The sequence below is a fragment of the Nicotiana attenuata genome, unplaced genomic scaffold (genome assembly GCF_001879085.1).
Source record: "Nicotiana attenuata strain UT unplaced genomic scaffold, NIATTr2, whole genome shotgun sequence".
Lineage (NCBI taxonomy): Eukaryota > Viridiplantae > Streptophyta > Magnoliopsida > Solanales > Solanaceae > Nicotiana > Nicotiana attenuata.
The window spans coordinates 35,917-108,005 of NW_017672803.1; the positions used below are offsets into that span (position 1 = coordinate 35,917).

Sequence of the window (72,089 nt, forward strand, 5' to 3'; positions counted from 1 at the left end):
TTCAATAAGCAGAGCCAAAAAAGCAACAGACATCCGAACTTAAAGTGGGATTGGATGATGCAGATGTGTTGGTAAGTCTTTGAATTTTAGCTTTTATTCCTCTGGAAAAAGTTCCTTTTTTAGAACTGATGATGAATGCTGGTCTGCGCTTAGATACGAAAAATGGATCTTGAGGCAAGAAGTTTGCAGCCAAGTTTAAAAGCAGCACTACTTGCTAAACTAAGGGAATACAAATCAGATTTGAATAAACTGAAGAAAGAAGTTAATAAACTAGCCTTGACTGGTGCTAATCAAGCTGCCCATGATTTAGAGTCTGGAATGATGGATCCACATGCAGTATGTACAGTAAAACATCCCTTTTCTCCTTTTTTTCTTCTTGTTATTATTTTCGTGGATTTCACTATGTCATACATGCTCTCATATCATTTGACTTGAATGATGTATTAGCATTTGCCATAGACACGTGTGGTGATGTTCAACTATGTGGCAGTAGTCTCGAAGTTATATGACTTTGACTTGAATGATATATTAGCATCCATTATATCCAACTTTCTCGTAGAGAAGCTAGATGTGGTTCTATATATAGTGGTCATGCTTGGTTGTTGATATCAGAGACGGTCAAATCAATTTCTAAGAGGAACTATTTACTTAGGTTGACTTACATTGACATCCCCATCTATTGGTTTTACTTCGTATGGTTAGTGATCATTGTTGGTCAAGCCCCATCACTAATCGATGAAATTCCATGTTGCCAAGCGTAGAAAAGGTTCAGCGTATATTACCTGCTTACCAGTTCAATTCCTTATCTTTCTTATGCAAACATAGTTGAAGCATTTGATCATTTGATGTGCAGCATGGCTAAAGACAAGGCTGCTAATGTTTGTTTGGTGCAATTTTCAAGAAATAGATGGTAGACATAACATATTGTGTTAGTCGAAGTATGTGGCTAGTTGAATTTATCTTTGCATTTCTTGGGTGGATTTTTTTCACTCGTTAACAGACCTAATTGTCACAGGCTTCTGCAAATCAAAGGGAACGCTTAGCAATGACAACAGAGAGGCTAGATCAGTCAAGTGACAGAATCAGGGAGAGCCGTAGGGCTGCCCTGGAGACTGAAGACCTTGGTGTCTCAATCCTTGGGGAGTTGCAACAACAGCGTGAATCACTGCTAAATTCACATAATAGGGTATGAGACCTTTGTTTAGTGTAATATATTTTGTGTTTTTAGTTATACTTTATTTGGAGTAAGTTTTAAACTTTCTTTCTGGTTCTGTTAGCCCTTTACTTTTTTCCTCACCCTCTATTTGAGCAGCTTCAACAGTTCTGGTTAGTATAGCTACCCGAGTGGCTACGTTTAATTGTCTTGGTTTTTTTACAGCTTCATGGTGTGGATGATGCCATTGACAAGAGCAAGAAGGTCTTGACTTCTATGTCTAGAAGGATTAGCCGAAACAAGTGGATTATGGGCTCTGTAATTGGAGCCCTTATCCTGGCAATCATTATTATCCTGTATTTCAAGCTTTTTCACCATTGATTACCCATGTAATTCATTGGGAGCTTGGATGTAAATCTAGTTTGTTTTCTTGAATCTGGCTTTTATGCTCTACGGGTTTACTTTCAGTTGCATTTTAATGTATATCCTGAATTATTAAACCGTTTGATACTCTTTAGGGAAAATAAACACTTGATTGTCAGATTATCAGTTATCCCTCTTTCTACCTGGCATTTTGTACAGTTGCCTGCTGGCTCTCGTAGTTGATTGTCAATGTCATTTGGCGGTTATTAATGTGGCATTCAACATCAATAGAATTGTGTAAATGGTATGCATAGTAGCTAGTGAAATGGGAAATTAACGTTTATGCGATTATCAAATAAAAAAGTGACGTATTTGTGCTTTCTAAATATCCTATACATGCTCATATTGATCACTATTTTATTTCTAACTGGGATGTCGTTGTATAAGAAAGTGTTAAGAACTCCGAGAGTATGAGATGTCTCGGCTCAGCTGTATGAGAGTTTCTAAATGAGTGTACAGTCAGACTTCTCTATAACAACTATTCACTATTAAAATCGAATTTTACTTAGAACCGATTTTTATAATATGTCGTCTTCTATAACAACACTTTCTTATAGTAGCAAAAAAATATCGGTTACAGATAATGATTCTAGGTTACGTAACTTATGCTTCCATTACTTTAAAATTTTGAGAAAGATGCCTAGGTTTGTTGAAGTCCCAACTCAAATGCGGGTGTTGAATAATCAAAAATATTGGTGCAGTCTTGGGATGTTAAAATGGTTCCAATTGTGAGAACTTAAATTCTGAAAGCAATTTTTAGTTCTTTTGCCACAACTTTTGAAATTCTCTAGTTTGAACGAAGAGGTCCATAAAAATGGCACTAAAAGCTTAGAATGTATTTGCATCTCTTCATATTTTCTTTGCATTTAACTTCTTTTTTTCTATTATATTGAGAGTTGAATCCCCACATACTGTGTCAACCAAATTCACCTATTATACTTTGAAATGGTAAGTCTCGGTAGTCAATAATTCATATTTTACTTCTCCAAATATGAAAAAGAATCCGCATTTATTGTGCCAACTACATTCACCTATAATTTGAAATGCTTAAGTCTTGGTAGTCAATTTTTATATTTCACTTCTCCAAATATGAAAAAAGAATGTGAAATGTGAGAGAAAATCAAAGAAATTATTTTTCACATTTGGAGAAAAGCAGAAAAATTGGTATAGAGTTTTGGATTTGCTACTCAACTTGTGTTCTGAAAGCAATTTTGGACAAGTGTCTTTGCGGCAGTTTCTGAATTTTCAAGTTTAAACCAAGAGGTCCGTAAAGGTGGCACCAAAAGGCCAAGCGTACTTGCATCCATTTTTTTTCTTCAAAATTCTATGACGTGAGGGGATAAGGGGGAATAGTTCAAATTTTTTGTTTCGAAAATCACTAGACTTTTCATATTTCACTTCTTCGAAATATGAAAAAGAATTTCTTTGATTTTCTTTTAATAGGGTGGAGAACAGTACATATTCGATGAAAACTTTAAATTTATTTTGTTATGATGTTCTTTTTTCTCGAGTGAAATTTTTTGAAGCTTATAATAGTTTTTTTTTCCACAAGATTTTCCAAAACATGCTGAGCCGTTTTTGACGGGAAAAAAATCAGAAATAACCAGATTTATACCTAATTGGTAATTGAAAAATAGTTACAGGTAAAAAAGTAATAAGAATTTAGCTATTTTTTTATGTAAAATAAAATTTGAATAAAAATACACTTTAAATTTCGGAAAAATTTCAACATAAGATGCTAACTTTTTACATTTGAGGAGTTCTGAAAGTTAATACCATGATCTCTATAATCAAACTTGAACTTTTTTGAATGACTTTGCGAGTGCCAGGCTATTTAGGTCTCAACTGGGTCCCATGACTCTCATCCTTGAATCATATCGAAAAAAAAATCTGCAAAACACACCAAAGAAGATTCACAAAACTCTCCAGCTGCTTACACAATAACAACTTCCTTCTCTTCTCTTCTCTTCTCTTCCAACTACCTTTCCCACTTCTATTTCTCTTCTCCTTCACTTACACAACTCCTTCACGCACAGAATTCTCCTAATTTTCTCACAAAGTTTAAATCGAATCGTATCAAACACGTAACTACGCTGATCAAACTCATGGATTCTCTCTCATCGGTTCCTCCGTCGATCGTTCTTCCTCCTGGAAAGCTTCCCCGCCACCACCATCATCGGTGGCGAATCTCCGCTCTCTCTTCTCACGCCAAGCCAAAATCGCCGTTTCCTCAATTCCAGATACCTGGAAGTTGTAATAGAATGGGGAGGTCTATGGCTGTTTGTTGCAAATTGAGTAGCGGAGGAGACAAAGAAGAAGAGGAAAGTTCGAGGAGAGATGAGGAAGTGGAGAGAGCGCTTCGTATGGATGGGACTATTCCAGGAACTCCTAACGAGTTTGTAGAGCAGGTGTCGTCACGTGCCTATGACATGCGTAGACATCTTCAGCAGAGTTTCGATAGCAGCAGCTATGACGGTAAACCTCATTTCTCTCGTCTATTTCAGCTTCTCTTACTGTTTATATTTCGTTTGACTTATTTCTTACCCCTTTCGTCCCAATTTGGTCGTTTGAAGTTTAAGAAAGATTGAATTTTAAAACTTGTGGTCGAAAATATGCCATAAAAAATTTTGTGGCTATAAATCATAAAATTAATTGTTAAATTAGAAGTTTAAAGTTAGATTTTTTTTAAATATAGAACGGAAAAGGTCCAAATATGCCTTGAACTATGCGAAATTGAGTGGATTTGCGTGCCGTTAGTACTTTGGCACAAACATGTCACTATTGTCCCGTACTTGCTTCAAATATGCCCTTGTTTTAAACGGCCCCATATGGAGGGCATATTTGGTCCCACGCGCATACTTTGAGGGCATATTTGACCCATTAAAGTTCTTAAGCTTTTATGTTATTGAGTTATCTTGTTTGGTTCATGACATTATAATGGAAGTTTGTAATAATAAAATCCTCCTCTCAAATCGATTGATTTTCTTAACTAAATTTTAAATACAAACAAAGAAAAGCAAAGTATTCAAAAACCTAAACCATTTGTTGGAACACCTATATCAATAAATGTCTTCACGGCCTCTTATGCCTCAAAATACCACTAAATAGCCACTCTCGGCATCACAACAATAAAAACTAATACAATAGACAAGTCTAGCCACCATAGGCAATAAATGAATCAACTGCACTAATCAAATGTGTCGAATCTCAACTCATTAGCGAAAAATAAATTACTTAATCGCTCCTCAAAAACAAAACATTATACACTTTGCTTAGGAACAAAGAGAAGCATGGTGTAGGAACAGCGAGAAGTAAAGTGTACAAGAACCTAAACCATTTGTTGGAAGAGAAACCTCTCAAATTGGCCAGCCACTATGTATGTTTCTCTTCCACTAATTGGTTTAGGTTTTCTATATTTTGCTTCTCCTTGTTCGTATTTAAGATTTCCAGAAGGAAAGCAATCGATTTGAGGGGGAATTTATCATTACAAACTTCTATTATGAACCAAACAAGATTACTCAATAACATAAAAGCTTAAGAATTTAATGGGCAAAATATTCCCTCAAAGTATGCGCATGGGACCAAATATGCCTTCCAATATGGGGCCGTTTAAAATAAGGGCATATTTGGAGCAAGTATTGGACGGTAAGGGCATGTTTGTGTCAGAGTATAAGGACGGGCAAATTCGCATAGTTTAAGGGCATATTTGGACCTTTTCCGAGTACAGAAAGGTATTACTTATTTTTAACAGAAAAGTATCACATAAAATGGGGCAGAAGGAGTACATTCGAAGTAGCTGCAAAAAAATATTAAAATAGGGGTTGAAAAGTGTAAACATTTAAATAAGTTAACAGAATTTAAATATTAAAGTTTTGAAAGTTATATACAAGAATGCTCTCAAGCATTTGGAGTTAGTTTTTCACTAACTCATATGGAATACCGAATTAGTTTTCACATAATTGGTCACTCGAGTCTAGTAAAGGAGCCAAGAATTCATACAAGGGGATTAAGAAAAATGTTAGAATGTCAAAATTAGGATTTGAACCTATGATCTAAATTTTTCAACCCCTTTTGTCACTACACTTATGTCAAGGGGATTTAACAGTTTATATATAACTCTAGAAAATTGATTTTTACCTATGTTGCACGCACTCTTCAACAAAATCGTCGGGTCTGTATCGGATCATCCAAAAGTGCAGCAATATTTTTGAGGATCCGAATAACATAGGTTTTTACGCATTTATGCAGTATAATTTTGGGGTGAATGGGATCCAGTTGAACCCCCTTGCTTCCACTTAGCTCCACCACTGCTTGAATTTATAGTCTACCTATCGCATCTCTTTTTCTACTTATACTTTCAGACTAGGTGAGTAGGCCAAGTCTTTAGGTTTGTTTAAGCAGGTTTGGACTAAAGTCGTTGCAAAAGAACACCTAACACGAAAACAAATGCTGCAAAACACCAGTTTAACTTGAACATTTTAAACCTGAAAAGACGATAGCCTCCATGACCAGTGCTTGCTGTGCTGGCGTATTTCCTAGTCTTTCTTCCACTTCCCAAATTGTTTCCGGAATTGAAATAAGTCAGAAAAATGAAACCAAGAGGTGATTACATAGAGTACTATAATCGAGATTTAATAAAATCTTTTTTCTGTTTAAGCAAACACTGGTGCAATTTCTTTTGTAATTTGCCTTTGATGTGGTGCCTGAATTAAGTAGCTTTGTCAAAGTTGCAGACTTGCAGTTACTATATTAAAAACGGGAGTAACTGCAAAAAAAAATCACTGGATTATCATATCCTTTGTCCTTTCTACTTGTGTTATGATACAAAATGAGGTTAAGGTTCAAGAGAAGGAGACATTATTGACTTGCATTTAAAGGAATCTTAGGCTTTTGATGAAATATTCAACCTTTAATGCATTAAATATCTCTCTTTAGTTTAGAATAGTTGGATATTGACATGGTTTTGAAGGTCGAAAAATTATTCTTTTCTCCATTTTCTGAAATGTCATATCCAGTGTTGATTATGATTAAGGCAAATTGCAATTGCCTAACATGTTTTGCAAAGTTTGACTGCATTAGTGGGGGATGTTTGTAAATTTATATCACCTAACTTTCTTATCCTGTTCTTGGAGGCTTTAAGATCAGGACAAAGTCTCTCTTTATGCGCAGTTCCCATCAGATAACAATAACATCGATATTCCTTTCTCCTTCTTGAGTCCCATCCTATTCCACAATCAAACATGGAAATGATGCTTTTGAGATCTCCTCATAATAGTAACTGTTGCTGCTATTTTCAGAAGAATTCAGCTGAACATAAAAGTAATAGTTGCGTCTAATTTATCTAGAAATAGAAGAACTAAGTAGCTATATTACAAACATATAAATGAAGACTGTATCTTTTTATACAAATAAAAAATTTAGCATTTTTTAATCCTTGACAGTTAAAAACAGTAATGCATAACAATGAACAAAGAAATTTTGATCTCATTTCATAAACTGTGTTTTAGCTTCTTTAAAACACTTGTAATTATCCATATTGTACAAAACTTGAAAATAATGAAAAGTTCTGTTAAGATATAACCAAGCACCTTATACGTGATAAGATAATGAGGATGCAAGAAAGATAAGTCGGAAAATGCACATAAAAGTAATGACTCACCAAAAAGGTAGTCTCACTGAAAGATTGAAAGTAACTGTAAAAAGAATACACTAGAATGATTACTTGCCCTTCTAGCATCTTTTAAACCATTTTTGTGCATTTTCCATAAGAAAAAAACTCTTAACGCTATCAATTTTCTGATCTGCAATAAAGTTAACGAATTTTATTTTAAGCTTAACATATTATAAGGAAGCGTGCAGCAACCTCATCATATATTCTTATTAAGAATTATTTGTTAATTATTTTTATTTACACTAGATTATTATACTTCAAGATTACTATATATTAGTTAAACATTACTTTCCCTTAAAAAAACTTTATTCTGCAAACTTTTTTGCATAGAAATGATAAATCTTTTCTGTTTGTAATTTTTCATTATGATTGCACTTGTATATGAAGTAGTTTATTAAAAGTGCATCAAACATTCGATAGAATCTCTACCTTAAAGACATACTTGTGTAATGTAGGTCATAGAGTAGAAAACCAATATAAGTAAAAGCAAGGTTACAGTAGCAGCTAGGGCCTATATCAAAACCAAAGAACATGAAGGACATAAGCTAGTTGTAATGTTTGCATTTTGAGCATTTCTCTTTCTAAGTGTGAAGAAGTCACTGCTTGTTGATCTTTTACTACAGTACTGGAGGCTAACCCTTGGAGAGAAACACCTAAACCTGTATACGTGCTGACCCAGAGGGAGAATCAGTTGTGTACAATGAAGACCCGGAAAAACCAAAGGTCTGTTTCTTTCTTTTAGTTTAAGCTAGAATTTTAATTACCTTTTCTTAATTAGATTCTTTTCGTCATGCAGTGAGGTTGAAAGAGAGCTTGGGATGTTGTTCTCGAAAGGTGGAAAATGGAAAAACCGTGCAAAGCAGCCAGAAGCTGACACAAGATTTCAGATGCTTGTTGAGGATATCAGAGAGGGAGTACTTGTAAGTATTTGTGTTGATGCCTCTTTCAGTTTTCCATGACATTCTAAGTTTTCTTACATATTTAATAATATCTAGAGCATGGAAGATCTTGAAGCATCTGTAACCCTTCAGAAAAAGGTTTAAGTTAGTAATACATATTCTTAAAGTAAAGAAGAATTGTCGTACATTGAAGCATCACTATGTGTACAAAAATTACATCCTTAAAGTATGATGCCTGAGACTATTTCCAAACATGAGCTTTACTAAGATTTTTTAGAAAAAAAGTATATCTGCACATAGTGTTCAAGAAATGACATTTTAGTAGAGCTTAAACATAGTTGATTGTTAGGTGATTAGACATCCTCCTACATCTGCTGACCTTTGATTGATGGTTGAAAAAGTTCTCTTTCTGTAAATGGTCCAGATGCAATTCCATATATCACTTGGAAGATCAAAATTGATGGAGAGAGAAATTTAGGAAGGGAAAGAATAAAATTGAAAAGTTATGGCCTTAAGCATATTGGTGTCATTACGTGAGGTCTTGAATTTCACTTGTATGAAGTTGTTGACAGTATGCCACATGAAATGATTCAGATATATTCTGGAAGCTACACTTTTACAGGTCTAGCATCACACTTTCTGTGCTGTCGTTGAGTGAATATGCAACAGCTGATCATTCTATTTAACTTCAGAAAAAATCAGTTCTATTTTTCAATTATTTATGTGTGTGTATCGTATATCTTCTTGTGAAAGGAGGAGTGTATAGATAATGTAACAACCTCTCAGAGGCTAAAGCTCTATATATGCTTGCAACTCTGATGACTAGAATGCCAATACTTGGCATCCCCTTAAACCTAAATAAAAAGGAAGGAAAAAAAATGATGAAAACGGGAGGTCATAATTGGATGAGGGCTCTTTTATGAAAGAGCATTTTAGATTGTAATGGTAGAAGGTTGGAGCACTGTGAGCTTTAGATGAAAATACTTATGCTTCTAATTTTCTAGACTGCAAGTACATTTCTCTTTGGAAATTTTTACTGAAGTTAAATTGCTGAATTGTTTGAAAGTTTTGAAAGAGAAGGAATGGCGTTTAATTTGTCAAAGTGTTGGTCTTGTGATTGAATATGGAAAGAGGACAGTGTCATGTTGGTGGAATATGCATTTATTTATGTAGACGTGTTATTGCTTTCCACTTTCCCCAGGGCTCATTCCATCCCAATGGAGGGCAGTTCGTATATCGTTTATAGAATGCCTAGAATATTAAGTCCGCCTTTCCACAAAGCAAATCACTCCTTTGATTTATATCTGAAAGTGTTCAGTTCTTGTCCCTCTTATTGGTCTTTCATCAGCATCTTTATCCAGAATTTCTAGAATTTTTGGTTTTCCATCATCTTTCCAGGTCCAGTTCTCATTCTCCAGTAACTTGACATTCCTGCCTAAATCAAAGGCTTAGTCATTTTGCAGCAGATAGATCTTGTTAGTTTTTCTATTTTATTGTTCTTTTAAATGTTTGAGAGCATGTCAGTGCCCTGTTTAGTGACAAGTTTATTGACAAATATTATGGGTAGATTGTGAAAGGCTCGTGTGGAGCCCTGGCGTAACTGCTGCCATGTGACCAGGAGGTCACGGGTTCAAGTCGTGGAAACAGCCTCTTGCAGAAATGCAGGGTAAGGCTGCGTACAATAGATCCTTGTGGTCCGGGCCTTCCCCGGACCCGCGCATAGCGGGAGCTTAATGTACCGGGCTGCCCTTTTTTTTTTGTGAAAGGCTCGTGTGGCTAGAAGAGTGAACGTGCTAATCATTCGTATTGTGATATTCGTACATAGATAAAGTTGGTAATTCACCATTCTCGGTCTTTTGGATAAGATCAAATGAAGTTAGGAACTAATATGTTAAACTCTGTGAAGGTATTTGAGGATGAAAATGAGGCTGCAAGATACTGTGACTTGCTTCAGGGAGGTGGTCAAGGCTGTGAAGGTGTTGCTGAGATCGAAGCTTCATCAGTAAGAAAAAAGCTACAAAGCTACTTTTCAGGAGTGAGTTATTTTCTAGTCGTCCTAATTGTAATTTGACCCTTCTGTAGGTATTTGATCTATGCCGGAAGATGAGGGCGCTCGCAGTTTTATTTCGTCGGGGCAGAACACCTCCTTTGCCTGAAAGCCTCAAGCTAAACTTAAGGGCACGCAAGCGCTCGCTCGAAGACCAAGAGAACTTAATGTAACGTTCCTGCATTTGATTTAAGCCAAGTACATGTGATCTCAGTTGTCTAGTATGCAAAACATATTGGACACAATAATATAATTCTTCTCTGTGCAGCTATTTTAGCCTGTATAGCTCTGACATGTATATTATAGATATGTCACATAATTCTAATGATTAATGTATATAAAGGATTTTCAGCCGCATCCCATCAAATCATCACTGCGAAATTTGAGTAGTTTATATGCGATGCTATAGCTGGAATAACAGGACAAAGAGTATATAGGTCCACTAGGAGCAGCTCATCAAATAGCCACTTTGTACTTTTGGGGTTCTCTGTTTTAAAAGGCAGAATTGGGACTCGCCCGGGGCTCGGCCTTGGGCAGAGCACTCGTAAAACGCCCTTGGACTTATGTGTGGGGCTTAGTCCCGTGAGACTTACGCCTCGGTCGTCGGGGATTACGCCCCGGACACGCCCAACGCCTTGCGTACTGGGCTCGCCTAATAGAACTTTATGCAATTGTGTATAACTAACCTTATAAATCCTCAATTTTTTTAAGGGATTTTTTCTTACCTATACCATATATGAAACCTTATTACCAAAAATGTGCATAATTCCTAAATTACCCGCCCAGTCCACATTATTTCTACAGTTTTTGTACCAATCATTAAAAGCTAATTAATAGCAGCTGTATCTTCCTATTTTTGCGAGCTAAATTTTAGGAGCAGAATATTCTGAACAGATTTGGCGTGAATAAGATCATATCATATCACGGAAATCGCTCATCTTTAATTTATAAACAAATTCTGTTCGTCGAAATCAAAATATCAGTTCGTCGCTACAAATCAAACTATCAGTTCATCGAAATTAGAAGCTCAATTCCAAATTGTAGAAATCAGTTCTGCAAATCTCAGTTTGTCGACTTTTTTCATCAATCCCTAATCAAAAAGTTCAAGTCAAATTGTAGAAATCAATTCTGCGATTCTCTGTTATTCGTCTTTTTTTTTTTCTGAATCCAAAAAATCAAAAAAGCGACAAAATATTGAACAATAACTCTGCAACGACAAGCAATCATGTCCAAAATCCCAATCATGCTACATTTTAATGGAAATTGGGATAGCTATGGCAGCCTCTCCCGTCATAGAGGAATATCAAAGTGAGATTGTAGATAATTTGTAGACAAATTGTAGTTAATTTGTAGATTGTAGATAATTTGTAGATATAATTGTAGATACGTTGTAGATAAATTGTAGATAAACTATTTTATGATTATAAATATTTTTATTGCTGTTTGTTATGTAATTCTAGGTGAGGGCTTCAACAGATCATATCCATACTGTGATAGATGGTGTAAAGCGGTACATGAATCCTACATTATAACTACTATTAACTACAAAAACTCTACAATTATGTATAAAACCAGCTCTACAATTTAAACAAATTTACCTACAGTTTACCTACAGTGAATGTACAAATTACCTACAGTTTAAGTACCTAATATAAAAATAACTACAATTTACCTACAGTTACAGGGCAAACAGGCAACACATCATCCACAATCATGTCTACGTTATATCTACATTTTAGACTACAATTAATCTTGTAATGTTCTACATAAACTACAAACTAACTACAATTACACTATAAACAGTAAAATACAGCAATAAAACTATTCTGTCCATAAAATATCTACAACAACAAAAGGCAGAACATCACAACTACCAGTATCCATTATCACTCAAACCACAATTATTTTATATATAAACTTACTGTAATCTCGTCGTTTATCGCAATGAAAATAATAGAAATTGGTTAAACATGCTCAAATCCTCCACAACCTTTTCACTGGGTATGGGTAAAAGAACGTGGGTACGGGGCTGAGGGATTCAGAGAGAGAAAGTAAGGGAGGAGTGGAGATACTTGGCGGGTAACGGAAACCCTTTAATTAAGGAGTAAAAAAAATCTCATTAATTATACCCTTAATTAGTTATGGTATAGAAATGGTAATTTGGTATACTAAGTGTAATTAAGTCAAACCTTAAACATTGAGGGTAAAAAGGTTTCCTATGTGGTATAGGAATGTAAAAATTCCTTTTTTTAATAAATGGTTGACTATTCAAAATTACTTTTTTCTTAATCATAAATCATTAAGTTGAGAGTATTTTATGTCATAATTAAAATAAAAATTATTGCATGTTATCCACTAAAATTGCTATGATAGTAGATTTTAAATAAATATTTCATTTAAAAGTATTTATTTATTAACTTTTGTTATGTCTTTATTATATTAGTCCGTAATTTTTTTATAATTATTTTCCTAAATATTATTTTTTTCACGTTTACGAGCTACAATACGTATTAATTTAATAGCTCAGTATTAGCTAGTAACTATTTATAAATAATTAGTTATCATGATATAGTATGGTGAATTATGTGTCACTTTATTAACTTGTTGAAATTTAAAAATAAATTATGTTAGAGAATCATATTTAAATTGTGAATTATATTTTTATATAAATTCTCTTTCAAATAGAAAACATATTAAATAAAAGGAGTATTTTTTTTAAAAAAAAATTAAATTATAATATCGAAATTCTTTCAAGATTCATTACTCCTTAAGAGATGCATATAAGATTTTGCATCGAATACATTACTTTGGATGTTTGAGTTGTAACGGCGTTGCAACTAGTTTGCATATTATGATGTATGTCATACTTTTTGTATTATTCATAGTTGAATTATAATTTATAAATATTTTAAATAGATTATTTGTTATAATTTTGTAATTTTAATGTAATTTTTATAATTATTTTTTATTTTATATTATCTTAAAATTCTTGAAATTAATAAAATTTAAAGATCCGTGGAACTTACGCCCCATGTCTCAGGGCTTACGCCTCGCCTCGTCAGAGGTAAAACGCCTCGCCTCACGCCCTCGCCTTTTAAAACATTGTTGGGGTTAATGAATCGGCAGTCCTCCTATTTGCTACTTAAAAACCCGTTTATAAGAATTGTTTGTCACTCGGATTGACAAAGAAGGCTTGGATTGGAGATTCATTCTCTTAAAACTACTGTATTATTTAAGCACATAACATACTTGTTGATTGTAGTATTATGTCTAGTTGCGCCAAGGATGTGGTTTAGTGATCAATGTAGTAGGGGATCAATGATTATGAGGTATCAAGTTCAAATTTCTATCTATTTGCCTAAGTATTGATGGACAGAGTTACTAGATACTTGTGTTGCGATGGAAAGTAGCAAGTACTTGATGGAATAATTAAGATGCATGCAAACTGACCGGATATCACCGTCATAAAAATAGTATCATGTATTATGATAATATTAGGATGGTCGTGTTCATCCCTTATCAAAAAAATAAAAATAATTATTGAAAACTTAAGAAGCTTAACAAGCACGAAAGGCCTACTCATGGGTTAGGGTTGACTTTGATGATAGGCTATAATTGCATATTTAAGTCGCTTATTACACTCGAATTTACTGCACTTTAATTGAGTTTGCGCTTTAATCGCTAGTGTTTTGCACTAATTGTGTGTTTTATGTCTTGTAGGTGTGATTCCGAGCTATATAGATGTTATGGAATGAATTTAAGTGATTTGAAGCTTTGAAGTCTGAGTAAAAGCTCAAGGAATTAAGCCGGGATCGTGTTCGGGGGTCAAATTTGATAATTAAGTACGAACGAAGACTTGAGGAGGACATATTTTGGACACAAATTAGACCTAAGGAGGTGGAGAGACACTACTTTAGGGTTAGACAACACCCTTGGAGGCAAGAACACATTGGGAGCAAGGCGGAGAATTCTTCTACGAGTTTTTTCCTTCCTCTTCCTATTTTTTTCATTGTTGGTTATGGCTTTTAGTATTGTAGTTTACATACTATTATGAATAGCTAATTTGTTATCTAGAGTTATGATAGAACCTTTTGTAGGATAAATTCTTGTTATGTTTTTATATAATTGAGCCATAGCTTTTCTCTATTTGTTCAACTACGTTTATATTGTGGTTGGTTGAAGAGCTCTCAATTAGCTGTGCCTATTTGGTATGCATAACTCGGGAGAGAATGCATATTTAGGTAATTGTTAAACAGCACCACTCCCAGAGTATATGAGGGATCAATAATCGAGGGTTTAAAGGCGGGATTAGGGATAACGAAGCCTTGGGTGCGATCTGAAGTGAGCTGTATTAAAAGCCAGCTAGCGTAGCTCGGGAGAGTGCGTCTAGTAAATTATCGTAATTACTCGGGAGAGATTTACGGTAATAAGAGTGCTCATGATCGGTAGAGAATACTTAGGCGAAATTATAGAAGACATAGCGGGAAGGATTCCAACAATTGGGGAAATCATAACTCTAGACCTCCTTAATCTTTTCTCTAACCCTCAATATCTTTAGTTGTTAATTCACTATTTTAATTTGTTAGTTAAGTAGTTAAACACAAGAATCTTAATATCTATAGGTTAGGAATTGTTCAAGCTTGTCTTCTTGGTGATAGTGAACAGCTGTAGCTAAACCTTAGTTCTCTGTGGGATTGACACCGGACTTGTAAACCGGATTATATTTACAGCAACTGCTTAGTCCTTTTTATAAGGCATAGTTGGGCGTGATCAGACTTCGATAACAAGCATATTTACTTCCCTCTTTTGCATGTTGTCGTATCATTTCTAGCAAATTGAACGAGTCTTGAAATGGGAAATCGACTGGAACAAGAATATTCGTGATAAAGAGCAGACAATAAATATTTGATTAATACATTGCCATAACAATGACAACGGATAAGATACAACATAAGAATGGATATCATATGACAATGAAATCAGCTGTCAATATAAAGTACATTTTCAAGAGAAATTAGATAGGGTCGTCTACAAAGGAGGCCAAGCAGTGGAATCTATCTCTTCAAAAGAGTTGAACATCGTGAAGTCCACCCTCTAAAATACGGAAAAAGGTTCAAAATGTCCCTAAACTATTAGAAAAGGTTTAAAAATACCCTTAATCCACCTATTGGGCTAAAAATACCCCTCCATCCACTTTTTTGGTTCACTTATGCCCTTTGACCGTTAGGTCAATGTTAAATTAAAAATTATTATTATTCTTTTTGTAAAACTTAGAAAAAAATATTTTGCAAAATTTTTTCGTTTTTTTAAACTGATGCACCAATAGTCCACTAATTTAGTAAAGTCCTTTTTTTTCAGTTTTTACAAAAAAACGATTCATTTTTTACAAAAAAAAACATTTTTTTTTCAGTTTTTAAAGCATTTTTTTGTAAAAATTGGAAAAAAATTGTAAAAAAAAAATGTTTTTAATAAAATATTTTCGCTTTTTAAAAAATAAAAAAAATATTTTCGTTTTTGAATTTTTTTTTCATTTTTTTTAAAGCATTTCGTTTTCAGTTTGTTTTTAAAGAAAAAATATTTTCGTTTTTTAAATAAAAAAAACTGAAAAACGAAAATATTTTGTCGAAAATAATTTTTTTCAGATTTTTAAAAAATTGAAAATATTTTATTAAAAACTTTTTTTTCTGTTTTTCCAAAAAAAGTTCAGTTTTTACAAAAAAAAGCTTTAAAAAAACTGAAAAAACAAATATTTTTTTGTAAAAACTGAATTGTTTTTTGTAAAAACTGGTGAAAAAAAAAGAAGAAGAAAACTTTACTAAATTATTGGACTACTGTTGCATTAGTTTAAAAAACGAAAATATTTTGTAAATTTTTTTTTTTTAAGTTTTACAAAAAGAATAATAATTATTTTTAATTCAGTATTGACCTAACGGTCAAAGGGCATAAGTGAACCAAAAAGGTGGATGGATAGGTATTTTTAGCCCAATAGATGGATAAAGGGTATTTTTAAACCTTTTCCAATAGTTTAGGGGCATTTTGAACCCTTTTTCCGTTAATTTAAACAAGAACAACTAAAAAGTAGAAAGATATCATAGTTTTATTATCTGATATAAACCAACAAACATTTTGCAAATTATTGTGTATTGTAAAATGTATGTCGACATCAAGGATTGTCGGTCATATGCTGCTTGTTATAAAGGCCACCGACTGTCTATCGCCGGTGACCGGTGTCATTCTAACTTATTTTCACGTTCCATGGTCATAAAATATAGATTTTTCAAGTATAATTTAACAATGTCCAGTCTATTATTATTATTATTATTATTATTATTATTATTATTATTATTATTATTATTATTATTATTATTATTTAATTTTATGATTACAGATTTTTTTTTTCATTTTGGTTAGCTTTACTATTTTTTGCTATCATTAATTTTTTGTTCTACAGTATTTTATTATAAGTTTTTTACTCTTGTATTTTTAAAATTTGTTTTGAAAAATATTTTTCTTGCGCCGGAGACCTATCAAAAACATCTCTATCACAAAAAGGTAGGGGTAAGATTTACGTACACATCACCCTCCTAACCCTACTTGTGAAATCACGTTGAGTACGTTATTATTGTATAATTTAACAATGTCACTACCAAATTTGTAAACTTGTACTTCAAACCCTTATGTTCTAATTCTTAAGAACGTTACCTACGCAAATCCTGATAGAGGTGTTAATAGGGAGAAATTCAAAAATAGCCAGATTTACATTAAAATATCATGGTATAGCCAGTTTTCACACTGGTCAATGAAAAATAGCCAGCGTTTATCAAGTCAATGAAAAATAGCCACTATTTTGCTGCAACAGGGACCGGTCCAGTATAATATACGGGAGTTCTGGTGCATTTGTGTACGAACTCCAGCATATTATGCTGGACCGGTATACTTTGCTAACTCCTATAAAATTTGCGGGAGACTGGAGCACCAGTGCTCCAAACTCCAGTATATTATACTGGACAATTATACTTGCTGGAACTCCCGTAAAATTTGCGGACTCCCGTAAAATTTGCGGGAGTTCCAGCATAGTTATCCTGGAACTCCCGTAAAATTTACAGGAGTTCAAGCATACTTATGCTGGAACTCCCGTAAAATTTGCGAGCGTATTTTTCCGGATTTTGAACAGTGTTTTCGCTCAGATTTAAAGTGGCTAAATTTCGATGACTTTTGAAACTTGGCTATTTTTCAACGACCAGTGGTAAATCTGGCTATTTTTGAATTTCTCCCCAGATTTACAAGTGGTCGTTAAAAAATAGCCAGTTTCAAAAGTAATCGAAATTTAGCCACTTTTCATGTAAAGATAAATCTGAGCGAAAACACTGTTCAAAACCCGAAAAATACGCCAGTATATTATGCTGGAGTTCCAGCATAAGTATACTTGAACTCCAGCATATTATACTGGAGTTCTAGGATAGGTATGCTGGAACTCCAGCATAATATGATGGAGTTCCAGCATAAGTACACTAGAACTCCAGCATAATATACTGTAGTTCCAGCAAGTATATCGGTCCAGTATAATATGCTGGAAGTTCATACATAAGTGCTCGAATCTCCAGTATATTATGCTGGAACTTTCCGTGTGTTGGAGTTCCAGCATAATATGCTGGAAGTTCCTACACAGGTGCACCGAACTCCAGTATATTATGCTGGACCGGTCTCTGTTGCAGCAAAATAGTGGCTATTTTTCATTGACTTGGTAAACGCTGGCTATTTTCGAATGACCAATCCAAAAACTGGCTAGATCGTGCTATTTTTACGTGTTAATAAGTAATTTTTTTCTTATCTCCCTATTAGATGATAGCAAAGTTATTTTATGCCTATACTAATGAAGGTAAGCGTTCATGGATTACTTAAGATGCACATAATTTGAATCGATAATAAATAAAAAAATTAACCTAGACTCGAGTCTTAAGAATGACATATTTCATTACAATTCAAACAAGTAAACAATCCATTTTTGCTAACTCTACTAAGACTTTGACTTGTTTTATTACAGTCTTAAATATATTTTTGAAAAAAAAATATTAGTTCAAAATAAATTTTGGAAAAACATGTTGGCCTTGAAAAACAACAAGTTGACCACTTCTCCCTAAGTTTATAGAATATTCAAGATAAATCTGAATTGCGACATACTATTCAAATATTTTAAAAAGTAGTATAATGCACAAAGTATTCCGTCCATTCTTGCTAACTTTACTAAGACTTATGATTTGATTTTGTTACAGTCTTAAATATTTTGAAAAAATATTAGTTCAATTGTATTTGGAAAACATGTTGGCCTAATGGCCTTGATAAACAACAAGTTGACAACTTCTCTCCAAGTTTATAGATTGTTCAAGATAAATCCGAATTATGGCATATCATTAAACTATTTTAAAGGGCCACCTGGTGTATAAAGTAACATATCTTTCACGGCTCGAATCGCTGACCTATAAGTAACAAGGATATAACTTTATTATTTTATAAATCAATATTTAACACTAATCCTTTCTTTACATTATGATTGGGAGGGGGGGGGGGGGGGTTGTTTATGTAATAAAAATGTTGCACTCTAACTACACAATTCAAAACAAAATGCTAATAAAAGAACAAGAGCAATATTGCAGAGAAAGAGAGAGAGGAAATTCTTATTGAATTTGGGATGATTTACAATGGAATAGAACCCTCTATTTATAGGGAGAGGGTGACTTAGTCACCAAGTAATAAACCCTAGAATCTCTCTAAATATAGACATTCACCATAAATAAAATTCTATTTATAACACTCCCCCTTGAATGTCTATTCAACAGATAATGTGCCTCGTTAAAACCTTAACTAAAATAAAACCCAGTGGGAAAAAATTCTAGAGAAGGAAAAAAGGTACACATATCTAACAGTACGCCTTTTGGTTGCCTCGTTAAAAACCTTGCAAGGAAAATCCAGTGGGACAAAACCTTGTAAGGGAAAAAGAGTACAACGCGTATTAACTCCTCCTGATGAGAGCATCAATTCACATCCTTAAGCATTTGCATTCCAATCTTGTGCACCATCTTCAAAAGATCTTTGGTAGAGATTTGATGAACAAATCAACCATATTAACTTGAATGAATATATTGCACCTTGAAATCATCATTCTTGATAGAGATGTAATGTCTTCATATAATGGCGTGGAATGACTTTTCAATATTTCCATAGAGGTATTCTTGCTATCACGTTATCATGCTTATAGTTATAGCAAGATACATATGTGCACAAATTGCATTTAGGATATGGTACTTCAGGACCAAGAATTGTATATGCATTAAGCGATTTAAATCCTTCAAGGATTGTTAAGTCATATAAGCCATATAATAGACTTTAGATGCATATCAAGTTTTCACGTCATGCTAGACATATATGATATTGAAAACTGATTGCACATACCATTGACTTTATACTTTCAAGTGTTTGAACTACATGTTCAAAACTACATGTCTTTCATACGAAATCAATTCTATTCGAATTGTTTCTTCAGACTTAAGATCCTCATATATATATTTAGCGCCTATCATAGATGTCGTCGACAAACATTTTATATCAGTTTCGATATTTTTTCATAAAGACATAACATAGAGATCTCTTCATTCATATTTTCAGGTACCTAAATCTCTCTTGAGATTTTATGAAGTGTTATGTCATTTGATCTTCTAGATCACTTGCCTCCTTTATTATGATCATTTTGATCATTTGCTCATCTTCTTTATCAAGAAGTTTATTTGAAACTGATTTATCTATATGCTTTAAGCGTACCATAGACTTTGTCCTTCTAGGACTTAATAGGAGCATATGCATTGGGAATATAATTACTTTCTTTGGGTCAGCAAATGCGTCTAGCATGATTTGCAATAAATTCTACATAAATTATCCTTTTATGAACTTCAAGTTCATATTATTTTATTCGGGGATCTAGATGTATAAATGATAATTCATTCCATGTAACTTTTTGTCAATTGTTGTATCTTGTCTCCCCCTCATGTTAGAAAAACTAACTTGTTTCCTCAACTTTGAGAACCCATCTTTGTGCGTTATGGTGTTAATCAAAATATACACCGCACATCAATAATAACGAGATGGAATTATTTGGTTCCTGACCCTGAAACCACTTGTGAGGGGAGAATGTAATATACTTTCGTATATAACCTATATCAAACTGATATAGATAACTTTGTTCTCATAAGCAATAGTTTAGCTATTAAGTGGAGACACTCAATAAATCATTTTGCTAAACCAACTATGATGTAAACCAACTTATCAAGATAAACTATCTTGAATAGGAAATCTGGAAATTATGCTCGAAATTAAATTATTGAGCAAGTTACCTGATCACGCCCAACTATGCCTTATAAAAAGGACTCTGCGGACGTTGCAAATATAACCCGAGTATTACGCCCAGGGTCGAATCCACAGAGAGTTAACCTATCAACCACTATCTTCAGACCCACTAATTCTTCAGAACCAGCTTCCCAAATATTCAAATCTCAGTTGAATGTTCTTTAACAACTAGCTTGCAAGTAACTAAATAGCTGTAAACTAAACTAATAAGGTTGTAAACAATTATGAGAAAAAGCTAAGGCAATGATTTCCCCTATTGATGGAATCCCTTCTGTTTATGCTCATACAAATTTACCAACACATCTCTATCAATCATGAACGCTAATCTTACCGTAAATCTCTCCCGAGTAATCACAGTAATTTACTATTGCACTCTCCCGAGATACACTAGCTTACTTTATTTAGCACGATTCACTTTAGATTACACCCAAGGCTTCGTTATCCCTAATCCCGCCTTTACACCCGCAATTATAGATTCCTCTAATAATCTAGGAGTGGTGTTGTTCAACAATACCCTAAATATGCACCTTTTCCAATATTGCACAACTAATAGGCACAGCTAATTGAGGATCCTGTCAATCAACTACAACAGACACGAAGTTGAACAAATAAAGATTAAACTAGCAATTTGTATTCACATAAACAAGAAGTTCATCACCCAATAGGTTCCATCAAAACCTTAGACAAGGAATTTTAGCTACTCATGGCTATGGGAAGATAAACTAAGATTGAATTCATCATAAAAATCAAAGTAAAGAAAAGAATGATGTTTGGAGTATTCTCTCACATGGTTTTCCTTGCAAGAAACCTTAAAAAATCAATACATGCCTCTCTTGGGCGAAGTCTAATGTTTTAAATAGGGTTTAAGGTCTAAAAAATCCCGTGTTTTACACTTTAGTCCCTGAAGTTTTCTGCTTCCGCCGCGGTCGCGGTCAAACCGCGGCCAAAAGCCTTCTCTGATTCTGAATTTATCCGCAGCTGTCTTCCACCGCGGTTCTACGCGGTCGCGGTGGAACCGCGATCAAACCAGTGCTCTGATCTTCAGGCCTGTTTTGCGTGGTTTACTTGGGGAATTTCACAGTTGGCCTCTTTTTCATCAATTTTGACTCCAAAACTGCTCCTTAGCCTTCCTTATACATATATTACCTGCAAATCATGAAAACACTAACTAAGAGCATTTTGTTATCACTTTAGGCATTAAACTACACAAGAAGGTGATTATTTAAGGCGTGATTATAGTCAAATTCACCTATTATCAACACCCCACACTTAAACCTTTGCTCGCCTCGAGCAAACTAAACCACACTTCTAGGCCTAACTGCTCAATGCATTGCCCCAATTTAGTCACACCTGCTATTTATCACTGATCGACCTAAGCAGTGCACAATCATATCTCAAAATGTAGACTCTCATGCCAAGACACACTTGTGCTCACTCTAATTACTCTAACAGAAGTGAAGACTAACTTTTTCTTCCTGAGCCACATGCCTCACATAAACAAAATCTGAGAGAAGTTCCACCACACATAAAATTCAACAACAAGGAACCATATATAGAAAGAATTCACTCACTCTCAGCAAAGAGCATTCACATGCCACACAGACACACCATAAGCTTGCCCCTAGTGTAATACTCTACTAATCGAGCCATTCAGTCAAAGATCAAGAGGTCTTTATAGGTTGTAATGTAGGCTAAGGGACGGGTAGGATATATTTGGATATAGTAACTATCCTCCCTAAGCACTTTTAATACACACTTCCTTTTGTTTCACCTTTATGTTCAACCCAATCATTATTCCACATTTTGTTTCACTTGTGACCCCCACTTTTCTTTAGGTACAACTGGCTTCTTCTTCTCTTTTTTTTTCCAGAGATTTATTGTACACTGCCAGTTCACCAATCAAAACCTTCATTCTTGATTCCCTTTTTTTCACTAACTCTCTCCACCCCACACTTTGACTTTTGTATATTCTTTAGTGATTCAAAATGCTTCTAGGAGGTAAAGGTTCAAACAATTAAGCTTATTCAAATACAACGATTTAGATCATTATAGGGTTATCAAAGAACAGGCTTCAGGCTCAAAGGGGTTAACTATGGTAATATGCACAGGTGGATTCTCAAGTATAGAGGGTTGCACAAAGAAATGCCTCAATCATACTCTAAACCTAAACGACTTCTATTTACGACTTTGCAAACACACAGGGCAAGTTCTAGGTATCATATGCAAGCATAGGATGCAAGTAACAACTCACACACACTTAGCATGTAACTCATTCCGAATCAGTTCATCAACACAATCATACGAGTGTTCAAGCAAGACAAGATGTGCAAAATTAAGGCATATAGTATGAGTCCACAAACAAGCTTAGACGTCCACTCTCAAGTTCTTTTTGCAAGTTTGCACATTTGGGGTTACATTCTGACCTTCACCCATCTAATCCTAAAACTACAAAAGAAAAATCTACCTAACCCGGTTCAAGAAAAACCCTTGGAAAAGAACCGTGGTCAAAAGAAAAACCAAGGGAGAATTACTACACTACCTAAAAAATAAAATAAAATAAAGAAATATCTACCTGGACTACTTCCCTCAAGAGTACTGTCCAAGTGGTCCGTCCTTAGGAAGAGTCCTCTACATATTTGTAATATTTTTTTTTATATATATATCTGACTTTGACCCTCAAGAGACCCGTCGACAAGTGTCCGTCGTTGGGCCAAGTCAGCTACTCCTAATATAAATACACTCAAATATATACAACACATCACTCTAATGTTACAACACAACACATCTATATACATTTCAATACACAGTTAGAGCAAGTCTCCCACCCCACACTTAAAATCATGGCATGTCCCCATGTCATATCAAGAAAGTAAAGAGCAGAAGGGTTAGAAGACTTCCCTGAGACTCAATCTGAGTCGGAGACGGTGTTGGGGTCTACATGGCAAGCCCTCCCCAATGCACGTAACCAGGCCATAAACCGGCTCTCAGATCTAGCCTGCCTCTACCACATGGCGTCCATCCGCGTGTTTAGGCCATCCACCGAGGTGCGGAGATCCGCGACCTCTTCCTCCAAGGAGCGCAGTATAGGCCGGGAGGACTGTGAGCGTGATAGGCCTGCTCCAGAATGGGGGCGCCGAGAGGGCCCGGCACTGTCAACAGACCTCCTGGACGGTGCAAAAGGAACCGGATCATCCTCCTCATCATCTATCTCAATTGTGGTGCGTGTATCCCGGCCCACTCTGATGCTAGAAGCTTTGAATGCTGCTTTGGGAGGCAAATCTCCATCGGCGGGATTGGTGGGGGTGTTTCTCATCAAGCACAATGTGGTTACCAAGGAAGGGAAATAGAATCCCTTTGTCAGCAGCGATCCCCGTAAGACCATTTCATCACCAATTATCCGGGCCGCATCAAAATCCTTCCCTGTCATAAAGCACCAAGTCAACAAGGCCCGATTGAAGTTCACGTCCGTTATATTGCTGGATGGCAGGAACCTGCTGCAGATAACAGTCAACCAACACTTGGCCAAGTGGGTGAAAGAGTTAGAGTTGGGGGTTATTTGGTCACGTAACCAAATGGGCTGCCCCCCTGTGCAAAGTACATCCGTCATGACCTCCCATGTCACCCCTGGTCTGTCATGGTAATAGTCGACGTCACTGGTGAACGGGGGCAGCCGCAACACCCGGCGAATTGTTGGAACCTGAGCATTGACCACCGTACCCCGAACAATCACCTCCCTACCCAAGTTCAATGGGCAGTTGGCGTAAAATTCTCGAACCAGCATCTTGTTAACTGGTGCAGGGTCGTTAAATAGGAATTCCATTTCCCGCCTCCGTATTTCTTCATACATCTCCACCTTTTCGGCTCGGAGGGCTACCCGATCAATCGGGATCTCATGGATAAAGGTCTTTGTAGCCTTGGCGTTGAAGTCGTCCTCCGCCAGTTCCGATTGGAATCTGGACTCATCATAAGCAGGTCGCTGGGATGTGCCTCCAGATCGCCTTTGCCTTTTGGGAGCCATATGACCTGCAAATAAGCAAACGAACCATCAAAATATGCCCTAACTAGTGCCAATCAGATGGTTACTCAGACTTCACCACCCGATGACACCAAATCTTTCCCTTTAATTCATTCAATAAACCTCCACAATCGCCCCATAATTTTCTTACCACTTCCGGCATAATACACCCCACACTTACTCCTTTCAATGTTACACATGAGATACAACACCACCATATAACAACTACTACCATACCACCAATCAACTACACATCACAACATCCCAAACCTAGGTTGGGCTTAAAACACCGCAAAAATATACAACAAAGTACCAAAATTTCAGCCAACACATGACCCTATACCATACCACACCACAAAAATCTAGTTTAGGCCTCCAAACCACCAAAACAACTTCACAATTATTTAATAATGGAGACTCAATTAATTTGGCACCAAACAACCTCATAAACATCAACTACAACAATGGCAAACATAAAAGAAAGCAAAAAAATTCAAATTATTACACTAATCCTAACTAGGATTTAGGTGAAACTACTAATTTAACAAAATACACTACTGAGAAGAGAAAGAAATAGAGAGAGAGAAGAATAACTTACTTGAGTTGAAGAGAGGGATAAATGGAGGTGTGTTAATGGAGGTTGGGAAGGAAGGGGAGTGAAGGAAAAGGAAGAGAAGGGAGATTGTGTGAAGAGAGAGAGAAAAGGAATGGGATGGGGGGGAGGGGGGCGGAATTATTGGTGTGGGAATAGAAGGGGGTGTTTGATTTTTATTGAGGTTAAAAGGTGTTGAAAAAAAACAAATTTTACTTACCTGGCCGCGTCTGGGTCTGCCGCGGTTCTGCCGCGGTCGCGGTAGAACCGCGAGCAGTGAGGTTCCGCGAGGTCATTTGACCACGGTTTCACCGCGGTCGAGGCCCCTCTCTGATTCTAACGCCCAGTTTTTTTTTTTTTACTACAAAGGTTACAATTACAACAATGTCATGGGTTGCCTCCCATGTAGCGCCTGATTTAACGTCGCGGCACGACTCATGTGAGCACAATTAAGGTTCGCTCGACCTCTGGGGTTCATTCAAATGCAGCTCGGTCATCTCCTTAGGCTCGTTCATACCCACATACAATTTCAACCACTGACCATTGACTCTAAATGTACGAGAGTCATCTTCAGTAGCAACTTCCACAGCTCCGGATGGAAACACTTCAACCACGCAAAATGGTCCATACCACCTTGACTTTAGCTTACCCGGGAACAACCGCAGTCTTGAGTTATAAAGCAATACCCTGTCCCCAGGTTTGAAATTTCGCTCAATGATGTTGTGATCGTGAAGCCTCTTCATTCTCTCTTTATACAACCTTGTGCTCTCAAAAGCAAGATACCGGAACTTCTCTAGCTCATGTAATTCAGTGACTCTTGACGTGCTCGCAGCTTCCAAGTCTATGTTCAGCTATTTCAGTGCCCACCACGCTTTATGTTCAAGTTCTACAGGTAGGTGACAGGCCTTCCCAAACACCAACTTATATGGTGACATACCAATTGGTGTCTTGAAAGCTGTCCTGTAAGCCCATAGTGCATCATCTAGCTTCCTTGACCAGTCAGTTCTTGTAGCGTTTACAGTTTTTGTCAATACGCTCTTGATCTCTCTGTTGGACACCTCAACCTGTCCACTAGTCTGTGGGTGGTACGGAGTAGCCACCTTGTGGTGCACATCATATTTAGCCAACAACTTCTCGAAGGCCCCAGTTGCAGAAGTGAGTGCCTCCGTCGCTGATAATTGCGCGCGGTGTCCCAAAGCGGGTGAATATGTTCTTCTTTAGAAACCCGACCACCACCTTAGCATCATTGGTGGGTAATGCTGCAGCTTCCACCCACTTGGGCACGTAGTCTACAACAACAAGAATGTATTTATTGCCATAGGAGCTGACGAAGGGACCCATGAAATCTATCCCCCAAACATCAAACACTTCCACCTCTTGAACTGGGTTCATGGGCATCTCGTGACGCCGGGAAATGTTCCCGGTGCGTTGACATTCATTACAGCCCTTGAGCCATTAGTGAGCATCCTTGAACACCGTTGGCCAGAAGAATCCGGCCTCTAGCACCTTAGCTGCTGTCCTGATTCCTCCAAAGTGACCGCCATACGCCGAAGCGTGACAAGCCTGCAAGACAGAAGATTGTTTGATCTCGGGGACGCATCTCCGGATCATGTTATCAAGGCATATTCTAAACAAGTAGGGCTCATCCCAGTAATACCATTGGCTTTCACGAAAGAATCTCTTCCTCTGGACCGATGACAGGTCGTGAGGAACAATACCACTGGCCAGGTAATTAGCATAGTCTGCATACCAAGGCGCTTCCTGATGAGTGGTAGCGAGCAGCTGCTCATCTGGAAAAGTTTCCAGAATTTCCTCAACTTTTACTACATTTTCAGCTCCTTCAAGTCATGATAGGTGATCAGCGACTTGATTTTCAGTGCCCTTGCGGTCACGAATTTCAAGATCGAACTCTTGCAGTAGCAACACCCAACGAATCAGGCGTGGCTTAGAGTCCTTCTTTTCTATTAAGTATCTAAGAGCTGCATGCTCAGTGTACACGATTACCTTGGATCCTATCAGATAGGAACGGAACTTGTCAAAAGCAAATACCACAGCTAGCATCTCCTTTTCTGTCACTGTGTAGTTCAACTGGGCTCCGCTCAGCGTCCTACTAGCATAGTAGATTGGGTGCATCAATTTGTCCTTCCGCTGGCCCAGCACTGCCCCCACCGCGTAGTCACTAGCATCACACATTAACTCGAACGGTTGCTCCCAGTTGGGGGCAACGATTATGGGTGCTGTGACCAGCCTTTGCTTCAACTCCTCAAAAGCTACCCTGCAATCATCAGAAAATACAAAAGGGTGATCTTTCTCTAACAACTTACAGAGAGGGTTGGCGATTTTGGAGAAGTCCTTAATGAACCTCCGGTAGAACCCGGCATGTCCAAGGAAGCTTCTTATGGCTTTGACTGAAGTTGGTGGCGGCAGCTTTGCTATGACATCAACCTTTGCTCTATCAACCTCTATTCCTTTGCTTGACACCTGGTGCCCCAAGACTATTCCTTCTTGTACCATGAAATGGCACTTTTCCCAATTCAGAACCAAGTTAGTCTCGATGCACCGTTTCAGCACACGCGTCAGATTCACTAGGCATTCCTCAAATGAATTCCCCACCACTGAGAAGTCATCCATGAACACCTCCATTATATCTTCTACCATGTCAGTGAATATGGCCATCATGCACCGTTGGAATGTGGCGGGTGCATTGCATAGGCCAAAGGGCATCCTCCTGAAGGCATAAATTCCGTATGGGCATGTGAAGGAGGTCTTTTCTCTATCCTCAGGGGCAATGGAGATCTGATTGTACCCTGAGTACCCATCCAAGAAGCAAAAGTGTGACATCCCTGCCAATCTATCCAGCATTTGATCAATGAAGGGAAGTGGGAAGTGGTCTTTCCTGGTGGCTAGATTCAACTTTCTGTAATCCATGCAAATTCTCCAGCCCGTGACGGTTCTTGTTGAGATAAGTTCATTGTTGTCATTCTTCACCATCGTCATGCCACCCTTTTTAGGCACACATTGAACTGGGCTAACCGAGCTACTGTCAGAAATTGGGAAAATGATTCCCGCATCCAACCACTTTATCACTTCCTTCTTCACCACCTCCTTCATATTTGGGTTCAGCCTCCTCTGATGTTCCCTTGAAGGTTTGTGCCCATCTTCCAGCAGAATCTTATGCATGCAATAGGCGGGGCTGATTCCCTTGATGTCTGCCATGGTCCACCCAATGGCAGTTTTGCACTCCTTTAGTACCTGTATAAGCTGCTTAACCTGCACATCTAACAAACCAGATGAGATAATAACAGGTAATGTGGAGTTGCGACCCAGAAACTCATACCTAAGGTGAGCTGGTAATGGCTTTAGTTCCAGCTTAGGTGGTTCTTCAATGGATGGTTTTGCTGGAGGAGTCTCTCTCTTTTCTAAGTGTAAAGGCTCAAACTCTAAATTTCTGTCCCAGAACCCTTTACCTTCCAATCCCAACACCCATTCCGCCAAATCCTCACCATTCACTTCATCCAAATTTGCCGAGCATGCAGTAAGGGGATCCTCAACCGTCAACGCCTCATCATCAGACTCTACAATTACATCCACTGCATCAATAAGAGAACAATTTGCGAACTCACTTGGTCGCCTCATCGATTTCTGCACATTGAATATAATTTCTTCATCATTGAGCCTCATCTTGAGCTCCCCAGTCTCGCAATCAATCAAAGCTCTCCCCGTGGCCAAGAATGGTCGTCCTAAGATTATAGGAATTTCTTCATCCACTTTGCAATCCAAGATTACAAAATCTGCAGGGAACACGAATTTCCCCACCTGAATAAGCACATCATCAAGGATCCCAAATGGACGCTTCACAGTCCTGTCGGCCAGCTGCAACAACATAGAGGTAGGTCTAGCTCTCCCAATGCCCAACCTCTTATAAATAACCAGGGGCATGAGATTAATGCTGGCCCCTAAATCACAGAGTGCCTTAGCAAAGGCAAAGTTCCCAATAGTGCATGGAATTGTAAAACTACCTGGATCATGGAATTGTAAAACTACCTGGATCAGATAGCTTTTCAGCAACAGGTCTAGATACCACTGCACTACAGGTCTGAGTAAGTGTCACTGTGGACAAGTCTTGAAAGTCAAACTTCCGAGACATCAAGTCCTTCATCATTTTAGCGTATCCAGGCATCTCCTTTAGAGCCTCAATCAATGGAATGTTTACCTGGATTTGTTTTAGCATCTCCAAGAACTTTTTATACTGCTCCTCCTTTTGATGCTTGGCCAACCTTTGTGGAAATGGTGCAGGAGGTCTTTTCTTCCCAATTTAGAGAGATTCTAGGGTTTATTACTTGGTGGCTAAGTCAACCTCTCCTTATAAATAGAGGGTTCTATTCCATTGTAATTCATCCCATAATCAATAAGAATTCCTCTCTCCCTACTTTTCTCTGCAATATTCTTCTTCTTCTTTTATTATTTTATAACACGTTATCAGCACGAGGCTCTAACAAATTGAGTAGAAGCTTTGGGATTGAGCATAATGATTGCCAAGTGTTCCATGAACTTTCTTCATGATTAAATTCTGGATTTAAGGTAAGTATCTTACTCTATTTTTCTCTTTTAGATTCTTGACATTCTATAATTTGATTTTAAATACAAGCAAAGACAATAAATCTTGATTTTAACTCTAATGGAGTTTGAAAGAAATTATAACCACCCAAAGTGGTAAAATTTCTATGCCTTGCCATGATCAAATTTATGTATGATTATGGGTACAAGAAGTGCATACCCGTCCCATTGAATTTGCTTCATTCTCATTCCCTTAAGAGAATGTGATAGCAGTATGTGATAAGTCTGAAAGAAGACAAAATTATTACCGTGAAGGTATCAATGGATGTGGACGTGGCAATAGACGAAATTATAATCGTCACCGTTGTGATAATGAGAATAATAAGGATTCTCAAAATAATCCTTCACTCTGTGAAAGTAATATTTGTCATCAATTTGACATGAGATTTTATAAAGCACATATAGATGATTTGGTCCATTCATGATGTGAACGTGACAACATCTGATTTATGAATACATATTCATTCTTGGAAGGATATGAACGTGCTAGTGGTGGTATATATACCACACAACCCTCTAGAAGGAGGTTTGAGATGATATAAGAAAATATTGTCATTATTATGGCATGAATGGTCATTGGTCACGTACCTATTGCACGCCAAAATATTTTGGCAATGTGATTATTAAAGAATAACATTTATGCAAGAAACATATCTTCCATATAATTATGACCATAACCATAATGGTATAACTTTCTCTTTAAAAGAGACATTCACCATATGGATGTTGATGAATATGTGGTAGTACCAAATTAATTGAGAGCTCTGGAAGAGCCAATTATTACTATTTTGGAGGAACACAGTTTATTACTAATAAGGTATTGTGTTGTAGTAAGTCTCAAAGAAACTTATTCAGTTTCCAAAGTATAGCGAAAGCGGTTGATTATATTGAGACTATAAATAAAGGAAAGATTTAATATCTCCTATAACTACAACTTGTAGCGAGGTGATATGTATGTGAAAAATTACCCGCTTTATTCTCCAGTTTATTCTACACAAAAAAAAGAATACCACAATAAAGTGGATGTTTATTGATATAAAAATCCATATCACAATAAACTTGGAGTTTATCGATAATTGCACACGTCATGGTGTAAACCTAGTCTTTATCAATATTGATAATTTATCCAGTTGGCATAATCAGTTTAGCCATATCAATTTAAGCATGATGTGCAAAAATAAAAAAGAATTCACATGGGTAAATATTAAAGAACTAGAAAGTTCTTTATGAATTCTCTTATGTTGTCTGTTCTCATTAATTAATATACCAACTAAAATTGGGATTGAATCCCATGAATGCTGGAAATATCAAAGGTGAATACGGGCCCATTCACCTGCCATGTATACCACATAAGATGCATCTATGAGATGGTTACATGTGCGATTATGTCACGACCCAATTCCCATACCCGGTCGTGATGGCGCCTCTCGTGAAGACAAGGCCAGCCAACTAACCCAAATCCTTTCACTAACAATTATTAAACATAAATGAATAGAAGATACAACTTAATGGCATTAGAAACTGTTAATTACTACCCGACCGGGGTGTCACAAGTCACGAGCATCTAAGGAAACCTTAACACAACTACAGGCCAATAAATATATACAAGTAAAATTTCTGGAAAACAAAAGACAACATCCGGTGCCGCGAACGCTAGCGGTCACCTTGCTCAGCTACAATAACAATACCTTCAATCCGCTAATAACCCGCTACCGGGTGAACGATACCTGCAACTGCACGCGAGGTGCAGGGAGTAAAGTGAGTACTTCCAACTCAGTGAGTAATAAGAGTAGATAATAACTGAGAGGCAAGAAATCACGTAAGATCACTCCATCATGCTATATAGGACAGTACAACCCTTTGAGAAAACAGTAAAACCGTGAAAAATCCTTTAGAAAATATCTGGCTCAGTTTAAAAACCTCTTTTGAAAATATCCTTTTCCAACAGTCAAGCAAATAAATGCGTAATCAGATAGTGCAAGTCCGCACATAAGTCAGCCCCTCGGGCAGCACTCAGTTAACAAATAACACCAGGGTATCTGGTAAACAGTGCACGAAGTAGCATGGATGCCAATGATATGAGAGTGCTGAATGTCATGCCACGTAGTACAAACAGGAACCAATGCATGAATGCAATGCAATGCACTTGACCGCTGCGGCGCGCAGCCCGATCCGTTTGGGTACCCGCGCTCACTGTGGGGGTTCAGACTCCGGAGGGGCTCCTACAGCCCAAGCGCAATATCAATATCACACCGCTCCGGCGTGCAGCCCGATCCATGCTCAGTCTAGAAATGCACATAAGCCACTTGGGCAATATCAAAATAACAGTTCTCAGTTCAAAACGTCAATAACATGTTGTTTAAGTTTTCAAATCTTAGAAAAATGGCTGAGTTTGCAAATTAGTATTAAAACCCTAGACCGAGATCAAATAGTGTGCACAAATAATGCGAAAACGGTGATATCAATCCCTGAAGGATTCACGTGTTGGCACGAAGCCCAAACATGGCAATCAGCCCAGATTATGATAATAACAAGTAGTTCAGTCAAATACGCGGTAAAAATCAACAACCGGGACGGACCAAGTCACAATCCCCAATGGTGCTCTACCCCACGCTCATATCCGGTATGCAAGTCACCTCAATACAGCACTATGGTGTGCAAATCCGGGGTTTCAGACCCTCAGGATATCATTTACAAGTATTACTCACCTCGAACCGGTGAAATCTCTAGCTCGCGACGCCTTTGCCCCTCAAATCGGCCTCCACGCGCGTCGAATCTAACNNNGATTCCTCGTCTCGCCACGAGTCTACACATACCAATTTTACCAAAATCGGAGTTCAAATGCCCTTTCAAAATCCGTTTTTACATCACAACTTTTCAAGCCCTAGCTTGACCCGTTTTTGATGAATTTTCCACAATTTACATGTAACTTTCTACCATAAACTCGAATATTTAGACCAAGGAACTTACCTCCAATCGATTCTCAGTCAAAGCCCTCGAAAATTCTCGCTCAAAGCTCTCAAAACCGCTTTAAAATGGTAGAAACCAACTCTTGTTCGCGGATGAAAACAATATAAAAAAAAACCCTTCTGTTACAGTTCTTTCCGCTTTTGCGGTCCTTTTGTCGCTTCTGCGACACCGCTTTTGCGGTTACTTATCCGCTTCTGCGGTTCCTTAACTTTTCCCCAAGACCGCTTCTGCAGTCAACCAATCGCGTAAGCGGGTCCGCTTTTGCGGAAAAATCTCCCAGGCCCATTTTCGCTTCTGCGTGACCGCTTCTGCGGTCCATTTCCGCAGAAGCGGAAATACCAGGTACCAGATCCTTCAGCAGCCTTTAAACTCCAAATTTCATCCCGTTAACCATCTGAAACCACCCCGAGGCCCCCGGGACCTCAGCCAAAGGCACCAACATATCCCAATACATCATACGAACTTGCTCCAATCATCAAAACACACCTAACAACACTAAAATCATCAATTCACATCGGATTCAAGCCTAAGTTCTTCAAGAACTTCCGAAATGCACTTTCGATCAAAAACCCGACCAAACGATGTCCGAATGACCTGAAAATTTGCACACATATCCAAAATCACTTAACGAAGCTACAGCAACTCTCGGAATTCCATTCCGACCGTCGGGTCAAAATCTCACCTATCAACCGGAATTCGTCAAAATACTAACTTCGCCAATTCAAGCCTAATTCTACACCGGGCCTCCAAAATCAATTCCGATCGCACTCCCAAGTCACAAATCATCCCCCGAAGCTAACCGAATCACCGGAAATCACATCCGAGCCTTCTAACTCATAAGTCAACGTCCGGTTGACCTTTCCAACTTAAGCCTTCCTTAAAGAGACTAAGTGTCTCATTTCCTATCCAAACCAATTCAATTCAACTATAACTCACTCGTTGCTGATAATGAAACATGAAGAAGCAGTAAATGGGGGAAACGGGGCTGTAATACATGAGACGACGGATCGGGTCGTCACAGATTATTATTAATCCGCAACATGGTGTTTGCGAGGTAACTTGCTCAATAATTTGATTTAGAGCATAATTTCCAGATTTTTTGTTCAAGATATCATCTTGATAAGTTGGTTTACATCACAGTTGGTTTAGCAAAAGAATTTATTGAGTGCCTCCACTTAATAGCTAAACTATTGCTTATGAGAACAAAGTTATCTATATCAGTTTGATATACGTTATATACGAAAGTATATTACATTCTCCCCTCACAAGTGGTTCAGGGTCAGGAACCAAATAATTTATCTTATTATTATTGATGTGCGGTGTATATTTTGATTAACACCATAACGCACAAAGATGGGTTCCCAAAGTTGAGGAAGCATGTTAGTTTTTCTAACATGAGGGGGAGAGATGATAACATATGATAAAAAGTTACGCGGAATGAATTGTCATTTGTACATCTAGATCCTCGAATAAAATAATATGAACTTGAAGTTCATAAAAGGATAATTCATCTGAAATATATTGCAAAACATGCCAGACGCATTTGATGACCCAAAGAAAGTAACTATATTCTCACTGCAAATGCTCCTATTAGAATAAGTCCTAGAAGGACAAAGTCTATGGTACGCTTAAAGCGTATAGACAAATCGATTTCAAATAAACTTCTTGATAAAGAAGATGAGCAAATGATCAAAATGATCATAACAAATGAGGCAAGTGATCTTGAAGATCACATGACATAACACTTCACAAAATCTCAAGAGAGATTCAGGTACCTGAATATATGAACGAAGAGATCTCTATGTTATGTCATTATGAAAATATATTGAAACTGATATAAAATGTTTGTCTACGACATCTATGATAGTGCTAAGTATAGATGAGGATCTTAAATCTGTCGCTTACAGACACAAAAATATTGGCCAAATAGAAGAGACACAATTCAAATAGAATTGGTTTCATATGAAAGCCATGTAGTTTTGAACATGTAGTTCAAACACTTGAAAGTATAAAGTCAATGATATATGCAATCAGTTTTCGATATCTTATTTGTCTAGCATGACATAAAAATTTGATATGCATCTAAAGTCTACTATATGGCTTATATGACTTAACTTATGTGACAATCCATGAAGGATTTAAGTTGCTTGAAGCGTATACAATTCTTGATCTTGAAGTACCACTTCCTCAGTGCAGTTTGTGCACAAATGTATCTTGCTATAACTATATGCATGATAATATGATAGCAAGATTTTTCACCCCTATGTGAAGATATTAAAATGATGATTCCAACAAGATCATATGAAGACAATACATCTATCAGGGATGATGATTTCAAGGTGAAACAAATTCGTTGAAGTTAATATGGCTGATATTGTTTATCAAATATCTACCAACGATCTTTTGAAGATGGTGCACAAGATTGGAATGCAAATGCTTAAGGATGTGAATTGATGCTCTAATCAGGGGGAGTTAATACGCGTTGTACTCTTTTTCCCTTACAAGGTTTTGTCCCACTGGATTTTCCTTGCAAGGTTTTTAACGAGGCAACCAAACGGCGTATTTCTAAACATGTGTACTCTTTTTCCTTCTCTAGAATTTTTTCCCCACTGGGTTTTATTTTAGTTAAGGTTTTAACGAGGCACATTATCTGTTGAATAGACATTCAAGGGGGAGTGTTATAAATAGAATTCTATTTATGGTGAATGTCCATATTTAGAGAGATTCTAGGGTTTATTACTTGGTGGCTAAGTCAACCTCTCCCTATAAATAGAGGGTTCTATTCCATTGTAATTCATCCCATAATCAATAAGAATTCTCTCTCTCTACTTTTGTATGCAATATTCTTCTTCTTCTTTTATTGGTCACAACAAAATATAACATTTTTCCTTTATCGGTCTTCGAGTAGATCTTATCATTAATCATTAGCGGTTGAAGCATCGAATTTAATACGAGATTTCCAAATTCGACAATTAGCCTTGGCTATTCGACAACGAGTAAGATACCATCTTTTTTGAAAAGTTTATTTGCCCTCAAATCTCAATCTATTGATTGATTCAAAAAATCATTAACAAAGGTGTTTGAAAAGAATCGAATTCTATTGACAAAGTAATAAAAGAATATCCCATTATTCACTTTTTTAAAGAAAACCAGACTTTAATTTAATCTTTTTCTCAAATAAATACAGAAGAAGAAACAGACTCAAAACTGACACGCACACACGCATTCAAAAGAAACGGAACACACACGAGTCAGTTGCAAAAAGGAGATTTTTCACACACACACACACACGCAGCGATCCATCCAAAATGAGCGGAAGCGAAGGAAGCTCCGGCTCCGCTGCCGGTGGCGGAGAAGCTGTCGCATCGGTAGCAGCGTCAACGGAGAAGAAGAAAGAGAAGTCAAGAGTAAGCAAAACATCGCAAATTCTATGGCACGCTCACCATAACGATGCAGCTGCCGTTCGGAAGCTTCTAGAAGAAGATCGGACGCTTGTTCAAGCTAGGGATTACGATAATCGCACTCCGCTTCATGTCGCGGCGTTACATGGCTGGATCGATGTTGCGAAGTGCTTGATCGATTATGGCGCCGACGTCAACGCTCAGGATCGTTGGAGAAACACGGTAAGATTTGTTCATTTGCTTATTTTTGGTAAATTTTGCGTAGTACATGTTATGCGTATACACTTGTATTAGTTGTGTGTGTATATATGAATCTGATAATTGGTAGTATTACAGTAATTTGTTTTACCTGTTACTGATTGTGGAGCAATTATAACAGCTGTTGATTTCTTAGTAATAAAAAAGCTGCTGCTATTTTCTCATGAATCTTACTGAAACTTTATCTTCTTAATGAAACAAAAATTTGGAATTTGAATTTGAGTCTTCAGCTATTAAATGATGTCTTGTGGTAAGTTTCAATGCTACCCCGATTCGACTATTCCACCAGACATTGGCACTTCCCGCCAGCACAGGCAGATGGGAAGATATCACCTAGCAGGATTTGAGCTCTTGTCTCCAATATTTTCGCCCACTTCATTTATCACTAGGCCACATCCTTGGGTGCTGGTTCAATCATGTTATTTTGTAATTAGTAGGAATAGTTTTTACATTGTTAGCTGTAACTGACCTTGTTTAGAGGCATTGATGATCCAATTGATAGTTCATTTATGAATGCATGTAAAATTAAGAGTGTGATTTAAAAGAGTGCTGGTTATCCGCTTTTCCTAGGAGAATCGAATGCCATCCATATCTCTCTGGTTTTGTGTGTTCATCTACATTTTGAATCTTTTCCATATGCCTGTTGTGACACTGACTTTTCTGTGCAATCCTTGACTCAGTCAGTTTCACTAATCTGCTGTTTTTATCTAAGTTTTCAATTGTTTGTGATAGCCTCTAGCCGATGCAGAAGGAGCTAAGAAACATGGCATGATTGAATTGTTAAAGACATATGGTGGACTATCTTATGTGAGTTTCACTCCTGTCCTTTTGATATATCTAATATCTCGTAATGGTCATTTGCCATTTGAAAAAGCTTGTAGTTATCGGCATTTGATGCATCAACTTGTTCTTAGGTTAAAAGATGTATTAGCTAGCATATTTATTGGGCTCCTACCTCTGTTGCCATCCAGGTCTGTGGTTGATGATTTAGCGGAGTTGTTTATTAACTAACTGATCTTGTTCTTAAATTTCCCTTGTTATTAGAGGCCATGCTTGATTTGCAGTTCAGTCCTAAAGCTAGGTGCAGCATAATTTGGGCGCTATGCCTCTCCTAGTTAGCGGTTTTGGTGTAGTCACCAAGGTTCTAAGGGTGCACAAGTAGCAATGAATTGCTTTTCTATGGCGAAGAGGGGCTGCTGAACAGTAGAAAGAACCAGCAAAGTGATATATTAATTGTTAAGCAAATGTTATGGAAGACTTATCCCACACGGAAAAAGAAAGGATTCCATATGGAAGTATATGTTAATGTTAGTAATTAGGAACAGGAATTGGAAACTTAGCATCAGAAAACTAATCAATAAATCTACAAGTAAGAAACTTAAAACTACTCAATTTCACCCATTTGCTCTAGCCTTGTTGAGTAGACTTAACTAGATTTCAGCTCTTTTCTTTTGTATAACTTCTACATATACGCGAGACTTTCCCAAATCCAAAAAGTTTTTAACTTTATCGAAAAGTTGTCATTGACATTAGCCTTTCTTCATCCGGAATGGCAATGGGGCGGGGCGCACCGCACCGCACCGCACCGCATAGGCTGTAACCGGCCCCGCACCCGCATTGCCCTATTTGCATCCCTATTCTTCATAAGCACAATCTTTAACATTTTTGGCTTAAACTCCTAGCAAAAGCTTGACGCTTTTCTACGTTTTTCACCTTTAGAAACAGTGAATCTTTTCCTGGTTTTGCTCTCTTTTTAAGTATAATTGTTGATTGATATATGCAGTCATGATATATTCTCCATTTCAGTCAAACTATCTTGTTGATTGTTGATTACCTAGGCAAGAGACAGCTATTGGATGTTGACCCAGACCATATGTAGATTGATGGCTTGATTTAGTAGATCATTTACCTAAGTTGGGCAAAAATCTTATACTTTGCAAATAACTGATTGGTGCTTTCGCCTTAACAACGAGCCGAGAGCTAATGGTTGTTGGTTGCTACTACTATAGTAAGAAAATAACTGAACAGCCTTGTGCAAGATGTGCAATTCATATCTTCCAAGTTATTGAACACCTTTCTTATCTTTGTCTTGTTCAGCCACTTGGCCCACTTCAAGATTTTCTTTACAAAATAATTAAGAATTACTTGATTTTTTCTGAATATGCAAATAATGTCTTCAGAGGATTTGTCTTTGAGAGCCTCTAATTTATTAAGATAATGCTACAGGGGCAAAATGGAAGCCATTTTTGAACCAAGGGCTGTTCCACCCCCTCTACCAAAGAAGTGTGACTGGGAGATTGATCCTGCTGAGCTGGACTTCTCAAATTCTGTAATCATTGGGAAGGTATGATTTGCTTTTGCTATGTTAGAAGTGACTGCTAATAAGCTTGTTGGAGGTTAAATTGAAGTCTGTTTAACCTTATCCAGTGTCTTTTCAAATGAATTGGCAACTTAGTATAAAGATAGCTACTCTTGCACTTCTTTTTTGTGTTTTTTAAATAAAAGCTTTTTACCTCTGTGACTGATCGTCTTTTCTGAACAGGTTTATCCAAAAACATGTAATTGAAGCTGAGTTTGTGATGGCTAAGCTAATATTTGTTCTGTGGAGTGTTGTCGAATGAAAAAACTCAACTGCGTTAAGCTTTTTAATTAAAAAGATGTGAATACTTATATAGAATATAATTAGTTCTGCAGTGTGTTTAGCATTTCATTGCATTCCAAATTAGAAAGTGCCTCATAATCAGGAAAGACGGACCATTTTTTGTGTTTGGGGCTGTCAGCCGAGGTGTTTTCCGACTGGCGCTTTCCCTTAGTAATTTTATGTTCTGTCTATAGTTTAAGAACTGTACTAGCAGTCGTACCCACGCGATGTGCGGTCAATATTAATTAAATTAAATTTTGATCGGGCTTGTTTGAACAAATTAGATCGTATTACTTTAATAAATTTCAATTGTCATCTTATTTGTCAATGTGATATACTCAATAATAAAATCGCTATTAAATTAAGGGGACTTATATATTCATTGAATAACTTTTTTGTTCTATATTTTTCTTTATTCTATTATCCAATGTTTAGTATTTTTACATTGTTAATAGAAATTTTTATTAGCATATTACTTTGTTTAATATTTTTGTCTACTGCTTTCTTTTAATTTTCGTTTTTTATTATAAAATATTTTATTTTATTATTTTATAGATATTTAAATTCAAAAACTATAACCAATAATTAATTATTAACTAAATAACTAATTATTAACTACTTATGCCATGTGACTTTTTTCTAAGCTGCCACTTAGCTTAAGGAGAGTTCTTTTTCCTCTCCTTTTATTAAAATATAGATATAGATATCCTATTGTTCTCAATAATATTATCTGAAATTTAATGATTAAAATCTCTATTAAATTAATGAGACCAGGGCCGGCTCTAACGTTGTTTCAAGTAAGGCGTTTGCCTTAGGCCCCCAATTTTTTTTAGAAATAATAGGTTTATAGGTATTTAAAAAAATAATGTTTAGTACTTTTCATACAAAAGTACAGTTTTTCTATAACAGTTGCCTCGAAGAAAAGAAGTTTTTCAAGATTATAATTGATAAAAACTTACCTAAGATTAACAATGTCTCAAGATAGATTAAATGGGTTGGCTATATTATCAATTGAAAAGGAATTATTAGAGGAAATCGATTATAAAAAATAAATTTATTAACAACTTTGCATCTCGATATACATCATAAATTTCTTTTAAAATTAAAAATTTAGGCCTCAATTAAACTTTGGCTTTAGGCCACACATGTGTTTGAGCCGCCCCTGACTGAGACTTATATAGGCATCGAATAACTTTTTTGTTCTGTATTTTTCTTTATTATATTATCCGATACTTAGTGTTATTGCATTGTTAATAGAAAGTTTTATTAGTATATTACTTTATTTAAATTTTTGTATGCTACTTTCTTTTTATAATATAATAGAAGATATATATTCTGCCAATCTATTATTCTCAATAATATTTTCTGAATGAATAAACTTTTTATTTTTAAAAAAGAAAAACAAAAATTATTGAAAAAGAACAATGAAATTTTAAATTGGAAGTTTTTTTATTTATTTTTTATTTTAAAATAATTTAAAAACTCCAACTTGAAACTACTTTCCAATTTGAATGGACAGTTTTTCTTTAATTTTTTTTTTGTTATAAAATATTTATGTTATTATTTTATAGATATTTAAATTCAAAAACAATAACCAATAACTAAGTATTAACTAAATAACTAATTATTAACTACTTATGCCATGTGGCTTTTTTCTAGGTTGCCACTTGGCTTAAGAAGAGGGCTTTTTCCTCTCCTTTTAATAATATATAGATGAGATGATTCTATTTCCTTTATTAACCTTAATATGAAGCTATTATATTCCTGGGCCTACCCACAAGAAAAAAGAGGACAGTCTCTGGTGCGAACTTGGCTGTCCATTTTGCTTCAACCCGTTTATCTTTTTAACTATTTTTTTATACTGTCGTGCTTGATTCTAATTGTTTAATCTGCTTCTTATCCTGGTCAAGGATTTACCAGTGAGGTTGCTATTTATGTATCTAATATGGAAGCTGATATTGATAGGGGTCTTTTGGTGAGATATTAAAAGCTTGCTGGCGCGGAACACCTGTAGCTATTAAGCGCATCCTCCCAAACCTTTCAGATGATCGATTGGTGATGTAAGTTTCCTTGGGGGGTTAGCACTACAATATCTTGTATATATGATTTTGTTATGTTTTTGCTGTCATTAAATCTTACCTTAATAAAACAAAATATGTTGTGCTATCTTTGTTGTCTGCTATTGTTGTCAAGTTTCACAGTTTTTCTTTTTCTTTTTTGGGAGGTGGTTGTGGGGTGGAGTGATGGGGAAGTAGGATGGGAACTTATTTGGTCTCCTATGTTATATTTTGACCTTTAAAGCTTTCCATGTCCTTGACCAAAATAATTATATTAACAAGAAGATGCTGCTTTTGCAAACAAGTCACATCCTCTAATGGTCAATCAGTCATAGGAGTAGCATATTTGCAAAGAATAAGGTTTCTATTTACTCTGCTAATATTGTAAGCAGACCCGAAATTAAGTGGGTCAAGAAGCTTCATATGTTACCTAAGGCTGTCAACATTCCCAATTCACAATGGTTTTTCTTTAAGCTTGATACAGATTTATATAATTTTAGATGTAGGCTGTTACTTAGACCCTCTGCAGTTGATTAATTTTTGATATTTTACTATTTTATGGGTTCTGCCTGATTTAATTCCTTTCTTGCAGTCAGGATTTCAGGCATGAGGTAAATTTGTTGGTGAAGCTCCGTCATCCAAATATAGTGCAATTTCTTGGAGCTGTTACCGAGAAAAAACCTTTAATGTTAATAACTGAATACTTAAGGGGGGTATGTGGTTATCCTTTTTCCCTATATTTTGAAGTGAACATTGAAGTATTCTCTTTATATTATGAAGTACCTTTGCTGATTTGATGCATATATTTGTTGTAGGGTGATCTGCATCAGCACCTCAAGGAAAAAGGTGCTCTTAGTCCATCGACAGCAATCAATTTTGCTATGGATATAGCAAGGTAGTCGGATATAGCATTCCATACTTCGTTTTCCTTGAAAAACTCAAAATTCTCTTGATGTCTTCTGATTCTTGAAACTCATATGTGCTATGTTTTGAGTTGCCTACCTGCCCCGACTGATGTGGTCATCATGATTGATGGACTAAATGTCACTCGGTCTGTTGTGATTTACCTTCTGTTCAAAACTCATCTTATTGACAGTTAGCTGGTCTTTTGAACTTTTTGTTGGGGAAATGCAAAAAGTGCATCCAGGAAATGGTCCTGATGACGTGAACAAGTTACTATACTCTCACTAGCTCTTTCTGACCTGTGGCATAGCTTCTGTGATTTTCGTCGTCATACCATTTTATGAGAAATGCTGTTGTTATCTGGCATTTTAGCCCAAGATTGCAATGCCTGGTTTTATTTAAAAAAAGGAATTGCAATGCATAGTTTACTTATGTAATGTTTGATGTTTCTGTGGGCAGAGGCATGACTTATCTTCACAATGAGCCAAATGTTATAATCCACAGAGATCTAAAGCCCAGGTCTGTTTTTCTCTCAACATGATTCTGCTATATGTTACATGTTGCTATTCACCTATGGGGATAATATTGTTTAATGAGAATGATGCTACCTTTTTATTGCTATGATTCAATTAGCTTTGGTACTGAATGTGTCAATGTTTCTAGGAATGTTCTTCTAGTCAACTCCAATGCAGACCATTTGAAAGTTGGAGACTTTGGATTAAGCAAACTAATCAGGGTTCAGAACTCCCATGATGTTTATAAAATGACGGGGGAGACGGGGAGCTGTAAGTGACAATTTCATATTTCTCCCTCGAATGATTGACATATTCTTTCAAATGTGTTATTTATTTGTGATATCTTTTTGTATAATCGAAAAATAGATCGCTATATGGCCCCTGAAGTTTTCAAGCACCGGAAATATGACAAGAAAGTCGACGTGTTCTCTTTCGCAATGATCTTATATGAGGTAATTCTGACTTTTGGGCTCTGCCTGTTAGGATTAGGTATAACATGATTGATGAAACAAATAACTTGTCAATGAATTTTCTACTGGTGCAGATGCTAGAAGGTGATCCACCATTATCCCACTATGAACCATATGAAGCAGCCAAGTACGTGGCAGAAGGACACAGACCTATTTTCAGGGCAAAAGGTTTTACCCCAGAATTGAAAGAGTAAGTGCAAACTGGATCTAGATACTCCCACTTTTGAAGCATATATCTTTAGCTATGTATGACACAATGAATAAATTAATGGATGGGGTGGGGGTTACAACATGGACAAATGTGGCACAGTTAGAAGATGAGCTATAATATCGCAGGAGCACAGTGCAGTAGCTGGGTGTATTAAAAGCATTTAAAGGTACTAATGCATGATAAATATTCTGGTAGGGGTGGAATAATGGATTACTTGCTGTGAAGTTCCTTGTGGTCTGGCCCTTCCCCGGACCCCGCGCATAGCGGGAGCTTAGTGCACCGGGCTGCCCTTTTCTTTTTTTTTTTTGGGTTGTGAAGTTCCTCTTTCAGTGAGCTGTAGGCATCCTAACTGCAGAGAAAATACAAAATAACTATGAAGGAGAGTAACTACTGAAGCAACATAAGCAGCATGTTAAAGTTCTTTGTTATTAGACTTGATCAGCAAACTTTCTTTGCCACTAGAGCATGGGAAAATTATCCTATGGTTTAGAGAAGAGATCATTTTAGATTGAGATGATGGAACTGTGCGCAAATATCTGCAGAGTGGGCTTTGGTAAATATAGATGTCCAGATCAATTTGGTCCACGTGTTTTGGATGGGCTTTGGAATAAAAAGGAGAAACCAGTGTGAGATCATGTTTTTAGTTTTTTTATTATTATTATTTACCCAACCACACTGATATGACAATTGTGTAGAAGCATCTATTAGATCTCTTGTGACCTTAGGCTTCATATGTGCACTGCAAGGTTTATTTCTTTTGACTATTTGCCAAGGCAAAAAGATGGTGGTCAGGGCTTTGTTTTGCTAAATTCAACTAAATTTTTGCAGGTTGGTGGAGCAGTGTTGGGCACCAGATATGAACCAGAGACCTTCATTTTTGGAGATTCTGAAAAGACTTGAAAAAATTAAAGAAGCTTTACCCTCAGAGCATCATTGGCACATTTTCACTTCATGACATCGAATTCAAGACTTGACCACATATTAAGTTGAATTCTCCCATCAAACTTGCTTTTGAGATTGATATTTTCGTATGATTGTGCATAGGATCAACTGGCTAGGGTCTGCAAAAACTGTTGCTGTACCAATTCCTTATTCTCCACTCGACGTTCCAGCTATGGTTGCTGTAGATTTGTTCATTTTCCCGAATATACCCAAATAGAACTGTGTGGTCAATAGACCTGTAACAAAATTTATTAGTTCTGGTTGTCAGATTTTCTATCCTCAATTCATCAGTATTTTTTTTTTAATTCCCAGTTGTGTACTTGAAAATGAACGTAGCAACTGTATTCTGTTTTTGCCCTTTGTTACTCTTTGGTTAAATGATAAAACTCAAGACGGTTCTAGTAGGAAATTCATAGTACTTTATTATAGGTTACAGACATCACTGGTCCAAAGCAAAGCTAAAAATGTCTTGTGAGGGAAGAAGTTAAAAAGAATTCACTGATTTATCTATTCACCCGTTCATTCTTCTAGAGAAAAGAGTTACTTCATAAATTGCTTGCATTGACAGTTACTGTATTTCTTCTATTGCTAAGCATGTTTTGTTCCCAGTCCAACTATTAGATTTGTCAATTCTGCAGCTGCGGAAAGGGTGAAGAGCAAATACTACACTCTGTCCCATTTTATATGACGGTGTTTACTATTTATTTTTTGATTTCTTTTATTTACTACATTTTTGATACCTAGGAAAATACAATTTTTTATTTCTTTCTTATTTCGCAGTGAGGGCATGAAGTTTAAGACGGAAAAACAAAATTAAACTTGTGATCATCAACGATAAAATGAAAAGTTTAAAATTATGTTTTTAAATGAAGACATGTGCTACTCTCTTCGACAGACAAAAGGTAAGTGTCACATAAAATGAGACAGATCTAAGTAATAAATTCTTAAACACGAGCATGGGCAGTGCCAACTTAATTGAAAATCCAAGATCTCTCTATCACAATTAACTCAAAACATTGTATTCCCTCTTCGACTGTAATCTATGGAAAATTCTACACATACATGGAGTACTATAAAGCTATCAGAACAGTATTAGATAAGCTTTTTCTTTTCGAAAAAGGTCTTCAAATGCCACAACTGCAACCCTGCCACTGATAAACATATTAAGATTGACAAGCCAGTCATCCAAGCCATTTTGGAGTTGGTGGATCTGTTCAGTTCCTGCATTTCAGCTTCCCTACAACGTGCGAGAAAACTATCAAGCTTATGTTCATGAAAAATTGTAGTTAATTGTAACAACATTGCTTTAAATAATATGTTCATGAGGATTGTTATCGAAAGATAAACTCACCTTTCACGGAGAAAAAACATCTCATCATGGATGGCTTGAACATTTTCATACATCTTCTTTAGTTCAAATTCCATTACCTAATAAGATGACAAGATGAAAGAGCATTACATTAGTCTCAACTCAAAACTCCAAAAGGTGCAATGATGAAATTCATTGTCAACAAATAAGACGCTCTCTCTTCCCCACAATTCTCCTATTCTTCTTTAATTCCTACCTTCAGAACTCAGAAGCCTCTTCGTCTCAAGAACAAAGTTAATAGAACCTATCTTGCTCGGACTATCCAGAAATGTTGCCGCATCCGTATCGGATCCTTCAAAGATGCATTACTTTTGGAAGAGCCAATACGCACCCGGCAACATCTTTGAAGAGTTGAGCAACATAAACTAGAACAACTGAAAATTTCTAATGTGAGCAAAAGTTTCTGCAACAATCTTCTTATTCTTGTATTATAACAGAAGAACTAAACTACAAATCACTTTTACTGCGTCTAAATGAAAGATACAAGCCAATACCAAATGTCTGTCCTAAAGATTCTTAGTTAAGCTATATCAAGAGCAAGAGGAGCTTTACGCAATCAAACAGATACGAAGTATGTGCCATCACAAAAATGTAACAGTAAACCCATATGCATTTCACAAGTTATGGACATATCCACAAGCCCATAACCTTTTATCTCAGATTTGTTATGCATTGTGAATATATAAACCTTAGAAAGTGGAATATAGCATAAGACTGCTTCAAATGAATTCACTTTCCGTAGTGATACTTCAACGCAAACATCTATCCAGGTGAAGAATATCTGGTTCTTTAGAATATGAGTATAGCCCATAAATGAATAATAATTCACCACCAGCATTATGCTGTACAGCTGTAGAGGACAAGCTAAACAAAAGGTTTGCGACAAAAACTTCTATGTCGGTTGAGAAGAATTATGCCACTATCCAGCAAATTAAAGCCTAAAGTCAACGATTTCAAAGTCCATAGAGCTACGAAAATCTAAGCTAAACAGTATTTTCCTGTCATGACTCGTACCGAGGTGGTGAAAATGTAATTAAAAATAGAAAAGCGTAATGAATGCCATGAATTTTATTATATTTTTCATTTTTTTTTTTTTGGTGAGAAATAACTTGTCAAGTCTTAAACAATGCAAATTCCAAGTATATGGCCACACTTGCCAGAAATACACTCTCAAATCTAAAACAAACACTCAACAATCAGCCCATGAATATGTTCTATATCTACATGTATGCTATCATTGAACAGTTAGACATATAACATACACTTGTTGCATCTGATTTTGCAGGAGTTTATTTTCCTTTTCTCCATTTGGATCTGTCCAAATGTAAAACTCATTCATACAAAAGTAATACTACTTTTTTCTTAAATAAAATAAACCGAAAGAAGCAATTATTAGAAACAGGAAGATAATGAGACCATAAAATACACGTCAGGCATGAGTTACTTCATGATGCTCTAAGAAGGAAATGCTTGTTCTTACAACTCCCTCTCTCTGACACACAAAAACGCATTCCAAGAACTAAATCTATAACACTTTCGGAAGCATGCATCCTTTCATCTACCTCTCTTGACGATTGAGCCATGGGCTGTAACGTATTAAAATTCTAGTGACGTGGTTTTATTTCACTACATCTTTTGATGACAGAATGACCTGCAACTAAAATAAAATTTACTAAGAGCCTAATGGCCTTGTAGGCTTTTTATTCTTATACTGAAACTAACAAAAATTTGCCAATAATATCCGCCTTATCCAAGTCACACCTTTACAAGGGTAAAATGTTTATAGCCTATTCTCCCTTCTATTCTATTCCCGAGGAGGAAAATAGAAGTGCTTATAACATCATTTGCTGTAGTAGATTCTCCAGCAAAAGCAGTAGACACTAACTCCTATAGTTCATGCTTACATGCATACAGCAACATGAATCTCATTATATGCGCAAACAAATGCACAGTATACTAATACCTTGATTAAAATGTGAAATGATAAATTTATTAGCACTTTTTTTGGCATTCCATTCGTTTTAAAGCCATTCATTCAGTTGATAAACTCTCTTTAAAACGAGTTTCATCTAGTAGAGATTCCAATATTGAGGGCACTAACGGGGTGAGAGGGCTAGACTCTCTTTTTCTCAATCAAAAAAGGGGCTCGAACTCTTGACCACATACCGGAAGCTATGATCCACATGCAGTAACCAACTGAATATCACTCCTCGAAGGAGATGGCGGATGAGGACCGCAACGAGCGCATGTATGCAATAGAGGCAAGATAACAGAGGCAATGACCACCGTGCAAGCACAGAACTGAAAGTATATAAGACGTTCCCAAATTCTGGTATATAACAACTATTCTTAATTCTAAATTAGTTGGAATCAGCTATACAATACCTTATCTATCAAAAAATCGAAAGACTTCAAACTAAACAGCACCCCTAATTTTCATTGTTTCTTCTCATGGAAAGGTTAAAATAAGGAAAAGTGACAAAATCAAATGGTTGGCTTGAACTAATGATGTAGTCTATGAGACTTCTCATTTTTGTAGAACGCTCTATCATGCACAATGGATGCTTATGAGCTATACTGTTCCAGTCTAAGGCTATTTCTCATTAAACCTAAGGATGAGTACAAACTGCCATATCGTCTAGGAAAATGCAACAAAAGTATATGTGGAATTGAGATACATTAGCAGGTAGATAAAAGACGAATTGGGCTTACTTCAACAGAGCCTTTCTTGGCAACATTTGTCCAATCCTTAGCAGCAAAACCAGTCTTCCAGTCAAAATCGAGCGTAACAGTTACAGGGGGTTTGTGATCAGCAGCAAAGAAGCAAGTCATATAATCCCCAGCTTCCGCAGTCTCAAAAGCAAAATTCCCTTCAGCAACATTGTCGGATTGGTGATAAGTATTTCCATATGTTGATGTCACCTAAATTGCACATATCAGTTATTAGTTTATCTTCATCAAAACCAGAAGAAGCATATTCATTTGAACAAAATAATCAATCAAATAGATTTTTTACTAATACCTTAACAACTCAAGCTTTCACGGGTATTGGAGTGAAATGGGCCAGTATAGACCGAAACATACAGAGATTGAAGCACAGTTGATTGATTGGTAAATTCAAAATTGAATCGTTACAACTCCAATTCACAGTTGTAACTAAAACATCTAACATGTACAAACCACTCTTGGTAACCCAAAAATTGACCGAAAGCTCAATTTTTTTACCATAAAAGGATCAAAAAAAGAAGAACCATTTGCATAAATAAAAAAATAAATCAATTGAAGTTAAATTTTTACATCTCCAATATAAAATTCACAGTTCTAACCAAAAAATCCAACATTTACAGACCATTCTTGGTTAGCCAAAGATCCACAAAAGGACTCAAATTTCAACATAATAAGATCAAATAAATAAGACCCTTTTGCTTAAATAGCAAATAAATCAATAAATTTGAATCTTTACTACTCCAGCATAAAATTCACAGTTCTAACCAAAACATCTAACATGCACAAACCATTCACAATTCACAAAAAGAATCAAACTTTAACATAAGCAGATAAAATAAGGACACCCCATTTGCTTAAATAGCACATAAATCAATAAAATTGAATCTTTACAACTCCAGCATAAAATTCACAGTCCTAACCAAAACATCCAACAAGCACAAACCATTCACAAAAAGAATCAAACTTTAACATAAGCAGATAAAATAATGAAACCCCATTTACTTAAATAGCACATAAATCAATAGAAAAATAGTATCAAGAAAAAAAAAATACCCTGACTGTAACTTTGTGAGTATCAGGCAAAGGATAGCCTTCATTGGGGTTAACAATATGGTATTTGCCTACAGTCATAGCATGGCTTTTGATATCTTCAGCTATGCATTTAGTCTGACCAGATTGCAATTCAAATCGAAGGGATTCCACTTGGGTCGATATAAACCCCAAAATTAGGACCAGAAATAAGGTGTTGCTTCTCTGAATCATCATACTACTGTTAGATTTTAGGAGGAAAAAAAAAGAATGAAGGGAAATTAAAGAAATAATTGCTAGATTTTCAAGTGATGGTGGGGTTGGGAATGTTGGTCCAGAGAAGAGAGGAGAGATTCAGATTGAGAGAGATGAAGGAATATTGTAGTATAGAAAAAAAGGGTATTGTTTTCTTGATGTCTCCACGAGGGATTTCTGATATTTATTTATTTTCCTTTTCATTTTTCCTTTCTTTTAATGTAATGTACAAGAATCTCTCTTTTTTTTTCTTTTTTCATTAAAAACAAGAATTTCCTATAATTATATTATTTGTATAGTTTTCAGCAGTGTTTTAAAAGGCTTTTTTGGGGCTCGCCTCGGGGCTCGTCCCGGAGCGGGACACTGTTAAAACGCCTTGAGACTCATGTGTGGGGCTTAGTTCTGCGAGGCTTACGCCCCCAAACGCCCAATTGTGCGAGCTAAACACGCCTAACGCTCGGGACTCGCCCAACAGTCCCTATGCAAATCATGGGTTGAATTCACTAATTTGCACTGTTGACTCTCAAAATTCTTTAACAAATGAATAATTAAAGTTCTTTTTATCTATAGAAATATAAAAATTATAAATAAATCAAATGACGAACTATAGTATTGCATATTTACTAATTGAGAACATCGTGAAGGTGAATATCATTTGAATATTTCTTCGAAAAATAGATAGCCAAAATTTGTATCTTTATTTGATAGATCTTCACGTCTTAGTTCTATATCTCTCAAAATTATCATATATTTCTTATTTTACTATTTAAAAATTATTCTATCTTTACTCATGAAGGAGTAATATTTTAAATGACACCGTTGACAAAATTTATTGAGTATTTACTTTTAAAGAGGTAAAATATGCAGTTTGATAATATTTTTCAAGAAATTATAATTTTAATTGTTTGAAAGTAAAGAGGTTGTAGTTAATTTCTATTTCATAGTAACTTTAACAATATTATATTATTTAGACTTCTAAAACATGCTAAAAATTTTATTTTATATGAGTTTCTTTAATTCTTTTTAGTTTTTTTGAACTTATAATGTACCGTTTATATTTTTATTGTGTTATAATGCTATATTTTTAATTCATAAATTAAAAAATTAAAGATCCGTACGGCTTACGCCCTATGTCTCGAGGCTTTCGCCTCGCCCCATATTAAGTAAAACGCCTCGCCTCACGCCCTCGCCTTTTAAAACAGTGGTACGGAAAACCAATGATCTTAGGCAGGCAGGTATTGTGGTACTCATTCTTAAAATTTTCCTAGTAATCAGGATTACAACGACAACAACAACGACCTAATAAAATTCCACTAGTGGGGTTTGAGGAGGTTAGTGTGTACGTAGACCTTACCCCTACCCCGAGGGAATAGAGAGGCTGTTTCCGAAAGACCCTCGGCTCAAGAAGACGAAAAAAGAAAGGAGACAATGTTGATCAGTACCATCAACAGAAACCAAAGGAATAATAACAGCATCATAAGAATAAGAAAATAGATGAAAAGCAATAGCAATAACCAGTAAATAGAACCGGCACTATGAAAAATGAAAGAGTAGTGAGAACACAACATTAACCACTAGCAGTCTAAGACAGAAATTCTATCAGACTAACCTCACATAGTTACGAAGTAGAAATAGGCGCAACTACCTCCTACACTACAACCCTAATACTCGATCTCCACAGCTTCCTATCAAGGGCCATGTCCTCGAAAATCTAAAGCCATGCATTGTCCTGTCTGATCACCTCTCCCCAATACTTCTTAGGCCGCCCTCTACCTCTTCCCGTGCCCTCCAGGCCAAAGCCAGTCGCTCACACCTCCTCACCGGTGCATCTAGGCTTCTCCTCTGTATGTTCCCTAACCATCTGAGCCTTGCTTCCCGCATCTTGTCATCAATGGGAGCCACGCCCACCTTCTCCTGAATATCATCATTCCTAATCTTATCCATCCTAGTGTGCCCGCATATTCACCTCAACATCCTCATTTCTGCTACTTTTATTTTCTGGAAATATGAGTTCTTAACTGGCCAACACTAAGCCCCATACACCGTGACCGATCTAACCACCGCTAGCTCTATAGAACTTATATTTGAGTAGCGGTGGCACTTTCTTGTCATACAAGACTCCATATGCTAACCTCCACTTCATCCACCCACCCCAAAAAGGTATGTGACATCATCGTCGATCTCCCCATCCCCCTAGATAACCGACCAAGGTACTTGAAACTACCTCTACTGGGGATGATGTGTGATTCAAGCCTCACGTCCATGCCTACTTCCCTCGGCTCGGCGCTGAACTTGCACTCCAGGTACTCCTTCTTAGTCCTGCTCATCCTGAAACCCTTAGACTCAAGGTCCTGTCTCCAAACCTCCAGCCTCTCATCAATCAAAACTATGTCGTCGGTGAATAACATACACCATGGCACCTCCCTTTTAATATGGTGTGTTAGTGCATCCATCACCAGGGCAAATAAGAACGGACTGAGCGCAGATCCTTGGTGTAACCCCATGACAATCGAAAAATGCTCCGAGTCACCCTTTACTGTCCTAACCAGAGTCTTACAGGCAACCGGCACACCTTTTGCCTCCAAGCATCTCTAGAGAACCTCTTTAGGAACCTTGTCATACGCTTTCTCCAGATCAATAAACACCATATGCAGATCCTTTTTTCTATCCATGTACTGCTCCACCAACCTCCTAATAAGGTGGATAGCTCAGTAATAAAACGACCCGGCATGAACCCGAACTGGTTGTCGGACATAGACATTGTCCCCCTCACCCTCACTTCTGCCACCCTCTCCTAAACTTTCATGGTATGACTCAGTAATTTGATACCCCTATAGTTGTTACAACTCTGGATATCACATTTGTTCTTATATAACGGAACTGCCGTACTCCACCTCCACTCATCGGACATCCTCTTCGTCCTAAAAATAACATTAAATAGCTCAGTTAGCCACTCCAAGCCCGCTCTTCCCACACACCTCCAAAATTCTGCCGGAATTTCGTCTGGCCCCGTCGCTCTCCTCCTACTCATCTTACGCATAGCTCCCACGACCTCCTCAACCTTGATACGCCTACAGTACCTAAAGTCAAAGTGACTCTTGAAATGCTCCAATTCACCTAGCACAATATCCCGATCCCCTTCTTTATTCAGAAGTTTATGAAAGTAGGCCTGTTATCTCCTCTTAATCTGGGCCTCTCCCATCAATACTCTACCGTCCTCGCCTTTGATGCACCTCATTTGGTCCAAATCCCGAGCCTTTCTCTCTCGCCTTGGCCAGCCGGAAAAACTTCTTCTCCCCGCCTTTGTCTCCCAGTTCCTCGTACAGACGACCAAAAGCCGCAGTCTTAGCCGCCGTGACCGCCAACTTAGCCTCCTTCCTAGCTACCTTAGACCTCTCCCTGCTCGCTCTCCTCTCCTCCTCACATGTGCTCCCTACCTGTCCTCTCCTCTCCTCCTCAGCTGTCCTCCCCTCTCCTCCTCACCTCCTTCCGAGCTACCTTATATGTAATCAGGATTATATATAACAATTACGTCATTCATCTTCCAAACATTTCACTGCCTTGATTATTTAAACAAGGTATTCTTTTTTTAAATATAAATCTCTATGACCTTAAAAGATAGTGTATTTGGTACGACGAAAGTCCTTTTCATGAAAAATTTCAATAGAAATTATTGTCATGAGTTTGGTTGGTGAATAGAAAATATCTTCAGGAAAATACTGATATTAAAAGTAAAAGATAACATTAGTTAATCATAGTGTTTTGCTGAAATTTTTTAAAATTAAAGATCTTACTAATAATGAGTAAGTATTTGTTAAACAAGTAGTCTGAAGTTCAAAGTTATGATAATTATAAGGAAAATGACTCATGCTCATAAGTGAATATTCTTCTTCTTTTGATGGGAAATATTCTCCTTGGAGAATGACTTTTTTCATCCCAAACACAAGAAAATAATTTCTTCATTACAAACTTTTTTCCCCTGAAAAATGACTTGTGTGATCCCAAACGTACTCACCTTAAGTGAATGAGCTAACTCAAATAATTTTTTCCGTAATTGAAAACATCAATAATAACAAACTCATGACTTCGTCTAATAGTGGACAAGTAATGAAGTCCATTTTTACTCGTGCATTCATCGCGGATCTATTGAATCAAAACATAAACTTGACTGGTTAAACAATCACAGCTGATTTAACTTGTTAAAGTAGAGCCACATCAAAAAAATTCTATACGTTCATGTCTGAACTTGCCATATTAGAAACATCATGAATGGGGGTGACGCCATATAATTTGAAGCTATTCTTTGCTTGATAGATCCAACTACGAAAAATTATGTTCAGTACGAGTTTAACTTATATACAATAGTGTAGAAAAATATAAATGCTTATACTATCAGATCATATACCTGTTCTAAAAATTACAACTTCAATTTTAAGGTTACAAAATGTCATTTTACATATAGATATCGTCTAGATGACTTGATAGTGTAAGCATTTCTTTATCTTATCGGTGTATGTAAGTTAAACTCACAAAAGACTAGTAAGAAGATAAAAAGAGGATACTCTATCCAATTACTGCCCAGGGGTGAGGAAGGCGTTCGGTGCATTTTAATGTTTACAATTCAATAGGACTCTCTCTTACTAAGAAATTAGGAGGGGAAATGAAGGCCAAACTTAAGAGTGGATTACTTGAAAATTTTGAGAAGTGGTTAACTTGTAGCTTTGTACTAAGTCTCATTATGATCATATAAGACTACCAGCCTTTAGAAAGACCATACAAATGCAATCTTGGTACGTAGACGAATTAATGATAAATGTACCATCTTTAACATTTACATTAAAAGGAAATCATTATCATATATACCATTATATTTTCAGTTGAATATAATTCTTCCACAAACATATTCGGAGTATATAAATCTTTTGTGAAGCATAATATCTTTGAAGAAGGCCAAACTCCATCCAAAAAAATTAATGTCTGAGATAAGCATTGTTCAAGACGAGACCATTATCCTATCCATAGCATATATAGGTTAAAAATAAACTGTGCATCAACCTAAAGACTAACGATTTCAATAAAACAGACAAGCTACAACAACATTTATTGCGGGAAATTAAGTATATGTTTTGACATTTTAGGGGAGCAATACTGTTGAGGTAATTAGAAGTACTTAGTTTGAACAAATTGAATAATAGAATTTTTCAACTACTTTTCGTAGAACAAATATTCTTTCAAAATTCAGTCACTGGGATATTCATGGTCCTTAATAGACCCTAGGGATCAGTGACAAGGTTTCTTTCTAGGGTTTCGTATATTAATGATCATTTTCGCCGTTCCTATAACTAACTCAAAGAATTTAATTTATCTGTTTTCAACGTGAACTTTCTGTTCACGAATATAATTGTAGCCAATTCATTATCAAGAATAGTGATTCGAAACAAATTCAGACTAAGATAAGAAAGGAAGAGGGATTGAAACCTGGAGTTTGAGAGAAAATGAGCCATTGACGACCGACAACGATATAACTTTTCTCTACTTCATGCAGATGAATTTTGATGGCGCTTTGAGTCTGAAAGAAGAGCACAAAATTAATGAATTAAAGAGAAGAGAGGAAGTTGTGTCGTGTGGGGGAGAGCTAAGGAAAGGAGAGAGTACAAAGGTCTGTTCGTACGTTTACAGTTGAGGGAGTGATAGGGCCGGCCTAATGGATATAGACAGATTCAGAATTTAAAATTTATAAGTTTAACTTTTAAGATTTTTAACATTGAACGTAACCATTGAATTTATATCTACCATAAGTATTTGTTGCAATATTAGTAGATCTTTTGCACAAAAAATATTATGTTCTATGTCAAAAGTACTTGAATCAGATGAATCCAATATTGTAGTGTTGGATCCGCCACTAGATGAAGGTGTGGTTATCAGAATTAGTTTGAACATCACGAATGATTAATCATCATTATATATATATGTAATGTAGAACAACAACAACAACGTTAGTTTCCCATTATATGTAGTTTGGTGTGGTTGTGAGGAGTGTGGAAGCTTCCTCCTCTAGCATCAGTCACCCTCACATTCCAAATACAAAACAAAATTATATTACACACATGAAGAAAGAAGAACCTCACACGTTGTGACTATATTATTATTCCATGTCAATGTATAAGTTGGTCAATGTGTGATAATGGGTGGAGATATTATTATACATGCGCTATTAATATATCTACACTATCAATTATAGATAGTTAATTTATCTTATTTTTCAGGTTACAAAATTTAATATTTTAAACTCGATAATAAATAAACGAGTTACTTATAATAACAATTTATTTATCAATTTTCTTGCAAACAAATATAGTGATGAATTATAAGCAACATATTTACAGAACATTCATCACTCTTGTCTTTTTCACTTAATATTCCCTTCACGTGCCGGTTCCATTTATGATCTTATTATCCTTTTACTTGATTTGTTTCCCTCTGATTTTACAGCAAGCGATTAGATTAGCATATGTCAAAAATCATATATAATTAGCTTGTATCATATATAACTAGGTCTCTTGGTGTTACTAATTGCAACGGTAATATATAACTTCGCGATCGTTTTAGCGAAAAATTAAAACAAGTTGGGATTATATCTTAATTGAAATGTTATATTCATTGAGAAAGAAAACAAATACTAACAAGAATAGTATGTCTAAATATTATTGGAGAGAAGTGTATAGGTCCAAATTCGGCAACCACGACCACTACCGAGTACGACGAGGAACGAGGCTATCGTGGTGTAGCATCTGATGGTCGTCGTGGTTAAAGGCAGCGACCAAGGGCGGTCAGTTGATGCACGACGTCTACGATGGTGTAAGCTTAGTAGGGGACAACAATGATATGCTTTTCGAATATTCTTCATGTTGTACTTTTTTAGGGTTTCAGGGGGGGTTGTCCCTTATAAATAGGAAGAGTCAGTAGAGAAAGAGAGGGGGAGAAAAAAAGACCAAAGAGCACTTTGTAAAAAAATTATCTGAGAGTGAATACAAAAGTAGTCTGGTTCATTGATTACAAGAACAAGAAAGTATATATCATTACATCAGATAGAAAAGGTCTAAAGATTCCCCAATCATCTGATAGTTATTCCTTCCCTACGCCGGTTGTATCTATGCAGATTGATTGTGCATTTACGTCTTCACATTCATGAGCATTTCTTCGATTCCAGCATACTAGTCACATCATTCATCTTATTTACTTCTCCCATCGCTAGATCTACATTTTCTTGTGCTTAACTAAGATTGACCTCATCATTATCATTAATTGATTTAATCAAAAAGGTTTTGATATTCTTTGATCAAACAATTTGGCGTCGTCTGTGGGGATTTCTTTAGTTAAGATTTTAGTTTCATCTAGATCATAAAAAGGGATAGTCACCTCTTCCTAGCTTTGCATAAACTAACAATGGCAGGAAAAGGAGATGCAAGGTTAAAAGCAATTGCAAGAGTCACAACCAACATCCTGAACACCATCAACGAAGACGGCATGGAAGATAACGAAAACGTGACACCAAACACTACACCTAGGGGAGACACTTCAACTCCCCGCATGAAAGCGTAACCGCTTCGCGCGAGAAGGAAGCCTCCACGTCTACAACAGGAAAGACCCCGCCGGCCGTAAAAAGACTACTGGAAGAGTGGCTGACAAACACTCTGAACAGCATACTTGATAAACCCGCTCAAAGGGAGAATGGAGACATTGCACACGTAGATGTCGCAACAATCGCCGGCGAACTAGATGCCCCCCGCACAGGTAACACTCATACTACTGTTGACACAGGTAATGACGCACTCGCAACCATCCTAAAGAAGATGGAGGAAATGGAAAATGAGAATAAGGCGCTTCATGACCAGATGAAGGAGCATCAAGAAAGGGTCGGTAAAATACCAAGCGCCCCAAAGTTGCTACCAAAACGGGACGTTGGTCGATTTATCGAGCAACCATACAATGAAGAAGCAGCCTCCCACGCCATTCCGAAAACCTTCAAAATGCCACCGTACCTGAAGATATACGATGGTACTATAGACCCAGAAGATCATATCATCCGCTACGTCACAGCCGTAAAGGGCAACGATCTTTCGAAAGAACAAGTACCATTGGTGCTGCTGAAAAAATCGGAGAAACCCTAACAGGGGGAGCCCTAACCTGGTACTCAAAACTACCACCACGATCAATAGCAACATTCGAAGAAATGGCAGACAAGTTTGTCACCGCTCATGCAGGAGCTAAAAAGGCGGAAGCAAGGGTAAACGACATTTTCGCCGTTAGACAGACGCCCGACGAGGGACTCAGGGACTTCCTAGCCCGATTCAACAGGGTGAGAATGAGCCTACCAAATGTGTCAGAGGGGATGGCGGTAGCAGCCTTCCAGAATGGGTTAAACAGGAGTGGATCGAGAGCGACCAGAAAGCTATTAAGCAGGCTCATGAAATACCCTCCCACCACTTGGGAAGAAATTCACAATGCCTATTGCGCCGAGGTAAGGGCCGACAAGGACGACCTCAATGGTCCGATCCAGCAGCTGACGTCAGTTCAAACTAATGCAAGGAAAGATCGTCGCAATGACGGTCGAAGGGACCAGCTACCCCGACTCAGCCGAGAAAGACATCAGCCCTACATCAGGGCACCCATCACAACTCCTTCACGGCACACAGATGTCCCACCTCGACATCCCGCGCCACACCGAAACGAAAGAGGTATGCCTCCTCTCTTATCTGCTTATAATTTTTGTCTTTCTCCTTCAGAAATAGTGTACGCACTAGAGAAGCTTGGTCCAAAGGTGCAATGGCCGCAAAAGATGAAATCCGACCTGAGCACCCGGAAGTCGAATGTTCTCTGCGAATTCCACCAGGAAAGGGGTCATAAAATCGAGGATTTAATAGGTCTGCGGGGTAGTAAGAATGCTAAATCAGGGACACCTGAAAGAACTACTGAGCGACCGGGGACGAGCTAACTTAGCTCGCGGACGCGAACAACCACAAGGACCCCCAAAACCGCCTTCTCCCGCTCGTACAATACAAATGATCATCGGTGGAGGCGACGACACAGCAGTCAACCACGTAAAGTTCACCACTACGCACAAACTCAAACGGTCGATCACCCATGAACAGTATGACGATCTCGAAGATAGTATCATCTTCGATAAATCAGATACCGACGGTTTGTCTTTCCCTCACTACGATGCTTTTGTTATAAGTTTACGATACTGATGTAAAAAGAATAATGGTTGATGACGGAAGCGGCGCGTGTATTATCCATCCTCGAGTCCTCGTACAAATAAGACTCGACGATAAAATAATACCGCATTGCATAACACTAACGGGTTTTAATAATGCAGTCGAACGAACTTCTAGAGAGATAGTGCTTCCCGTCCTAGACGGAGGAGTCACCTTGGAAACGACGTTTCACGTCATAGATCAAGATACAGCCTACAACGCTATCATAGGGCGCCCATGGATACACGCCATGCGAGTAGTCCCGTCAAGTCTCTATCAAGTAATCAAGTTTCCCACTCCATGGGGGATATTCAGCATCCGAGGCGAACAACGCACCGCACAAGAGTGATATCGCATCGCCCAGGATTGCGCACATACCCAACACCTAAAAGGAGCAAGTGAGGAAGCATAGCAATCAGCGATGTCGGGAACCAAACTCGACGTACAGATAGACGCTATCAAGGATCCCGACATCATAAAGGCCTCCGAGTCCACCATAGAAGACCTCGATCCCGTCCAACTGGACAACAACAACAGCACGAAAAAGGCTTATATCGGGCACAATCTCTCAGAACCAGGTAAATTCCATAAATTCTTAACTGACAGTGCCGATTTGTTTGCCTTCTCCCATTCAGATATGCCGGCATCCCAAAAGATATCGCCACGCACAAACTGAATGTTGACCCCCTCTACCCACCTGTGCGGCAAATGAGGAGAAAGTTCAACACTGCAATCAATGACTTAGTCAGCGAAGAAGTCGATAAGCTGCTCGCCTATGGCTCCGTCCGAGAGTCAAAGTATCCCCAGTGGGTCGCCAATGTGTCATGGTGAAGAAGAAAAATAGAAAGTGGTGGATGTGCGTTGATTTCACATACCTAAACAAGGCATGCCCAAAAGATTCCTTTACATTACCGCACATCGACCAGCTCATCGACGAAACAACGGGAAACGAGTTGCTAAGCTTCTTAGATGCCTACTCGGGTTACAAACAGATCTTAATGGAAGAAGAGGACCAAGAGAAAACTACTTTTATCACTCACCAGGGAACGTACTGCTACAGAGTCATGCCGTTCGGAGTTAAGAATGCAGGAGCGACATCAAAAAGGTTGACACCAANTTAAAAGACACCGTTGATAAAATTTATTGAGTATTTACTTTTAAAGAGGTAAAATATGCAGTTTGATAATATTTTTCAAGAAATTATAATTTTAATTGTTTGAAAGTAAAGAGGTTGTAGTTAATTTCTATTTCATAGTAACTTTAACAATATTATATTATTTATTTTATATGAGTTTCTTTAATTCTTTTTAGTTTTTTTGAACTTATAATGTACCGTTTATATTTTTATTGTGTTATAATGCTATATTTTTAATTCATAAATTAAAAAATTAAAGATCCGTAGGGCTTACGCCCTGTGTCTCGAGGCTTTCGCCTCGCCCCATATTAAGTAAAACGCCTCGCCTCACGCCCTCGCCTTTTAAAATAGTGGTTTTCAATAGGGGAGTAGTTCAAAATTCAAATTTAGATATCTATTATACGAAGTATCTTAAAATTACTTTCGTTTATACTTAAGTCATCGTAGTCTTGTTGTTAACAAACTACTCCCTCCGTCTCATAATATATGTCGTTATTCTTAAGAGTGGGCGTTCGGACAGTTGTGGGATTGGATATGAAAATTTCGATTTGGATTTGCGATTTTCTGATTGAAGAAATGACAATCTAAATCCAATCCAAATAAGCTCGGATTTGATCGGATTTTTTAAGTTTAGTTTCGGATTAATCGGTTCGGATATTATGGATTTTTGGTTTTGAGCGTATAAGTTGAGAAGTTTCTACTTTTTACAAAAAATGAATATCCAAATGGAGTACTCATGTTAAATTGCCTGAAAAGTTCCTCATTCTTGTCATAATTCCAAATAAAGTATTCAATTAATGAAATTATTATATATAAAAAATACAGCAGAGACATTAATACGGCCGATAAGAAGTAGCAATAGTAAAATCATGTCCAAATAGAAAGTATTTTGACAGTAATTTAGTAATTAATATTGAATATATTAGATACTATCTAGTGGGTAGGGTATTAAACTTATTACTATTTGCATATGAATAATGGACATATAAAGTGTAAAAAATTTGGACTTTTGGATATCCAAAAATCCGAAGTATCAAATCAATATCCAATCTGAAATTCAAGAAATTTAAAAATTAAATCTAAAATCCAATCTGTAATCCGAAAATTCAAGCAAAAAATTCAAAAAATTCGGATTTCGGATTTGCCCAAACTATGCTCACCCCTAGTTATTCTCTTGTGCATGCCCCTTAAGAAAGAACTTTTTTTATTACTTTACCCTTATTAAATATTTTCTCAATTTATGTGTCATCTCCGTCAACAATATTATCAATATTTTTACCAAATGTGAATGCAATTTATTTGCTTTATAGAATATATGAAGAGACATCTAGGATAATTAACAAATCAGTAATGTTGACTCTTCCAACAGATAAATGGCATTCATCTTTCCTTCAAACAAAATTTCAAACGTGTTTTGAAAATTTTCCAACTAAAACTATTGTGGAGCCAAAACATTCAACTTGAAAGTTACTTTAGTCCCATTTGAAAATTTAACATTCCCCACCTAAAATTTCCTATAAAAAAGAATGCTTCACTAAATTCTTGAAATGAACATGGATCCAACACATGTTAGAAAAATAATTTTGATAACTCAAAAAGAAATATTCAAATTAGTGTCTAAATTTATTCTTTTAATATTATATTAATGAGTCTTTATTATACCCATCAATAGAATACATTTTAATGTCTATAAGTGAAAATTTAAATAACTTTGAATATAATATTTTTACTAACCTTTAATGGCTATCAAAATCAATTTGACTTTTGAAGATAATTGATCACGCCCAACTATGCCTTCTAGAAAAGAACTCTGCGGACGTTGCAAATATAACCCGAGTATTACGCCCAGGGTCGAATCCACAGAGAGTTAACCTATCAACCACTATCTTCAGACCCACTAATTCTTCAGAACCAGCTTCCCAAATATTCAAATCTCAGTTGAGTGTTCTTTAACAACTAGCTTGCAAGTAACTAAATGGCTGTAAACTAAATTAATAAGGTTGTAAACAATTATGAGGAAAAGCTAAGGCAATGATTTCCCCTATTGATGGAATCCCTTCTGTTTATGCTCATACAAATTTACCCACACATCTCTATCAATCATGAACGCTAATCTTACCGCAAATCTCTCCCGAGTAATCACAGTAATCTACTATTGCACTCTCCCGAGATACACTAACTTGCTTTATTTAATCACAGTTCAATTTAGATTGCACCCAAGACTTCGTTATTCCTAATCCCGCCTTTAAACCCGCAATTATAGATTCCTCTAATAATCTAGGAGTGGTGTTGTTCAACAATACCCTAAATATGCACTCTTTTCCAAGTTATGCACACTAAATAGGTACAGCTAATTGAGGATCCTGTCAATTAACTACAACGAACACGAAGTTGAACAAATAAAGATTAAACTAGCAATTTGTATTCACATAAACAAGAAGTTCATCACCCAATAGTTCCATCGAAGCCTTAGACAAGGAATTTAGCTACTCATAGATATGGGAGAATAAACTACACTTGAATTCATCATAAAAATCAAAAGAAAGGAAGAAAGATGTTTAGAGTACTTGCTCCCATTTGTATTCCTTGCTAAGAAACCTAAAAAATCAATACACGCCTCTCTTGGGCGAAGTCTAGTGTTTTAAATAGGGTTTTGGTCTAAAAATCCCGTGTTTTACACTTAAGTCCCTGAAGTTTACTGTTTCTACCGCGGTGGGCGGTAGAACCGCGGCCAAACGCCCTCGCGGAATCTTCAACTTTCAGAAACTGTCTTCCACCGCGGTTTCACCGCGGTCGCGGTAGAACCGCGGTGGAACTTGTACCCGGAAATTTTGGCCTGTTTTGAATGGGATACTTGGGAAATTCAACAATTGGCCTTTTTTCATCAATAGTTGACTCCAAAACCGCTCCTTAGCCTTCCTTACACCTATATCACCTGCAAATCATGAAAAGCACTAATAAGAGCATTTTGTTGTCATTTTTCCACATTAAAAGTTCACAAGAAGGTGATTATTTGGTGCGTGATTATAGTCAAATTCACCTATTATCAATAATGAATTTGGTGTTTGAAACGTTTTGGCTTAATTGCTTTCATTGTTATATAACGTTTCTTTATTTAACGTATAGATGTCCAACTTTGGATTATATATATGAATATGTTTGTGTTCATTTTGAGTGTGTGAAGAAAAAAGTAAAAAATTTCCTTCTAATTTTCTTCTATTGTGCTGTATTTATTTTGTTTAATCTTTGTTGTTTGTACTCTTAATTATACTAGAAGAGCTTGTTGAATCCTGGGGGATACGCCTAATTTTATTTATCACAGCGTGGGCGAAATATCCTAAAGGACAGTGTCTTTGACACGCCTCAAGCTAAATCTTTTATTCTCCATAATCATCTAATGTTTTTTCAACAATCTTAAGGATATTTACACTATTTTATTATGGAGAATAAAGTTTGACGTTGTCCAAGTTATTTTTGAAAATGGGACCTATACTTCAAGTCTGCACAGTGGTCTTATGGAGAATATCACTCCCTGTTCAAATTATTTTTGTGAGCTACGAAATATTACTCCAAGTCAATGAGCATTCAAGTGGATTCTAAAGATGGTACTATACCTTAAAAGACAATGACTTCTAGGGGTGGGCATACCGGGTAAAACCGATACCCCGAGCCGTTAATTATTTATTGGGTTATTGGGTTAACAGTTCGGTAATGGGTTAAATTTTTTTTTATTGGGTTATCGGTTCGGGCTCGGTTTGGCAATTCTGTTATTGGGTAAAACCGATAACCAATAAGGATTGACTAATTTACTAGTTTACCCTTAAGTATATACATACTAGGGTTTCATAATTCATACTTCATAGTTCACTCTTTGATTTCCCTATTCTTTCTTAGTTTCTCCGCCTCACGCCCTAACCAGTCAGCCCGTCAAGACTTAGGCCGGCGTCAGTCGCACCACGCCCTCACCAGTCAGCCCGTCAAGACTCAGGCCGGCGTCAGTCGCATTTCTCAGCTTCTTTCTTTCACTCTTTAGTCGCATCTTCACTTCATTTCTCAGATCCATCAGATTCTTCAATCGCATCTTCTTCACTCTTCAGTCGCATTTCTCAGCCGCATTCTTCAGCTTCATCTTGATTCTTCGTGTAAGTTTTTTTAGTTGCTTCATCTTCATCTTTTTCTTAGTTTGTTTGAAAGCATTCTGGCTCTGGATTTTTCTTAGTTTGTTTGAAAGCTGAAGGGTAGCGACTCAACTTCTCACTTTTTCTTTTGACATTTACAAAAATTGCATCATTAAACATGTGCATCGTGGCTGACACTTGTATTTGTTATTCATTTAGATCCCTTGTATTTGCAAAAAGTGTCGAAGTGAAAATATGATTGATATTCTATTTTTTCGTCATTGACTGATATTGGGATTTTTGTTTATATTTTTTGGGTTAAAGAATTAAAGATAGAAACTTTGGTTAGTGTTTACTTTATTGGATGTTGCAGTAAATTTAAATTCTTGTGAAATAGAACAGTTCTGAAAAGAGTTTAGCAAAACAGTTCTTAAAATCTTATAAAACTGTTTTAGCAAAATAGTTTTATACCGAAACTGTTTTATACATTGCGAAACTGTTTTAGTTGTTTTATCTTATCGGGTAAACCGATAACCGAACCGATAATGATCGATAACCGATTAACCGATAACCGATAGCCAATATCTTATCGGTTTGATTATCGGGTTATAATATTTGTAAACCGATAACCGATAGGCAAAACCGATAATATTCATAACCGAACCGAACCGACCGATGCCCATCCCTAATGACTTCTTCTACACTTGATATGTTTGTGTAAGACATAATATTTACGTATATCAGGTACGCATAATTGGTTTAATATCTGCTAAGTTTTTTATTCTTTTCTGCTTATTCTCGTGAGAATATAATAGGCAGAACTTTGGCATCAAATTGATACATATAAGAGCGAAAAAAAGTGACTCTCTTAAGTTTCTGTGAATTTTATTTTTTTAAATGATGGAAAGGCTCATGTTGCACTAATTTTTCATTAGTCTTTAAAATGATAATTTTTATTATATTAAGTTGATCTAGTGAAAATGATAGTAAGTTGTCTTATAATAGACAAATATAAAGAATAAAAATCATCTACCTTGCTTATGTTTCTCATCTTTTGTGTGTCACATCAACTGGATATATTCTACTTCTTTAAGAATATTTACCCATCTTTTAATTAAAATATTGCTCTCTTAAAATATTTATTGATGATGATATGGTATGGGTAGTTGTTCATAATCTTGTGAGATCTTAATATTTCTGCCTTATATTTATTCAAATATGGCATAACTAGTTTTATTTGAGCAATGAGAATATCAATTTGGTCCTCTAAATAAAGTCATTTAAAATGATTTATAAGTGACACATTAGCTACTCTAAGATACCATGAGATCTTGATTTCTTTTGTATAAAAAATAATTAATGTGAATAAACTACTACGATGATGTGATGTTGTCACGACCCGAATTTTCCACCGTCGGGACCGTGATGGCGCCTAATTTTTCAGTTGCTAGGCAAGGCAACAATTAGAGACTATCACGCTAACTCTTAAACAATTCAGTAAATAACAACAACTAAACCGTAACAGATTAAAGGAGAGCAGAATTATTGTAATAACCCAAGTAATTATACACAACTACCCAGAATCTGGTGTCACAATTCACGAACTTCTAAGAGTCACTACAAATAACGGGCTAAAGGAAAGTACAACTGTTTTCGAGTTAAAAGAAACGTTAAACTAAAATAACTGGAAGGGGACTCCAGGGTCTGCGAACACCGACAGATCTACCTTGGGTCTCCTGTGGGATTGAAGTCAGCAGCTCAACTCGGGTCAACACGGTCCAGTACCGAAATCTGCACAAAAAGTGCAGAGGCAGTATCAGTACAACCGATCCATGTACTGGTAAGTGTCGAGTTTAACCTCGGCGAAGTAGTGACGAGGCTAAGACAAGACACTCCCAAACAAACCTGTGCAATTTATCAATACATATACACTAATAACGGCAACTAATGAAACAAGGCAAGAAGTATTGGGAAGGGGGCATGCTGAGGGGATTACAAGACAAAGAATTACAACGGAACTGAGAACATGAACATTCAATATACCTTAAACAGATAGAAACGGATAAACACAGTAAAAGAAAGTGCACGGCATCACCCTTCGTGCTTTTACTCTCAACCTCACCAGATAAAATAATAGAAATGTGCACGGCATCACCCTTCGCGCTTTTACACTCAACCTCACCATAATAAATAGAAACGTGCACGGCATCACCCTTCGTGCTTTTACACTCAACCTCACCATAATAAATAGTAGAAACGTGCACGCCATCACCCTTCGTGCTTTATCACTCACTTTCAAAACATTGCATGGCATCACCCTTCGTGCTTTAACACTCTCCCTCACCCAAACAATGAACAATGACAACGGGAGATAGGGATATCAAGAACAAATCTTACCTCAACACTTAGTTCCACAATACCAACCTCAACTTTGCGTCAATACTCAATCAATACCAAATTCAGTAAAACATGATAAGAAATTGCTCAACACATCGAATAGCTAGTCCAAATAGGGACAATGTGATCAAGGAATACAACATTTACAAGAACAAGACTCACTCACATGCTATGACTCGACAACAACGCATAGGTACTCGTCACCTCACATATACGTTGTACTCAACATCCAAACACGTAGCATATAGTCAATTAATATCTAATCACTCAAGCCAAGGTTAACCACGACACTTACCTCGCTCCAACGGCCAAACTCAAAGCTCAATCACGCTTTTCCCCTCACACAAGCCTTGGGACCAATAGAATCTAGCAAATTACCAACCAAACAATTCAATTAAGCCTTAGGAACTACCCGCGATGGCAAGGAATTCAATTTAGGCCATTTTAAAAAAGTTAATAAAAGTCAACACCCGGGCCCGCTTGGTCCAAACCCGAAATTCGGACCAAAACCCGATTACCCATTCACCCCCGAGCCCAGATATATAATTGATTTTGAAATTCGAACTCAATGAGGTCTAATTCCCCAAATTTTGAAATCCCTAGTTTCTACCCAAAACCCCCCAATTTCACCATGAAAACCTTAGATTTTTGGTTGAATCTTATGAAAAAATAGTGAAAGATTGAAAGAAATTAGTCTAAGATCACTTACCAATGATTTGAGAAAGAAAATTTCTTTGGAGAATCGCCTCTTGTGGTTTAGGGTTTGAAAATTTGGGAAATGAATCAAAAATCCCGTCTAAGTCATCTTTTACACAGATGCGGATGTCGCATTTACCACCTGAGCTTCGAAAATGCGAAGCTGGCAAACGCGAAGGGACCATCGCAAATGCGAGGTCCTTCACACATCTGTTGCTTTCGCAATTGCGTAGATAAGTTCGCAATTGCGAACTTGAATCCCCGCAAATGCGACTAAAAGATCGCATTTGAGATCACTGCCCCTCCCATCTTTACTTCGCAAATGCGAAGAAGGCATCGAAATTGTGAGGACTGCCTGGCCCAGCTACACTTTCCATTTGCGATGAGAAGCTCGAAAATGCGGAACCCGCAGAGTTCGCAATTGCGATGCCTGATCTCACAAATGCGAGATCAGAGGCCTGCAACAAGATCAGTTACCCCAGCAAATTTTTCCAAGTTCAAACCACTCCGTAGCCTATCCCACCCGAGCCCTCGGGGCTCCAAACCAAACACGCACACAAGTCTTAAACAATCATACGAACTTGCTTGTGCGATCAAATCGCCAAAATAACACTTAGAACTACGAATTTAGCACAAAATCAAATGAAATTCTCAAGAACACTTTGAAATTTCTATTTTCTCAACCGGACGTCCGAATCACGTCAACCAACTCCGTTTCTCACCAAATTTCACATACATGACTTAAATATTATATTGAACCTGCATCGGGCTCCGGAACCAAAAATACATACCTGATAACAACAAGATCAAACATTGATAATTTCTTAAAAACCATTAAATTTTCAAACTTACAATTTTGAACAAAAATTCATAACTCGGACTAGAGACCTCCGATTCCGATTCCGGGCATACGCCCAGGTCCCATATTTTAATACGGACCCAGCGGGACTGTCAAAATATGAGTCCGGGTTCGTTTACTCAAAATGTTGATCGAAGTCAATTCAATCAACTTTTAAAGGCAAAAATTATTATTTTCATCAACTTTCAACATAAAAGCTTTCCGGAAACACGCCCGGACTGCGCACGCAAATTGAGGAGGGATAAAATGAGGTTTTTAAAGGCCTCAAAATACATAATTTGGTTTTAAATCATCAGATGACTTATCGGGTCATCATATTTTGCACCTCTAAAACAATCGTTCGTCCTCGAACGGACATAGAAAAGTACCTGAGCTGGGAAAAAGGTGGGGATATCTACTCTGCATATCAGACTCGGACCCCCAGGTAGCTGCCTCAACAGGCTGACCTCTCCATTAAACTCGAACTGAAGGATAACTCTTCGATCTCAAATGACGAACCTGCCGGTCTAGATGGCTACCGGCTCCTCCTCGTAGGTCAAATCCTTTTCCAGCTGGATAGTGCTGAAGTCTAACACGTGAGATGGACCGCCATGATACTTCTGAAACATGGACACATGATATATTGGATGGACCGTTGATAAACCGGGTGGCAACGCAAGTTTGTAAGCCACCTCTCCCACTCGATCAAGAATCTCAAAAGGCCCGATGTACCTAGGGCTCAACTTGTCCTACTTTCCAAACCTCATTACACCCTTCATGGGTGACACACAGAGTAACACTCGCTCTCCGACCATAATGCAACATCACAGACCTTACGGTCGGCATAACTCTTCTACCTGGATTGAGCTGCGCGAAGTCTATCCTGAATGATTTTAGCCTTATCCAAGGTATCCTGTACCAAATCAGTACCCAATAACCGAGCTTTCCCCGGCTCAAACCATCCAACAGGCGACCGACACCATCTACCATATAATGCCTCATAGGGGGCCATCTGAATGCTCGACCGATAGATGTTGTTGTAGGCAAACTCCACTAACGGCAAGAACTGATTCCAAGAACCTCCGAAGTCAATAACACAGATGCAGAGCATATCCTCTAAGATCTGAATAGTACGCTTGAACTGTCCGTCCGTCTAAGGATGAAACGTTGTGCTCAGCTTGACCAGCGTGCCCAACTCACGCTGCACTGCCCTCTAGATATGTGAGGTGAATTGCGTACCTCGATCCGAAATGATAGACACGGGCACACCATGAAGGCGGACTATCTCATGGATGTAAATCTCTGCCAATCGCTCTGAAGAATATGAAACTGCAACCGGAATGAAGTGCGTTGACTTGGTCAGTCTATCCAAAACAACCAATACTACATCAAACTTCCTCTGAGTCTATGAGAGTCCAACAATGAAATCCATAGTGATATGTTCCCACTTCCACTCAGGAATCTCTATCTTCTGAAGCAAACCACTAGGTCTCTGATGCTCTTACTTTACTTGCTAACAATTTAGACATCGAGCTACATATACAACTATATCCTTCTTCATCCTCCTCCACCAATAATGCTGCCGCAAATCCTGATACATCTTGGCGGCGGCCGGATGAATAGAATACCGGAACTGTGGGCCTCCTTTAGAATCAACTCACGGAGCCCATCCACATTAGGCACGCAAACCCGACCCTGCATCCTCAAAACTCCATCATCTCCAACCGACCTGCTTGGCATCTCCGTGTAGCACTGTGTCCCTAAGGATAAGCAAATGAGGGTCATTATACTGCCGCTCCCTGATGCACTCAAACAATGAAGACCGAGCGACCGTACAAGCTAGAAACGACTGGGCTCAGAAACATCCAACCTCACGAACTGATTGGCCAAAGCCTGAACATCTAATGCAAGCGGTCTCTCACCAACTGGAATGTACGCAAGGCTGCCCATACTAGCTGACTTCCTACTCAAAGCATCGGCCACCACATTGTCCTTCCCGGGATGATACAAGATGGTGATATCATAGTCTTTCAATAGCTCCAACCATCTCCTTTGCCTCAAATTGAGCTCTTTCTGCTTGAAAAGTACTACAAACTCTAATGATCCGTGAATACCTCGCACGGAACACTGTAAAGATAGTGCCTCCAAATCTTCAGCGCGTGAACAGTGGCTGCCAGCTCTAGATCATGAACAGGGTAATTCTTCTCGTGAACCTTTAGATGTCGCGAAGCATATGCAATCACCTTGCCATCCTGCACAATACCGCACCAAGTCCAACTCAGGATGCATCGCAATATACCGTATAAGATCCTGAATTTGTGGGTAACGCCAATACCGGTGCCGTAGTCAAAGCTGTCTTGGGCTTCTGGAAGCTCGCCTCACACTCGTCTGACCATCTGAGCGGGGCACCCTTCTGGGTCAATCTGGTCAACGAGGCTGCTATAAATGAGAACCCCTCCACAAACCGACGGTAATAACCCGCCAATCCCAAGAAACTCCGGATCTCTGAAGCTGATTTGGGTCTAGGCCAATTCTTGACTGCCTCAGTCTTCTTAGGATCCAACTGAATACCCTCTGCTGATACAACGTGACCCAAGAAGGCAATTGAACCCAACCAAAACTCGCATTTTGACAACTTAGCATATAACTGGCTGTCTCTCAAAGTGTGAAGAACGACTCGTAGATGTTGCTCATGCTCCTCTCGAATGTAGGAGTAGATCAAGATATCATCAATAAAAATAATCACAAAGGAATCAAAATAGGGCTTGAACACCCGGTTCATCAAATCCATGAATGTTGCTGGGGCATTTGTCAACTGATATTACAAGAAACTCATAATGCCCATACCGAGTTCGAAAAGCTGTCTTAGGGACACTGGATGCCCTAATCCTCAACTGATGGTAGCCCGACCTTAAATCGATCTTTGAAAAAACCTTGGCACCCTGAAGCTGATCAAATAAGTCACCAATCATCGGCAATGGATACTTGTTCTTGATGGTGACTTTGTTCAACTGCCGATAATCTATGCACATCCTCATCAACCCATCCTTCTTCTTCACAAACAACACGGGCGCACCCCAAGGCGAGACACTAGGTCTAATGAAGACCTTATCAAGCAAATCTTGCAACTGCTCCTTCAACTCTTTCAACTCTAGCGGTGCCATGCGGTATGGCAGAATAGAAATAGGTTGAGTGCCCGGAGCCAAATCGATACAGAAGTCAATATCTCTGTCGGGTGGCATCCCTGGAAACTCTGTATGAAATACCTCTAGAAAATCTCGAACAACTGGCACAGAATCTATAGAAGGAACCTCTGCACTAGAATCACGAACATAAGCCAGATAAGCTAGACACCCCTTCTCGACATACGCCGAGCCTTCATATAAGAGACAACCCTGCTGGTAGAATGACCATGAGTCTGTCCGCTCTAATCGAGGCAACCCGGCAAGGTTAATGTCACTGTCTTGGCATGATAGTCCAATATAGCATGATAAGGTGACAACCAATCCATCCCCAAAATGACATCAAAATCAACCATATCGAGAAGTAGGAGATCTACACGAGTCTCAAGACCCCCAATAATGACCACACGAACGATAGACACGATCTACAACAATAGAATCCCCCACAGGTGTGGACACATATGCGGGATCACTCAAAGAATCACGAGGCACAACCAAATATGAAGCAAAATAAGATGACACACACGAATAAGTAGAACCCGGATCAAATAATACCGAGGCATCCCTACTGCAAATTAAAACCGTACCTATGATAACCGCATCAAATGACTCAGCCTCAGGCCTGGCTGGAAAAGCATAGCATCGGGGCTGGGCCCCACCACTCTGAACTACATCTCGAGGATGGGCTCTGTCTGACTGGCCTCCACCTCTAGCGGCCTGACCTCCACCTCTAGTTGTCAGACCCCTACCTCTAGCTGGCTGAGCGGGCGGTGAAACACCCGATGTCGGGACCATGGCACGAGAACTTGATGTTGAGAACTGCTCGATGCTCAAGGGCAAAACTTAGCAATATGCCTCGGATCGCCACAAGTATAACAAGATCTCAGGTGCTGTGTCTGATGA

General features: G+C 37.3%; 4 protein-coding genes across 8 annotated transcripts in view; 3 read left to right on the forward strand and 1 right to left on the reverse strand.

Moving 5' to 3' along the window:
- The window catches only part of LOC109214566 (vesicle transport v-SNARE 12-like), an 11,871-nt gene extending 10,153 nt beyond the window's left edge, over nt 1-1,718 (forward strand). For 4 of the 5 annotated variants that reach the window (XM_019378503.1, XM_019378502.1, XM_019378501.1 and 1 more), the window contains exons 3-6: nt 13-71; nt 154-336; nt 1,016-1,186; nt 1,379-1,718. In XM_019378503.1, coding sequence (XP_019234048.1) covers nt 13-71; nt 154-336; nt 1,016-1,186; nt 1,379-1,534 — 569 coding nt within the window. In that variant the 3' untranslated portion in view covers nt 1,535-1,718. The remainder of the gene's footprint in view (nt 1-12; nt 72-153; nt 337-1,015; nt 1,187-1,378) is intronic. The other variant, XM_019378505.1, reaches the window with a different exon arrangement.
- Nucleotides 1,719-3,430: 1,712 nt separating this feature from the next.
- On the forward strand, nt 3,431-10,550 carry LOC109214568. The gene is made up of 5 exons (XM_019378506.1): nt 3,431-4,051; nt 7,871-7,970; nt 8,044-8,167; nt 10,053-10,148; nt 10,229-10,550. The coding sequence occupies exons 1-5, from the start codon at nt 3,682-3,684 to the stop codon at nt 10,364-10,366; spliced, it is 828 nt and encodes a 275-aa protein (XP_019234051.1). The 5' UTR covers nt 3,431-3,681; the 3' UTR covers nt 10,367-10,550.
- A 25,299-nt stretch (nt 10,551-35,849) lies between these two features.
- Nucleotides 35,850-44,592, forward strand: LOC109214569 (serine/threonine-protein kinase STY46). The gene is given in 12 exon segments (XM_019378507.1): nt 35,850-36,408; nt 37,177-37,251; nt 38,671-38,688; nt 38,690-38,788; nt 41,051-41,145; nt 41,735-41,855; nt 41,958-42,037; nt 42,505-42,564; nt 42,709-42,830; nt 42,927-43,012; nt 43,105-43,220; nt 44,070-44,592. Coding segments are annotated over 12 exon segments (1,314 nt in total). The 5' UTR covers nt 35,850-36,093; the 3' UTR covers nt 44,197-44,592.
- Nucleotides 44,593-45,070: 478 nt separating this feature from the next.
- Nucleotides 45,071-49,724, reverse strand: LOC109214573 (transmembrane emp24 domain-containing protein p24delta9). The gene is made up of 4 exons (XM_019378512.1): nt 49,333-49,724; nt 48,265-48,474; nt 45,535-45,611; nt 45,071-45,420 (listed from the first exon to the last, which is right to left on the reverse strand). Exons 1-4 carry the CDS (start codon nt 49,543-49,545, stop codon nt 45,276-45,278), a joined length of 645 nt encoding a protein of 214 aa, XP_019234057.1. The 5' UTR covers nt 49,546-49,724; the 3' UTR covers nt 45,071-45,275.
- Nucleotides 49,725-72,089: the final 22,365 nt, after the last annotated feature.

Coding starts and splice junctions, on each gene's coding strand:
- LOC109214568 (XM_019378506.1), top strand. CDS start 3,682: ATGGATTCTCTCTCATCGGTTCCTCCGTCGATCGTTCTTCCTCCTGGA. Junction 7,971..8,043: donor AAGACCCGGAAAAACCAAAG/GTCTGTTTCTTT, acceptor TTCGTCATGCAG/TGAGGTTGAAAGAGAGCTTG. Junction 10,149..10,228: donor CTGAGATCGAAGCTTCATCA/GTAAGAAAAAAG, acceptor ACCCTTCTGTAG/GTATTTGATCTATGCCGGAA.
- LOC109214573 (XM_019378512.1), bottom strand. CDS start 49,545: ATGATGATTCAGAGAAGCAACACCTTATTTCTGGTCCTAATTTTGGGG. Junction 45,612..48,264: donor CCAAGAAAGGCTCTGTTGAA/GTAAGCCCAATT, acceptor TCATCTTATTAG/GTAATGGAATTTGAACTAAA. Junction 45,421..45,534: donor ATGTTTTTTCTCCGTGAAAG/GTGAGTTTATCT, acceptor CGCACGTTGTAG/GGAAGCTGAAATGCAGGAAC.